The sequence below is a fragment of the Ornithorhynchus anatinus genome, chromosome Y4, assembly GCF_004115215.2.
Source record: "Ornithorhynchus anatinus isolate Pmale09 chromosome Y4, mOrnAna1.pri.v4, whole genome shotgun sequence".
NCBI lineage: Eukaryota > Metazoa > Chordata > Mammalia > Monotremata > Ornithorhynchidae > Ornithorhynchus > Ornithorhynchus anatinus.
In genome coordinates, this window is record NC_053178.1 from 27220 (window position 1) to 97876 (window position 70657).

The window sequence follows — 70657 nt, forward strand, 5'->3', positions numbered from 1 at the left end:
TGATCCCCAGCCACAGGGCCGACTGCTTGAAGATGCTGAGTCAATGCTGAGCTCCAGCCGGGCAGGAGGATGGAGGGGTGGAGACATAGGTGGTGGCAGGGCATCTAGGTCAGGTGGAATAGGGGCACCACCTGGGAGGACCAGAAAGCAGAGGGAGCTGTCAATTGTCTGCCCTGTCAGAGGATCCCAAGAAAGAGTAGTTGGTGCTGTGGATCCCCGGGAGTCCAGATTGGCCCTTAATCTGACCCATCCCATGTAAGGCCCCAGGTGGGAGTCCAGCTGGACTGTCCTGGGGGTTTTAGGACCTGGTCCTTTGAGCTTGGGGTCCCCAGGGAGTTGTTCGGGGCAGAACCGCATCTTGAATGGACTCAAGTCCCAGTCTGGACTCAAGTTCCAGTCTGGCCCAACATACCTGGGACCCTCCTGCTCCTGGGTGTGGATTTCCCAAGCAGGACCTCAGCCACCCAAGGGAGGAATACAGCTAGCTGATGACAGCTTAGTTCCCTTCTTGTAGCAGCCACTCTGGCCCAGGGTCTCTCAATTTCCTGGAGGCAGGGGCCTGGACAAGATGACCTCTCCTGGGGCATTGCCCTGGAGGCATTTCTCCAGCAGCAAGCATGGAGTGAGACCATGCAGGATCCAAAAGCCAGAACATCAACCATAGAGAGCCTCATGCTTTGCAAGTAGGACCCTGCTGCAGATCATCTTATTCTTCCCCCTGCCTCCGAACTAGATGGCCTTTTGTCCCACCCAGGCCAACAGTACATGGAGATTTCCCCAAACTAGTTTCCCTCATGGGTTCTAATCTCAGTTGCACCACTTGTCTATGTGACTTTGGGCAAGTCACTTCCCTTCTCTGTACCTCAGTTACCTCATTTGTAAAATGGGGATTGAGACTGTGAGCCACATGTGGGACAGGGACTGTGTGTAACCCAATTTGTTTGTCTTTACCCCAGCAATTAGTACAGTGCCTGGCAGAGAGTAAATGCTTAACAAATATCGTTATTATTATTATATAGGAAAAAATCTCCAGAAAGAAAATCTCTTTCATTCTCCCTTCTGAAACACTGGGAAGTTTTTGCTGAGGTCTAACCTACTTCCTTCTTGCTGCAAAGTCAGCCCAACTCCTCTTGCTTACTTCCTTGCCAGGGGAGTCATTAGACTGATTAGATACCCATTATCCCCAGTGTCACTTAGCAAGGTTTGTGGCCTCACTTGTCAGATAATTACATTGTAACCAATATTTCTAGCCTGATCCTATGAAGATACTGCTGTTGCCTGTAAAGAAAATGATGGGGACAATTACAGGTCCAACTACAGAGGCAACCGGGCTGGCCACCTTGGACATGATGGAGAGTTAAGAGACTCAGCCCCTTCTGAATATGTCCCTTTCTTCTGCCTCCTCCTTCCATTTCACCCCAGTCACTCAATCATATTTATCAAGTGCTTCCTGGGTTAAGAAGAATAAGCACTTGGGAGACAACAATATGACAGAGTTGGTAGGCATGTTCCCTACCCTCAGTGAGTTTACAGTCTAGAACCCCCACTGTCCAGCCCCAAGGCAGGCTCCCTCCATGTCCCATGCTCCCAACCTCAGCTTTGCTGGAAACAGGGAAGGGGAGGGGTGGTCAGAGGAGACTCCCAGAGCTGGAAGATGGGGTAAAGATTCGGGAAGGAGTTAAGACTGGAGATCAAAAAGCCAAACAGAATGTTGACTCGACTTTTATATCAACTGCAGCAGGATTAATTTGAATTAAACTTTGAGTGAGAACTTCTGGCTCGCCCTGAGGAACGGGGGAAGTCACTTCAAGACAGGATTGTGCCCCTGCTAGATTGCAAGAACCATGTGGACTGGGATCATGTCTAACTTACTCTACTAAGTGCTGCAGACAGTGCTTTCCACATAAAAAGTGCTCAGCCAATACCACTGACTGAAACAAGGTCAGCCTGGCTCAGAAGCAGAGGGATAATTAAGATGACCTTCCCCACAGAGCAGATGTCCCTCCATGTGCCCCTATCAGCCCCCCAGGACCCAACCCAGCTCCTCTCATTCACTACCACCAACACACCCTGGACCATCTCCAGACACTACAACACAAGCCTCATCCTCTCACAGGCCTGGAAGACAGGTGACAATTGGAGAATGTGACCCCAAAGTCCTCTGGGACTGCCCTACTTCCCATCCACCTGGATGTCCCTGCCGGGCTGACCACCGGTAAGATTCAGCCCTCTGTCCCACATCCCAGGCTCCTGTGACTTGTTGTCCAGAGATCCAGAGGCCAGGGGTCTCTTGGTGAGGGTAGCATCTGCTGCCAGAACACCCAGGAGCGGGTTCCAGGGGTGGGTGCTTGGGCCCTGCAGCCTAGGGGAGCTGGAGCCATGTGCTCAGCCACCATGGCTCCTGGAAGGCCTCTCTCTTGGAGAAGCAGCGTGGCTCAGTGGAAAGAGCATGGGCTTTGGAGTCAGGGCTCACGAGTTCGAATCCCAGCTCTGCCACTTGTCGGCTGTGTGACTGTGGGCAAGTCACTTAACTTCTCTGTGCCTCAGTTCCCTCATCTGTAAAATGGGGATCAAGACTGTGAGCCCCACGTGGGACAACCTGATTCCCCTATGTCTACCCCAGTGCTTAGAACAGTGCTCGGCACATAGTAAGCGCTTAACAAATACCAACATTATTATTATTATTATTATTACTCTCTCTGAGATCCCGTAGACTACCAGAGCTAAGAGAGCTAAGGCCTCTTCTCCGAAGCCTTCCATCCTTCCCTTCCTCTGCCTCGTCTTTCTGGAAAGGTCTTCCCTTTTCACACCCCACCAACCCACAGTGTCGGGGAACAGTCTTGTCCTCGACCACCTGAGCAGCCCCGACAAGCAGTGCCTTGCCTGGGAATCCAATTTTGTGGAGGGGGGAAGGAGGGCGGGGGAAGGGGAACGTTGCAGTGGGTGGGAGGGAGGTTAGACTACTGGTTGTCCCATAGCTCAGCAATTCTGGGGTTCTACTGTTCTCCAGTCCTCCGGGTCCCCGTCCTGGTTGAGCGGTCAACCCCACCCCGGCCCGCAAAGGCAAAAGGCCCAAACTCAGCCCTCGAGCTCCAGCCCCACCTACCCTTTTATCCACGTCTGACGCAGCTAAGCACTCTGAGTCGCCCCACGGGCAAGGGGAGCGGGAGTTTTTATAGCTGGCTCGTAAAGTGCTTAGAGATCCCCAGATGCATGGAGGGCGTTCCTCGGCCGCGTCCGCGCACCACCCCTTACCACGCGCAGCAGGCACCGCTCCCGAAGCGAGACGTGCTGGAGAGGAGATTTCATTCATTCGTATTTATTGAGCGCTTACTACGTGCAGAGCACTGTACTAAGCGCTTGGAATGTACAAATCGGTAACAGATAGAGACAGTCCCTGCCCTTTGACGGGCTTACGGTCTAATCGGGGGAGACGGACAGAGAAAACAATAGCAGCGGCCTGAGTCACCCCGACTGGGCCCGGCTCCCACGGCCGGTTCTTCCGGTCGCTGGCCAGGAGCCACTAAGGGTTTCCCGATCCAGGCAGGGACGCCGGGGTGATGGGAAGGCCAAGATGATGGCAAGGCCGGGATGATGGGGATGCCAGGGGCGGGGCAAGGAGCGCCTGGGGTTGGACTGTCCGAGGGGCTTTCTGTGTCCCCGTTCGGAAGGCTCCGCGCTCTTCTCTCCATCTCCGTCTCTCACCGATATCGTGCCATCTCTTTGCCTAGCTTTATGTCGCTGTCTCTGATTCAGCCCTCAGACCGAACTGCCTTCCTGCATTTCTCTGACTCTGAATCTCCCTACCTCAGTCCAGTCTCCGACTCTCCGTCCTGTGTTGTATCTCTGTCTCTATCCCTGTCCCTCAGACTCTCTATCTCTGGCTGTGACTCTATGTGCCCCAGTCAATGAGTCCACCTTGTTTTGTCTCTCTTTTCATTCATTCATTCAATAGTATTTATTGAGCGCTTACTATGTGCAGAGAACTGTACTAAGCGCTTGGAATAAACAAGTCGGCAACAGATAGAGACAGTCCCTGCCGTTTGACGGGCTTACAGTCTAATCGGGGAAGACGGACAGACAAGAACAATGGCAATAAATAGAGACAAGGGGAAGAACATCTCGTAAAAACAATGGCAACTGCCTCTGTCTCTTTGTCTCACTTTATTCAGTCTCCCCGATTTCTCTCTGTTTCACTTTATTCAGTTTCCCCGATTCTCTTCCCTGCTTTATCTCTCTGACTTCTCTCTGCCTCTGTCCCAATCTCTCTCTCTATGTTGCATTGTTTCTCTGTCCCTATCTCCAACACTCACTGTGATTTTTAGCTCCCCCGTGCCTTGCTGCTCTTGTTACTCGCATTCTCCTTCTGAGCTTTTGCATCTTTACCTGTATACCGTGTTTTCTCTGTCCTTTCCTGAACAAGGAAGAGCGAGGGAGATGCCAAGGGACAATCAGATGAGTCAGAGAGACACAGTGAGAGAGTCCAAAAATGAAGGTGACAAAGACAGTCAGAGCTACCAGAGGGTGACAGTGACACTCCAGTGTTTACTGAGCACTTACAGAGTACAAAGCACGGAATTAAGCTTTTAGGAGAATACCACTATTCTCACCACAGTAAGGGCTTGAAAGGTAACTACTGATTGATTGATATGAACTCATACATTCAGTTACGGCTAGGGTTGAGCAATAGGGGTGGGTTACTACCATCATCATCACCACCATCAATATTTATGGAGTGCATGGTGTGCAGAGTACTGTCCCAAGAGTCCAGATGAGGATCATGGAAGTTAAAGTCAGTGGTATTTATTAAGCACTTACTAAGTGCAGAGCACTGGGCTAGGCTTATTAAAAAGATGCAATCCCTGTCCTTAAGGATTTCATGCTCTAAGCGAGGAAACCAGCAGACTGGAGAGTGGATGACCAACACAACAATGGGGTGTGTAATCAGGTTGGGAATGGGGAGGACGGGATGGGGTTAATCAGAGAAGGCTTCTTGGGAGAGGTGAGAAGCAGAGTGGCCTAGTGGAAAGAACATGGGGGGTGGGGGTCAAGTCCTTGCTTCCAATCCCGGCTCTGCCACTTGTCTGCTGTGTGATTCTGGGCAAATCACTTCCCTTTTCTGTGCCTCAGTTCCCTCATCTGTAAAATAGGGGTTAAGACTGTGAATCCCATGTGGGATGTGGACTATGTGCAACACAATTTACTTGTATCTACCCCACTGCTCAGTACAGTGCCTGACACTATAAGCACTTAACAAATACCTTTAAAAAAACAAGTGAGGCCAAAGCCAACCATTAAAATTTGGGGAGCTGGGGGTGGAGAGAGAGGGGAGGCCTGCCATGTTAGACCAGGGGAGGGACTGTTTGGGCCAAGGCCCACAGGTGGGATAAGGAAAGCTTGAAGGGCAGGCAAACTGCAGCTCAAAAGCAGGTCTCTTCAGCTCCCTATGAGATCCTCGAAGACAGGGATCCTAACAACTCTAGTATTTGTTCATTCATTCATTCAATAGTCTTTATTGAGCGCTTACTATGTGCAGAGCACTGTACTAAGCGCTTGGAATGAACAAGTAGGCAACAGATAGAGACAGTCCCTGCCATTTGACGGACTTACAGTCTAATCGGGGGAGACGGACAGACAAGAACAATGGCAATAAACTGAGTCAAGGGGAAGAACATCTCGTAAAAACAATGGCAACTAAATAGAATCAAGGCGATGTACATTTCATTAACAAAACAAATAGGGTAATGAAAATATATACAGTTGAGCGGACGAGTACAGTGCTGAGGGGATGGGAAGGGAGAGGGGGAGGAGCAGAGGGAAAGGGGGGAAAAGAGGGTTTAGCTGCGGAGAGGTGAAGGGGGGGTGGTAGAAGGAGTAGAGGGAGAAGAGGAGCTCAGTCTGGGAAGGCCTCTTGGAGGAGGTGTTTTAAGTAGTCTCCGGTGGACAGTTGGACAGCCCCTCCCCCCACCACCCTGCACCCAGCCCCTCTTTAATCTGTACACCCACAGCCAGCCAAAGTCCCTTCCTCCTTTGGACCTTCATGGAAAATTCCACCACCCTCTACCCTGGTATGGTCCATCCTGTCAGAAGATTGGGTGACCCAGAAGCACAAAATGTGAAGATGATTTATCAATAGCCACTATAAATCACTCATTTATAAGATCACCTTGAAGGATTTCACCTGATGAATGGACAGTCAAGAAAAATGTGCCAACCCATCACGGAACCCATCCAAATGTAGTCAGTCACATAGTCATTCGTATTTATTGAGCGCTGTACTAAGTGCTTGGTAGATTGACAGATACATTCCCTGCCCACAGCATAGCTTAGAGTCTAGAGGGGGAGACAGACATTAATAGGAAGACATAAATTATTTGCTAAGTACTTCTCTGTATCTATAATCAAATCTATCAGATAAAATTTAATGACTGCTTACTGTATGAAGAGCACCTTACTAAGCACTTGGGAGAGGACATTACAACAGAGTTGGTAGATACGTTCCCTGCCCACATCGAGCTTTCACTCTAGGAGGATAATAATGTTAATAATGTTGGTATTTGTTAAGCGCTTACTATGTGCCGAGCACTGTTCTAAGTGCTGGGGGAGATACAGGATCAGACACAAGCCGTTTCCCACATGGAGGGCTCAAAGTTTAAGGGAGAAGGAGGATGGGTGTCTCATCCCCATTTTGCAGATGAGGAAATCAAGGTCCAGAGAATAATAATAATAATAATGTTGGTATTTGTTAAGCACTTACTATGTGCAGAGCACTGTTCTAAGCGCTGGGGTAGACACAGGGGAATCAGGTTGTCCTACGTGGGGCTCACAGTCTTAATCCCCATTTTACAGATGAGGGAACTGAGGCACAGAGAAGTGAAGTGACTTGCCCACAGTCACACAGCTGACAAGTGGCAGAGCTGGGATTCGAACTCATGACCTCTGACTCCAAAGCCCACGCTCTTTCCACTGAGCCACGCTGCTTCTCTAGAAGCAATGGTGACTTGCCCAAATTCACATATCAGGCAAGTTTAGGGTTAGCGGGCAGGTCTCCTGCCTCCCAAGTCCATTCTCCTTCCAATTGGCCATGTTGCTTCTCCTGGCTTCTCCTTCCACTGGGCCTTCCCAAACTCTGCACACAGGCTCTGTACAACAGCAGGTACTAAGGAAACATGATGAAGGGGTTGATGGAGAGGGCCAATCAAGGAGGGAGAAATTCAGGCCAGGGATGTGGTGGGGGAGGAAGCCAGAACTGGAGGAGGGACTGGCAGGTGGGATGAGGTAATGGAAGACCTGATCAGGCCTGGAGGTGTGTGTGTGGTTAGGTATGTATGTTTTTTGGGGGAGGAGGGAGTGATGGAAAACAGCGAGACAGAGTAAGCGACAAGAGGTGACACATGTTGGTTGCTCCAGGCCAAGGGCCCCCTGGTGGCAGGTGGGTTTAGAGAGCATGTGGCCAATGAAGCCAGATCCAGCTTTACTTCCCCTATCCCGCCTCGTCCCGCCCCACCTCATCTTTTACCCGCGGAGCGCGGGTTGGGGAGACCGGGCTCGGGCAGGCTAGGGTATCTCGGTGGGGGTCTCTGGAGGGCCTCCCCCAAATCTCCCCCCGAAGTGTGTCTCCCCTTCCCAGTGCTTCCAGCGGCCCTCATCACGATGTTTCCGGGCAGTTGCTGCGTATCGCTGCTCCCCAGAGCCAGTCGCCTTCAGGCCTGGGCCAACATTGACGCCATCGGGTCGTTGGGAGACTGAGGCTTTACTGAATTCTCATGAACTCTACTGAACTGTCTGCCTGCAAGAAGAGAGATCCAGGTGGGTGTGGGAGAAGCGGGGGTCCCCAGAGAAAAGCAAAGCTTGGGGACACTGGCAGGGGAGCAGGGGTGAGCCCAAGGAGGCCAGCCCAGAGAGGTAGGCGGGAGCGAGGTGGAAAGCAAGGTGTTGGGGGATGGGGGTGGGGGATGGGGCAAATGGAAATGGAGTAGGAAGGAGGGATGTGGGGAAGATGGGTCAGAGTGGAAACTGATTGAGGACAGGAGAAGGGGGGCCTTCTCTGGCATGTGACCAGCACTCAGGAGCTCAATAAAAGAAGAGGAGGCAGAGGATGAGGATGAAGAGGAGGAATAGAAGGCGGGGAGAAGGAGGAGGACAAGGAAGAGAGGGAGGAGGATGAGAAGGGGGGAAGGAGGAGGCAGAGGGGAGTCCCAGAAGCAGAGGACTTGAGGGGGAATTTTGAATGAAGGAGCAAGAGCTTTGGGAAAGCAGGAGCTGTTGAGACAATTCAGGAAGGAGAGGAGAGAGGTAGGACCTGTGAAATTCAAAGCCCACCCTCCCTCCCTCCTAGGACAAACCTTGCCTGCCTCGTCCCCTCCACCCCCACCTCCCCAACTCAATCTTGAGGACGTTGGGGAAGAGGGCCTCCCCCAGGATGTAAGCAGGGATGGGAAATTGCGGACAGGGCAGGGTGGCCACAATGGACATGGGAGAATGCATGAGCTCATATGTGTCATTCAGGCCATGTGGCACCACTTGGCATGGCCTAGTGGAAAGAGACCGGATCTGAAATTCAGACAAACTGCATTCTCATTCCAGCTCCCCACTTGTCTGTGGATAATCTGGGATTAATGGAGGTTGAAGCCGGTGACTCCAGAGAAATGAGCCTGAGACGACTTTCCTCCCAAGCTTGTTCTCACGGGTCTCTGACAACTGCACGGGAGCAGCTCCAATAAACTCCAATAAACTCATAAGCAAAGCCAGAGTGGGGTCATTATTCTTAGTAATTGTCAACATGATCATTATCATTTCCTTTCTGTATTGAGAAGGCAGACGTCAGGGATCACCCTGAGCACATAGGGGAAAATAAATAGTCCACTATTTGAAACCAGCACATGGTCTCATTCAGTCAATAGGATAGGAATAGGCAAATGAACCGGACTGTACTTGTGGGAGGGGCTCCTTGTGAGCAGGGAATTTGTCTACCCTATTGTATTGGACTCTCCCAACCACTTAGTATGGTGCTCTGCACAGAGTAAGCACTCAATAAATGCAACTGATGATGATTATAGAGAAGCAGCGTGGCTCAGTGGAAAGAGCCTGGGCTTCAGAGTGAGAGATCATGGGTTCGACTCATGGGTTCAATTGTAGGCAAGCCACTTAACTTCTCTGTGCTTCAGTTACCTCATCTGTAAAATGGGGATTAACTGTGAGCCTTACGTGGGACAACCTGATTACCCTGTATCTCCCCCAGCGCTTAGAATGGTGCTCTGCACATAGTAGGAGCTTAACAAATACCAAAATTATTATTATTATTAAAATGAGGATTAACTGTTAGCCTCACGTGGGACAACCTGATTCCCCTTATCTAGCCCAGTGCTTAGAAAGGTGCTCTGCACTTAGTAAACGCTTAACAAATACCAACATTATTATGATGAGATGGGGGAAAGGGAAAGGGATGGGTTGGGGAGAGGGAGAAAAAGGAAGTGAGAGAAATGAAAAAAGAAAAAGTTCAGAGAAGAAACATGGCAAAGAGATGTTGAGATACGTGAATGGAAGACCCCTGGCCTGGAAGGGACTCTAGACTGGAAGCTTCTTGAGGGCAGGAAATGTGTCGACCACCTCCACAGTATTGAACTTTTCCAAGTGCTTATTACAGTGCTCTGCACACTGTAAGCACTCAATAAATACTACTGATTGATTGTTACTCTATTGCTCTCCAACAACAACATGAAGGTACCTGTTTATTGCTGCTGGGATGCTCTTCACTGCTTAAAGTAGGGTTGCCCCTTTTTTTATTTAAACGGTATTTGTTAAGTGCTTAATATGTGCCAGTCACTATTCTAAGTGCTGGGGTAGATTCAAGCTAATCAGTTTGGACATAGTCCAAATCCCACATGGGGCTCACAGTCTTAATCCTCATTTTATAGATGAGGGAACTGAAGTTCTAAGAAGTGACTTGCCCAGGGTCATACAGCAGACAATTGGTGAAGCCAGAATTAGGACCCAGGTCCTCCGACTCCCAGCCACTGGGCCATGCTGCTTCTCATCCTTGCATCCAAATGCTGCCCCCCCAATCCCCGACTTCTAGATGCTCCCCTACACCCCAGCTGGGATGGCAATGGCTGGTGGGAAGGGAAGGGGGCATTCCGGAACCCTGACTGCTGCCATGACTCTAGCATTGTCACACAAAGTGGACTTTGTATTTCTAAATGCAGCTGGTGTGTGTTGTGGTAGATGTTGTGCCTCCGCCAGCATGAAGAGACCCAAATGTCTCCCTCCAGGTGGGCGAACCCTCTCAGGGACAGAATAACGATGGGGGAAGATGCCAGAATCCCTCAATGGGTTGGGGGAGGGGGATCCATTGGACATGAGGGTTCCCCCCTCCTGACTTCACAGGCCCACTAATGTCTGGGGCTCTATTCTTCTATAAGTGTGGGACTGGGCCCTGTCAAAGAGACAGCCCTCCCTACCCAAATCCTCCCTGGCCAGGTGTGTAGGGAACAATGTCTCTGCAATGGCGGGTTTCTTTCATAGGCACTGTGTCTCTAGCAATATGTGGTGTTTATTAGGGTGACTCATTTGGGGTTTTGTGGGTCTCTCTGGATCCACTTCGTCCCCTATCTTGGGGTCCTGGTGCCCACAGCTGTGGGGAAGGATTACTGCTTTGTAGAAATGTGTTATTGTTGACTGTTGTCACTGTTGTTGTTATTATGAATCAAACTAATCACAGGGTTTTGTGTTGGGATCTGATTTATGGGTGAGCGTATTTGTGTCTCCAGCTTTTATGTGGGGGTGGGTGGGTGAGTGGCATGTGAAAGACACTCTGGGTGGTGAGGAGAAAGAGAGGGAGAGGCACAAAGTGGTTGTTTGTGGTTTTCCAAGTTCATGCATCCTTGAGTTTGAGTGTCTGTGTGTGAGAGAGAAAAAGTTTTTTTGTTTGTTTTTTAAGGCATTTGCATTTTTAAAGTGCTTACTATATGCCAGGTACTATAATAAGCAGTGGGGTAGATTGTTAGTCAGGTTTGACACAGTTCATGACATGGGGGTTCTCAGTCTTAATCCCCATTTTCCAGATGAGGGAACTGAGACCCAGAGAAGCGAAGTGACTTGCCCAAGGTTACACAACAGACAACAGTCCTTCTGATTCCCAGGTCCGGGATGTATCCACTAGGCCATACTGCTGCTTGGTTCAGGCTTAGGTCAAGATCTGGGGTCTGGGCAGAACCCCCTTTTACCCTCTGCCTAGCCTCCTTTGGGCTGAATGAGGGTCTGTTGGCTTGAGAATCTGTGGCTGTTTTGTGCCCGAAATTACTTATTCAGGGATGTGTGATATGTGTGTGTGTGTGTGTTAGTCACAATTTTTAAAAGTGAGGTATTTGTTAAGTGCCTTACTATATACTAATCGCCAGATTAGATACAACACAACGACTCACTGTCTAAAGGATGGGCATTGAGATTCCATTCTACAGATGAAGAAACTTAGGCATGGAGAAGTAAAATGACTTACTTGAGGTCACACAGTAAGCAAGTGGTGGAGTTGGAATTAGAACCTGAATTCTCTAGCTTCCAGCCCTGGGCTCTTTCCACTGGCCAAGATGCTTCTCTATGGATCTGTGTTTGTTCATTCATTCAGTATTCATTCAATAGTATTTATTGAGAGTTACTATGTGCAGAGCACTGTACTAAGCCCTTGGAATGTACAAGTCGGCAACAGATAGAGACAGTCCCTGCCCTTTGACGGGCTTAAGTCTAATCGGGGGAGACAGGCAGACAAGAATAATGGCAATAAAAACAGTCAAAGGGAGAACATCTCATAAAAACAATGGCAAATAGAATCAGGGTGATGTACATCTCATTAAACAAAATAAATAGGGTTATGAAGATATATACAGTTGAGCGGATGAGAACAGTGCTGAGGGGGTGGGACGGGAGAGGGGGAGGAGGAGAGGGAAAGGGGGGAGAAGAGGGTTTAGCTGCGGAGAGGTGAAGGGGGGGTAGAAGGAGCAGAGGGAAAAAGGGGGGAGCTCAGTCTGGGAAGGCCTCTTGGAGGAGGTGAGCTTTAAGTAGGGATTGGAAGAGGGGAAGAGAATTAGATTGACAGAGGTAGGAGGGAGGGCATTCCAGGACCGCGGGAGGACGTGGCCCAGGGGTCCACGGTGGGATAGGCGAGACCGAGGGATGGTGAGGAGGTGGGCGGCAGAGGAGTGGAGTGTGCGAGGTGGGCAGTAGAGAGAAAGGGGGGAGGTATGAAGGGGCAAGGTGATGGAGAGCCTTGAAGCCTAGAGTGAGGAGTTTTTGTTTTGAGCAGAGGTTGATAGGCAACCATTGGAGGTGTTTAATAATAATAATAATAATGTTGGTATTTGTTAAGCGCTTACTATGTGCCGAGCACTGTTCTAAGCGCTGGGGTAGACATAGGGGAATCAGGTTGTCCCACGTGGGGCTCACAGTCTTAATCCCCATTTTACAGACGAGGGAACTGAGGCACCGAGAAGTTAAGTGACTTGCCCAAAGTCACACAGCTGGCAAGTGGCAGAGCCGGGGTTCGAACCCATGACCTCTGACTCCAAAGCCCGTGCTCTTTCCAGTGAGCCACGCTGCTTCCCAGAAGGGGAGTGACATGCCTAGAACGTTTTTGCAGGAAGATGAGCCAGGCAACAGACTGAAGAATAGACTGGAGCGGAGCGAGAGAGAAGGAAGGGAGATCAGAGAGAAGGCTGACACAGTAGTCTAGCCAGGATATAATGAGAGCCTGTAGCATTAAGATAGCCATTTGAGTGGAGAGGAAAGGGCAGATCTTGGCGGTGATACTGTAAAGGTTTGTGTATGTGTTTGTTTCATGTGTGCTTCTGGTCTGAGCCCAAAGTGTATCTGTGTGAGACTCTATGCAGGTTTGTGCCTGCAGACGTGTCTGCATGTTTGTTCGAACTGGGACCTTTGGGTGGGTTTTTTTTCCTTTCCGCGGGGACTATGGGAGAGATAAATTGGGCAGGAGAGAGCATGAGAGAGGCGGAGGAGAGGGGGCAACGGGGGAGGAGAGAGAAGATGTGGCAAGGGTGTGTCTGTGTGTCTCCAAATTTATTTGTGCACCAATCCCAGGGGTAACTGGAGAGAGAGAGATAAGAGACAGGAGGGCGGAGACAGAGACACAAAGAAAGAGAGAAAGGAGGCAGAGAAAGACAGGAGACACAGAACAGAGAGAGAGAGGACACAGAGAAGAGAGTAAGGCTATGGAGACAGGAGACAGAGAGAGATAGAAAGGAGAGAGAGACAGAGGAAAGAGAGTCAAAGAGACAGAGAGAAAGGAGAGGGAAGACAGGAGAGAGAGAGAAGGGAGAAAGACACAAGAACGGAGATAGAAAGGAGACAGAGTGAAATGAGAGGGAGATGGAGGGAGGGGCCCGCAGACGGGGCTGGAGGGGCAGAATGCAGAGCCATCAAGAGACGTGGAGAAGCAGAGAGACTGAAAGAGTGCCGAACTGTACATTCCAAATGCTTAGTCCAGTGCTCTGCACATAGCAAGTGCTCAAGAAATACGATTAAACTGAATGAATGAATGAGAGTGTCCTCCTCTCCGTGTGGGATGCCCTTCCAGCCAGCGCCTCCCTGGCAGGGGAGGGGGGAGGGAGGTCCGGGCACAGGCTGTCCTCGTCCCTAAATCCCCGCCTCGGGGGCCAGAACTTGGAGGGTTGGGCTTTGGTCAAGGAACTGCCGGCAATGACACCCAGGGCTCGTGCAAACACGTGCCGACCTGTACACAAGCGCACATACACAAAGGTACACACCCTCGGGGGCTCCACCCGCGGATCTAAGGGTGCGGGGGGGGGGGGGGGGGGGCTCGTGTGCATCCATTTACTCAGTTGTACTTATTGAGTGCTTACTGTGTGCAGAGCACTGTACTGAGCGCCGGGAAAGTACACTTCGGCATCAGATAGAGATGATCCCTACCCAACAACGGGTTCCCAGTCCAGAAGGGGGGGGGGGGGGGGACGGACAGGAAAGCAAGTAAACGGGCATCAGTAGCATCAATACAAATAAACAGCATTATAGATATACACACATCAGTAGTAAAGGAAATCGAATAATGCGTATGAGCGTCAGGGGCGTTAGATTGGGAGCGCAGGGCCGGATCCAGGGGGCTTGGGGGCAGGAAGGGGTCAGGGGCTAGTAAGGGGGGGTGGGGGCTGGTCGCCAGGAGCAGGTGGGCGGGAGACAGATGTATGTGTGTATTTGTGTTGTGGGTGGGTGGGGGGCCCAGATGCCCCCAACGCCAGGAGCTCGTTAGGGGCAGGGCACATGTCTCTTAATTCTGTTGTATTGGACTCTCCAGGCGCTCAATATAGTGCTTCGTTGAGAGTAAACGCTCAATAAATACCAATGATTGATTGATTGATCGATTGGAACCCGCTGGGCCCTGGAGTGTATGTGGGAAGAGGGGCATTTCGAGCTGGAGGAACCCGCACACGGTGGGGCGGGAGCACTGCGACGCCCTCCATCTTGGGAATGGTCTCGCCATGGGGGGAGGGGGAGGAAAAATTAGAGCCAAGCAACTGGAGGAGTTCATTCATTCACTGCATTAAATGGTGTTTATTGAGCACTTACTATGTGCACAACTCTCTACTAAACGCTTGGGAGACTGCAATATAACAAAAAGCAGGCACATTTCCTAACAGAAGGAGCTCGCCTTCTAGAGCGGGGCCGTTTACGTGTATCATATACACTCAGACGTGTGAGTATATATGGTATATAGAGAAGCAGCGTGGCTCAGTGGAAAGAGCACGGGCTTGGGAGTCAGAGGTCATGAGTTCGAATCCCGGCTCTGCCACTTGTCAGCTGTGTGACTGTGGGCAATTCACTTAACTTCTCTGTGCCTCAGTTACCTCATCTGTAAAATGGGGCTTAACTGTGAGTCTCATGTGGGACAACCGGATTACCCTGTATCTACCCCAGCGCTTAGAACGGTGCTCGGCACATAGTAAGCGCTTAACAAATAGCAATATTATTATTCATTCAATACTATTTATTGAGCGCACTATGTGCAGAGCATTGTACTAAGCGCTTGGAATGAACAAGTTGGCAACAGATAGAGACAGTCCCTGCTGTTTGACGGGCTTACAGTCTAATTTTTTATTATGAATACGGCCCCACTCTCACATATAGACACACACACACACACACAACCACAAGCATTCCCGAGAAGCCACCAAACACCCACAGAGAAACGTCCACACTGACGAGTAGGTTCACATAGACCCTCGCCTACGGAGGAACACGCGTACACATAGGGACCTACATGGACACGCACACAGAGATAGACGCAGAAACACCAAGGGGTTAATTATAAAGACCCAGTGTTACACACACAGACCGAGACGCACATATATACACGCTGATGGCCAGGGCCGTACAGATATATCCATATACATCTATAGGTACCTGGCCACGCCCACGAAACCCTTCCCTCTAGATGTCACCTCGTCGTAGGTGGGAAAGGTGTGCACTGACTCCGCGCACTGTACTCTCACAAATGCTCAGCGCCAAGCTCCGCACACTGTAAGCTCTTGAGAAAGACCACCGATGGCAGACCCCCGGAGTCCCACCTACACGCAGACGTAGAGAGGCAGGCGTACACACACAGACCCTCGTGCTTGCGGATCCGTCCACGGAGGAGGTAACCGAGGCCCCCCGCCGCTCCTCGGGAAGTCCGGAGACGACACCGGGGAGAGATGCCTCGTGTCGTCTCCGGACTTCCCGAGGAGCGGCGGGGGGCCTCGGTTACCTCCTCCATCGAACGAGGACGAGACCGTGAGGCTCGAGGGGGGACGGGGGGGACGCGGACCACGTCCCATCCGATCCGTCTGTGATCTACCCCGGCCGTAGGACCCGGAACGGAGGAAGCGTACTAAGGAGAGAACGTAGAGAAAAAAAGGGGCAAGGGGGGCCGGGGGCCAGGGGGGCCGGGGCGCCATGGACCGGGCGGAGCTGGGCAAGGGGCTGGTGGCCCAGCTGGAGCGGCTGTCCACCTGCCCGCTCTGCGGCGCGGCCTTCCAGGACCCGGTGCTGCTGGACTGCGACCACAGCTTCTGCCGCCGCTGGCGTCGGCCGCAGGTGGGACGGCCAGGCCCGGGCCGGCGCGGGGGCTCAGCTGCCCCGGCTGCGGCCACCTCTGCCCCCGCCGCAGCCTCCGCACCAACGTGCGTCTGGGACGTGGAGGTGCGCATCAGCTGCGGGCTGCGGGACCGGCTGGGGGACGCGGGGAGCCGGGCCGGGCGCCGCCGCGGGGGCCGCATCCCCACCATGGCTCGCAGGACCCCCAGGGAGAGGTGAGGAGGCGCGCGGAGACGGGGACGGGGACGGGGACCGGGAACTGCCACGGGGACGGAGGGAGCCCGGGGGTTCCGGCGGGGGCTCGGGCCGGGGTCCCGGGCGGGGAGCCGGACCCCGGCGGTGGGGGGCGGGGCCGGGCTCCCGGCTGGCTGACGGGGACGGGTCGACCGAGCCTCGCGGGGGCGGGCGGGCGGGTGGCCGTGTGCCTGTGTCTGTGTTGGGGGATACGGCTGGACCCCCCCCTCCCCTCCCGGGCAGCTCCCCGAGGGCCGTGGATGAGAACACACACCCCCAACCCGGGCACGGGGCGCCGGGTCAGGCCCCGCGAAGGAGGAGGGTGGCCGGCCGCCTGGCCGCTCGCCTTTTCGGCCCGTCCGGCCCGTCGGGGTTGTTGATGGTCACTCGGTCAGCCGGTTGGTCATTCCATCGAATGTATTGAGCGTTCCCCGTTGGCCGAGCCCCGGACCGAGCACTTGGGAGAGGAGCAAGGGAACGGAGTCGCAGACGCCTTCCCGGCCCCACCGCAAGCTTCCGGTCTAGAGCCGAAGACGGACATTAAAATCCACTACGGATGGATACCGCCCCCCCCCCCCCCGCCGGATGTGAACCAAGGTGGGAGGGGGAGAGATAAAGAGAGGCCTGCGGCTGAGGGCAGGACGCCTGGGTCCAGCCCCTGATTCCCGGGCTCCCAGTCCCCCGTCCCGGGACCACAGCCTCTCCCCGTCCCCTGCCAGCCTCCGCCTCCCTGGCCCAGTTTCGTTCCGCCCTTTGAAGCTCTCCACAGGACTAATTAGTTTCGTTGCGATTATGGTAACGAGACTAATTAGTCCGGGGCAAAGCCGACCCCCAGCAGCCTCGCCCCACCACTCCTGCCCTGGCGTGGCATGGAAATGCCAGAGAGCATGGTCACGATTGCCCCTGGCCCTGCAGCCAGAATGGTCCGGTGGGGCGGGAGAGGTTAGGAGAGCAGACTGTCTCTACCCTGACGATGCCATCCCAGAGGCAGCTGCTTCAGCAAAGACCCCTGGAACCTGGCCGGAGTGAGGCCTTGACACCCATCGCCCGAGGACGGATTCTTTCGAGAATAGACACTGGGAAAGAGAAAGAGAGACTCAGGGATGGAAAGGCCTGAATTTTATACAGTATTTATTCTATGAGGTGAATTGCATTATTCGAGTATTTTGGACATGGCAAATTGAATGATTTGACTATTTTGGATGTGGTGAATTGAATTATTTAATGATATTAGAGCTCCCCTATCAGGAGAAATATTCTTATGTGTTACTCGACCATGGCAAAAATACCTAGGGCCCACTCGGGAGTAATTCACTTATGGTTCGTTCTTATGTGGTGAGGCGGCAAGCTCTCAACCATGTTGTTCTTCTCACTTGGGAGGAATCCATGAGCATCATCTGGGAGAAATCCGCTTATGTGTTATGTACGCATGGTGATGCACCTGGCTTCCAGCCCCTCGAGCGTTCATTAGAACGGGGACACTCACCCATCCTATGGCTCCTCTTGTGGGGGAGGCAGAATGGGCATCTCGCACTCTGGGCAGAGGTGACCTGCAGCCAGCTGCTGCAAGTCTCAACCCGCTGCACAGAAAGTCAGAGGCCACAGATTACCTGTGCTCCTAGGCTATTCCAGTTTCTGGCCTCAGTTTATCCAATCTCCCCTCTACTCCATACCTAATTTGATTGGCATGGGGGTGAGAGACACCTTCTGTATTCCCAGCTTGGACTGTCTTGCAGTTTTGGTTGTGCAGACAGTATCCCACCTGCACTTCCAAGTTCCACCTGCTAGCTCGGGTGGTCATGAGATAGCATTTGACCCTGAGATTGTGAGTAACTGGGGGTCACCTTGGAACAGGCCTCCAAAGTGTGTGTGTGTGTGTGTGTCGGGACGGTGGTCATCTCTTCCCCCTAATGCCCCCAGGCCACACCACGTTCCCTTCATCAATCAGTGGTATATATTGTGTACTTATTGTGTGCAGAGCATTGGACTAAGTGCCTGGGAGAGTCCCATATAACAGAGTTGATAGACATGTCCACTACCCACAAGGAGTGAGTTTATAGTTGGAGAAGCAGCGTGGCTCAGTGGAAAGAGCACGGGCTTTGGAGTCAGAGGTGGGTTTGAATCCCGACTCTACCAGTTGTCAGCTGTGTGACAGTGGGCAAGTCACTTCACTTCTCTGGGCCTCAGTTACCTCATCTGGAAAATGGGGATTAAGACTGTGAGCCCCACATGGGACAATCTGATTCCCATGTCCATAATAATAATAATGTTGGTATTTGTTAAGTGCTTACTATGTGCCAAGCACCGTTCTAAGCGCTGGGGTAGACAGAGGGGAATCAGGTTGTCCCACGTGGGGCTCACAGTCTTAGTCCCCATTTACAGATGAGGTAACTGAGGCCCAGAGAAGTTCAGTGACTTGCCCAAAGACACACAGCTGACAAGTGGCCGAGCTGGGATTCAAACCCATGACCTCTGACTCCGAAGCCCATGCTCTTTCCACTGAGCCACGCTGCTTCTCTAATATATAGTCTATACATTTGATAGTTTATAGTCTAGAAGGCCACACAGATATTTGAATAAATGAGGGATATGGACACAAGTGCTGTGGAGCTGAGGGAGGGGTGAGTAAAGAGTGCAAATCCAAGAGTAATGCAGAAGGGAGAGGGAGATGAAGAAGTGAGGGCTTAGTCAGGGAAGGCCTACTGGAGAAGTTTGGGAGCAGGAGTAGCCAGAGCAGGTGGAGGGAGGGATAGGGGATGGTCCTACACTTCAAAGCAGAGCAGAATGGAATAGAGTGGGCTCCCATGATACACTGGGTTAATAATCATGTTGATATTTGTTAAACGCTTACTATGTGCAAAGCACTGTTTTAAGCGCTGGGGGGATACAAGGTGATCGGGTTGTCCCATGTGGGGCTCACAGTTTTAACCCCCATTTTACAGATGAGGTAACTGAGGCATAAAAAAGTTAAGTGACTTGCCCAAAGTCACCCAGAGCAGAGTCGGTATTAGAACCCATGACCTCTGACTCCCAAGCCCGGGCTCTTTCCACTGAGCCACACTGCTTCTGGGTTGCGGGTGCACTGAGGGGCTAGGTCCTGCCCATGCCTTTCCCTTCACTTTAGGTTCAGATTCCCAGGCCCCAGGTGGGGGGATCCAGCTAGACTGGTCTCCCCACTTCTGTCAGACTCTCACACTGAGGAGCAATTGGGCTGTTCCACTTGGTGTGGGGAGCCTCACCCTAGAACCAACTGTCCTCATAGACTCCAGGGTTCTAGGGAGAAGTGTTTGGGGAGGAAGATGGGGAGAAGCTTTCCCTCTCCTGCCCCTTACTCCCACCATCATCCTTCCTTGCAGAGTATCCTCTCTGAGCCAGGCCTTGCTAGTTGGCCGTGGCTGGCAGTGCCTCTCCCCAGAGTCAGTTGCTCCAGGGAGTTGAGGGAATCAGGAGGGGGTTCAAAAGGAGCTGTTCTCACCTTCCCAACCCCGTCACTACATACACACACTTCTTCTTCCCTCCGCCTCCCCAGATCTTTTTTTATGTATTGAAGCACTTGCTATGTGACAGGCACTGTAAGAAATGCTGTGATAAATACACTTTAATCAGGTTGGACATAGTCCCTGTCCCACACGGGGCTCAGTCTTCATCCCCATTTTAAAGATGACATAACTGAGGCACAGAGAAGTGTAGTGATTTGACTAAGATTACACAGCAGACATGTGGCAGGGCAGGATTAGAACCCTGGTCCTCTGACTCCCAGGCCAGTGCAATAGGCCACACTGGTACAAAGTGACTTGAGGATTCTCAGTGCGGAAGAGGGAAGTGGCTAATCCCTCAGCCTGTCACCTCGACCCCCATCTCCAAACCTCACCCAGCTCCAGGGGACTTTTAACTCTCACGTCCCAGGTTCCTTCTGAAGACCTTCCATTGGAATGAGCTGGGGCAAGCTCCAACCCAGAATCATCTGCACCTCACACTTTCCTTATGGCTGGCGGGAAAGGATGGTACCCTGTAAGTGCTGCAGAGTTTTTATGGAGAAGGGGGAAGCTGCTTTGTTTGGGTGGGGCAGGGGAGCAGGACAGACTGTGGGTCTGGCCAGAAACCCAGCTTTGACCTCACCCTGGCAGGTGGGTAGGAGGTATGAGACAGGAGAGCAGGACCTCACTGTGGGTCCAGCTGGAAAGTGGCACTGACCTCTCCCTGGTGGCTGGGTAAATCAGGGTGGGGATGAGGGGATTGTGTTTCTAGGGTTTCAGAGCCTGGGAGGCAACGTGGAGGGAAGATTGAAGAATGGGGAGCCCCAGGAGAGGAACAGTTAGGGTAGGGGTCCACCAGCAACAGGGGCAAGGATGGGAATGGGGAGGAAAATTTAAGCTGAGCAGGGGGGCAGCACACTGTTAGAGTAAGGTGGAAGGGGATGAAGTTTGGGGAGGGCAGAGCTGTAGGAACTAGATATGAGGGCCTTGAGGGGAGGGAGGAAGACAGGTGATTGGGCAGGAAGCAGGGCTGGGAGCCCAGAAGTGAGGAGTAGGGCCAGGGAGCTGGGTTCAGCCTGTGGGCACAGACACTTTAACAGTGCCTGGCACTTTGTAAGGGCTTATCAAATACCATAATTACTATTTAATGAGTGGGGAGGGTTGGGAGGGGTTCTCTGACCTGAGTCCCTTCAGCTTTCCCCTAATCCCAGAATGCATCCCCCCAATCCCAATCCTAAAAACATTTCTTGCCTCTTCTGGGGGTCCCTGCAAGGCTGGGGAGGGAGCTGAGGGCCAGAAGGAAGGGAGGGAGAAATGTGACTTTTGGCCTGGGGTTCCCAAGGCTTCTTCTGCCCGAGGTGCACCAGAGCTTGGATCTGGGGGTGGGGGTTGGGGGAGAACGGTGGGGACAAATTGGAACACAGGGAAAGGACTGGGATGGGGGGGATGGATGGGGGGCAGGTCCCAGGGGAAGAGAGCAGAGGTTAGACTGTGGGGTCGATGTTTGGAGGTCCAGAAACTCACCCTCACCTTTCTTACTCTGTTTCTTTTTCATCCCCCAGGATGTCCAGAAGCCCTAGAGGAGGTGAGTCTAGCTCCATCCCGGTGGGTTCACTGGAAGGAGGGGCAACTGTACTCATCTTAGCCCATCCTCTCCTCTTTGCTCTCCACAACAACCCAGGTTTTAGATAGCCAAGCTCAAGCCCATGGAATTGGATAATGAGGGAGGCGGCCAAGGACTGTGCTTGACCTGTGGCCAAGAACATGCTTCACAGATTGTCAGGTGAGGGGAGACACGCACCCCCCCCGCCCATTCTCTCTCTTCTCTCATGCCAATTCCATGCTAAGCAGGAGACTGGCACTTTCAGGCTCCAGATGAGAGTCCATCTTATTTGGGCCTCCTGTGCCACCCTTCCACTTCTCCCTCTCCTGGAGCTCCCCTGGGGCTCCACCAGCCTCTCCCCTCCTTCTCCTGTCCTGGGAGCCAGCTGTGCTGCACAGTTCTCTTACACGGCGCTCTGCTCCCTGGGAGAAGAGGCCAAGGCAAAGCCTCTCTGGATCTAATGAGTCTGAGTTTGGGGGCATCCCTTGGGTGTTTGCATGCCTAAATCTCTATCTAGGGTTGGGCTCCTTCCCAGAGTCATCCACATCTCAGCATTTGGCCCCCCTCCTCTGCTTGCTCTTTCTGTCCTCCTTGCCCCATATTCCACTCTGAGGTCCCCTCCTTTCTCAACCTTCTCCCCGATTTCCGGCTGGCTCGTTCCCTTCTCTCCCTTCTCTTCCTCACATGCCCTTCTCTGCTGGGTCATGGCCACGGACTCTGCCCTCCTCCTTGAGATTCTGTTGAGTGAGGGTAGGGAAGGGAGGGTGGGTTACCTCAGAGTCGACAACAGCTGTAAGACATCCCCCCGTCCCATGACTCCAACCCAGTCCAGGCTACTGTCTGGTATCGGTCTTGCTCTCAGCCCGTTGGCCTTTCAAGCCCCCCCTGGCCCCAGCGCTGGCAGCTTTCATTTCTTTTCCCCATATCTTCCTGCTGTCTCCACCCTGGGGGACTTGAACTAACTGCCCAACTTCCCCATTCCCCACACCTGCACCTCACTTCCCTGGCCATTCTCCCTCCCTCCCCCTTGGGTCAGTCACCATCTTGCCCTGTGCCTCACCAATTCTGGATGGTCCCCTTCCTGTCTGCTCTTACCCACAGTCCTCTGCGCCTCTCCCTTGGGACAAGTTAGCAATTTCCATCATCCTCTCCCCAAGCTGCCCACCCAGACCTCCAGCCATCTTACTCTTGCCCAGGGAAGAGGGAGGAGTCCTGGTATTTTCTGAGCTCCACTGTCCTGAGCTCCTAATTCTCCTACCACGGTAGACTGGGAACCCCATATAGGACTTGATCATCTTTTATCTGCCCTAGCACCTAGTACAGTGCTTGACACATAGTAAGCATTTAACAAATACCACAGTTGTCATTAAGTGGGAAAGTACCTTGGAAGGACAAGACATGGTCCCTGCCCAAAAGGAGCTTCTACTCTGATTCTCACCAAAGCTTTAGGTTCCAGCCTGTCAGTCTGTGACCAAGGATGCTCCAGAGGATCTGCGATCCGGTAAGACTCTCTCCCCTCCACCCCCTACCCAGCCCACAGGACAGATACCCATGAACCAGGACCAGGGCGAACTAGATTAGTTATGGAGTTTCTTAAACCTTGACTGTAAACTAAACACTGGGGTAGATATATGAACCAGATAATCATAAATCCTAACCCACCTGGTCTCTCAGTGTAAGAGGCAGGGAAAGCAGACATCTTAGGTATCTAGACAATAAGCTTGTTACGGGCAGGAAATGTGTCAGTCAACTTTTGTTGTATTTTACTCTACCAAGCGCTTAGTCCAGTGCTCTGCATGCAGTTTGTGCTCATCAGTAAGTAAGTAAACAGCAAGTAAATCTGACTGATTAGAGCTGTTTGACTTGACTTAGGTCACACATCAGGCTAGTGGCAAAGCTGGGGATAGAACTCAGGTTCCTGTCTCCCAGCCCATGTTCTTTCCACTAACCTACTGTGTCTGGGAACAAATTCCCCAGGAGAGTTATATGGTCTAGTGGATAAAGCCTGGGCCTGAGAGCTAGAGTGCCTAATCCCAGCTTTGCCACCTGCCTGTCCTGTGACCTTGGGGAAATCACTTGTCTGGGCATCAGTTTCCTAACTGCAAAATGGGGATTCATTCCCTGTTCTCCCTATTTGATTGTGGGCCCCATTATGGGACAGGGATTATTTGGTCCATTAAACCTTTATCTAAGCAGAAGGGTGCGTGACATATGGTTAACATATGCCATAAAAAAAAAAAGAACAAGTGAGCTCTGGACGGATTCCAGCAGCTCTCAGCTCTTCCCAGCCCTTCCACCCTCCTGCGCCTGTGGGATCACACCCCCAACCTCACCTGCTTCCTCTCCTCCTATGCTCCTCTCTCCTTGTAGTGGACCTGACTTTGGACCCCAGAACAGCCCAGCACTGTCTGCTCCTCTCCCCGGATCGCTACAGTGTGCATCTGGGGGACCCTAGCGTCCCAGCCCCAGCGGACAGCACCTGGCGTTTTAACCAGCTGCTGGGTGAGTTGGTGGCACTGGGCTTCGAGGGTGGGCAGCACTGCTGGGAGGTGGAGACTGTGGCTGGGCTGGGCAAAGGTGAAGGTAAGGATGAGGAAAGGCGCTACGCACTGGGGGTAGCGGGAAAGACGGTGAGGCGCAAGAGCCGGGTCAGTCTATGCCCAGTCAGCAGGGTGTGGGCAGTAGAGTGGAGTGGAGGGCGGCTGTGGGCCCTCAGGACCCCTGAGGCCAGGCCGCTTCAGGGGTGGCCGCGCCGGATCTGAGTGGACATGGACTGGGAGCATGGCCATGTGGCCTTCTACGATGGTCTCTCACTTGACCAGCTCTACGCCTTCCAGGGACCTGGCCCCTTTGGTGAGAGGGTCTTCCCCTTCTTCTGCACGCTTGACCCCCACACTCTGCTCTGTCTGGTGCCCACCGAGGTATGCGATGGGCTGTCTCTGATGCCTGGTTTCGGGAACAGGATCTACAACCACTACCCCCTCCACCGGATCGGATGACCCGCCCCACCCCCTGGCAGCCTCATCCTCTTGTTTTGATCTGCTTGAAGCCAGCTAGGGTGAGGGGGTGAGTGTGCAGGCCTGTGATCAGTCTTGTTCCCTGCAGCCACCCATCCGGGGCCCCTCCTGGATGGGGCGGCCCAGGCCCTTCATCATCTTCTTCTTGGGAGGAGTATGGCCTTCCTCACCCTGCCTGGGGGTTCTGCTCCAATTTACTCCCTATCGCCTCCCCTGAGCCTCTCCTCAATCCCTGCTTTAGCCAAGGGCCTGCAGGTCCCCTTTTCACCCCAGTCTGCTGCCCATTTGCCTCTGCCATCCCTTGCCCTCCTCCTCTCAGGGCACGTACAGACCCCATATTTAACAGATTCTATTTTGGGTTGGGTTATTTATTAGAGTGGCTGTGACAATAAAAGGAAATCTCAGCAGGGCAGGCCACACAGTGTGGGGAGGAAGGGTGGGGGGGAAGAGCAGAGTGGGGAGGTGGGGGTTGAAGGAGTGTCTACACTGGCACTGCCCTTCTCCACCCCACTGGCCATACCAAGGACCATGATGGAAGATGGGTTCGAAGGTAGACTATCTTCTCTGCTTACTAAGATGGGCTCGAAGGTAGACTATCTTCTCTGCTTACTCCCTGGCCCCCACTAGCCCCTGGGATCTCCCCACTTCCCAGAACCCTGGTGATCTACTCTCTCTAACCAGAATCCCAGTGTCTTGCCACCTAGTCTCCTGTCCCAAAACCCTGGCATTCTCCCCCTCATCTCCCTTCCTGGAACCCTGGCATCCAGTTCCCTACCCTTCTTTCCCAGAAGGCTGGCATCCTGCCTCCCCAAGCCTGTCTGTTTCAGACTCCCCTCACAGAAGCTTGGCTTCCCCCTGCCCCCACCTTGTCTACTGTGGGTGGTGTCCCATGGAGGGTCTCAGGAGGAGGATGGGCCTGGGGTGCCCAGTGAAAGCCCAGAGCAGGCAGCGGGATGGGATGCTCAGGCCCTAAGACCCTGCCTCTCCACCCAAGGCTGGGCCTTTTGAGTAGGGGTGGAGAAGAGGACACTGTTCAGGCTTGGGGCTCAGGCCTCTTTATTTCTCTTTTTGGTGGGGACAGAGGAGACTCTGGGTTGGAGGAGGTGAAGAAATAAATCTAAGAGAAGATAATCCTTTGGTTAAAGCCCAGTGGACAGAACAGACCAGGGGACCTGGGCAGGGATGAGTGGGGAGGAGCTGCTGGGGCCTGGATTCCTAGGTGGGCTGAGGTCAGGCAGTTGCAGCTGGGGTGCTGGACACTGGGCTTGGCTTCTCGGAAGCAAACGGTTTGGCAGGGAGCAGAATAAACTGTTGGGGTGGAGGTACAAGGGGGTGGGTGGAGGGGGATGGGCAGGATGCCAGAATTGGGGTGGAGGAAGAGAGGCTGGTGCCCAGAAACTCACAGGGGATTCGGGGTTTGGCATTGAGGGGAGTAAGCCAGGCCAGATGCTTCACCTGGGGCAGATGATAGAAGGGGAGGAGATGCTCAAGAGGCAGCCAAGATGGTGCCCCCAGGCCTGTCCCCCTCTTGCTTATCCTGCCTGGCTTCCCCCTGCCCTCCTCCCTCCATGCCCTGCATGCAAACGGAGCCTGGGGTGGGAAGAGCATGGATGGGCAGGTGGTAAGGGGAGGACTTTAATGCCACAGAAGAAGCCATGTACATGAACTAATTCAAGGCTGAACATACGTAACAAGACAGTTGGGGCTCATCAGAATGCCACAACTCAGTGCTGTACGGGCCTCGATGGAGGCTGTGAAGAGCCGGGGGGCTGTGGAACATCAGGGGGCAGGTTGGGGGGGGCACGGCACTGGGGCTGCCCCTTGCGGTGTCCCCGGACACAGTGGGCATGGCCGCAACCCTCGTTGTCCTCGTCTTCACTCTCCGTGGAGCTCTCGCCGAACACCCGGGGTTTCTCATAGATACAGCAGCCTGGGTAATGAGGGATGGGAAAGGGGTTTGGAGAATGGAGAAGGGGGGATAAAAGGCTTCCTAGGACCCAGCTCTCAGTCTTCAGCCTGGCCCTTGTTACCCTGGCCTCTCCCCACCACTCCTTTCCCCAGATCCTCCTCACCTCTCTCTGGGGCTGGGGGAAAGCAGCAGGTGAAATGATAATCATCGTACTTGAGAAGTGCTTACTGTATACCAAGCACTCTACTAAGCGTTGACGTATGTGCAAGATAATCAGGTGGACATACTCCTGGTCCCACATGGGGTTTACATATAAGGAAGATTCAGTCTGAGATGGTTTAAAAAAAATGTTGTAATTAAAATTTAATGTAGTTATTTATATTAATCTCCATCTCCCTCTTGAAACTGAAGCTCTTATTTTTATGGTATTTGTTAAGAACTTATTATGTACCTTATACTAACCGCTGGGTAAATCAGCGGCCAGTTAATCAGGTTGGATGCAGTATATGTCCTGGGTGGGGCTCCCAGTTCTAATTCCCATTTTTCAGATGATGGAACAGAGGCAAAGAGAAGTGAAGTTATTTGCCCCAGGTAATAATAATAATATTTGTTAACCGCTTACTATATGCCAGATTGCTGCTCTCAATTCCACCCTCTCTAGTCAACTTAACTCACTTGCTCCCCTTTCCCTTCGTCGCTCTCGCACCACTAACCCACAGCCCTGGATCACTACCACTGTCCGCCTCCTTCGCTCTTATGCTTGGGCTGAACGCTGTTGGCACAAGTTTAAACATCAAGCCAACCTGGTTCAGTTTAAATTTATCCTTTCCTGCCTAAACTCAGCCTGCTCCTTTGCCTGACAAAACTGTTTTTCTTCCCTAATTGACACCCATGCCATCACCCCCATCAGCTGTTCCAGACATTTAACACCCCCTCAGGCCTCCCTCCATCCCTCACCCCCAAGGATCTGGCCATCTGCTTCTCGAGGAAAATTAACACCATCATCAGGCCTGAGGTTCCCCAAAGTCACCCCTCCCCCTTCTTCACCCCCCCCCCACCGCAGCCCCCTCCTCTACTTTCCCATCCCTCACAGCAGTATCTTCAGAGATCACCTTCTTCCTCTCAAATGCCACCCCCTTCACCTGTGCTTTGGACCCCATTCCCTCTCACCTTATATAAACTCTCACCCCTTCCCTCCTTCACTTCCATCTTCAACCACTCACTCTCCAACAGCTTCTTCCCCTCTGCCTTCAAACATGCCCACGTCTCCCACATCCTAAAAAAATCCTCTTGACCCCACTGCACCTTCCAGTTATCTCCCTATCTCTCTCCTACCCTTCCTTTCCAAACTCTTAGAGCAAGTCACCTACACTTGTTGCCTCAAATTCCTCAATTCCAACTCTTTCCTACAGCTCCTCCAATCTGGCTTCCATCCCCTCCACTGAAACTGCCTTCTCTGAGGTCACCAATGACCTTCTTGCCAAATCCAATGGCTCCTACTCTGTCCTAATCCTCCTTGACCTCTCAGCTGCCTCTGACAGTCAACCATCCCCTTCTTAACACATTATCCAACTATGGCTTCACAGACTCCATCCTCTCCTGGTTCTCCTCTTACCTCTCTGGCCATTCATTCTCAGTCTCCTTCACAGGCTCCTCCCCATCTCATACCCTAACTGTAGGCATTCCTCAAAGGTCAGTTCTTGTTCCCTTCTGTTCTCCATCTATAGTCACTCCCTTGGTGAACTCATGTGCTTCCACAGCTTCAACTATTATCTCTATGCAAATGACACCCAAATCTACATCTCCTCTGTTCTCCCTCCCTCCAAGGCTCCTCTCTCCTACCTTCAGGACATCTTCACCTGGATGTCCGCCTGCACCTCAAATCAACCATGTCCCAAGAATGAGCTCCTTTTCTTCCTTCCCAAACCCTGTCCCTCTCCCCCACTTCCCCGTCACTGGTGAACGGACTACCATCCTTCTGTCTCAAAAGCCCGCAACATTCTGGTGACATCCTGGCTCCACCGTCTCACTGACTTACACATCCAATCTGTCACCAAAAGCTGCCAAGTCTCCACCTTCACAATATCGCCAAGATCCACCCTTCCTCTCTCCATCCGAACCGCTTACCTTGCTGTTACAGTGTCTCCATCATGTCTGACTGGATTACTGCATCAGCCTCTTTTCTCTGACCTCCCACTTCCTTGTCTCTCCCCACTTCAGTCAATACTTCACTCTGCTGCCCAGATTATCTTTCCCTATGCTCTGGTCATGTCACCCACTCTTCAAAATCTCCAGTGGTTGCCTAACAACCTTAACATCAAGCAAAAACTCTCACTATTGGCATCAAAAGCTCTCCATCAACTTGCCCCCTCCTATCTCTTCTCCCTTCTCTCCTTCTATAGCCCAGCCCAACGCACTCTGCTCCTCTGCCGCTAACCTTCTCACTGTGTCCTCGTTCTCACTGTCCCACTTTTGACTCTTGGCCCCAAGTCCCTACCTCTGGCCTGGAATGTTCTCCCCTCCTACATCCACCAAACTAGCTCTCTTCCCCCCTTCAAAGCCCTACTAAGAGCTCCTTCCTCCAGGCAGGCCTTCCCAGACTGAGCTCCCTTTTCCTGTTACCCCTCCCCATAATCCCTACTCCCTTCCTCTGCTCTACTCCCTTGCCTGCCCTACAGCACTTGTGTATATTTGTACATATTTAATATTCCATTTATTCTATTAATGATGTGCACATATCTATAATTCTATTTATTTTGAGGCAATTGATGCCTACTTATTTTGTTGTGTAGGGATGGTCTCTATCTGTTGCTGAGCGGCACTTTCCAAGTGCTTAGAACAGTGCTGCATACAGTAAGGACTCAATAAATATGACTGAATAAATGAATGCCAGGTTCTGTACTAAGCTCTGGGATGGATACAAGATAATTGGGATTGGACAGTGTCCCAATTGTCCAACGTCCCCCTTTCCCCCACTAGAGGTTCCACAGTCCTTAATTCCCCCCTCCGCTCTCCCCGCTCCCATGTTTCCAGATGAGCGGAACTGAGGCCCAAAGAAGTGAAGTGACCAACGTCACACAGCAGACAAGTGGCCGAGATGGGATTAGAACCCCATACCTTCTGATACCAACCCCTGCTCTATCCACTGGGCCCCCCACCGGCTACTCAAATCTACAGGAATATGTCTTCCAACTTTATATTGTACTCCTCCCAAGCACTTAATACAATGCTTTGTGATGATAAGTGTTCAATAACACCCACTGATTGAATATGAAAATTGAAAGGTGGGGGTGGGGGGCAGGGGAGGAAGGACAGATCCCCCCAGAGGGCCAGAGCTGAGACCATCTGGGGGTCTCTCTAGCAGACGGTGGCTGCACTCACATTTTGATGACCGGCGTCCTAAGTGCTCATTGTCCACAGTGTCGCTCGACCACTCCACCTTCTTGTCCGGCTTCCGTTTGCGCAGCTTAATGGTGAGACTTCGATTTTCCTAGGGAGGTAGAAGGCATGGAATTGGAGAAGAAAGGGGTGAGTGTCCGGTGTTCTAGTGCCTCCTTCCTCAGGGTCTCCCTCTCCCCCCTTCTTTTCTATCCCATAAAGTAGGAACACTACCAAGAACTTCTGTGCAGAGCAATGTTCTTAAGCATTGGGGGCTTACGGGGGGCATTAGCCAGGAGGCTCAAGACTAAAGATAAAAAGGTGGGGAGAAGACTTGCAACAAACACACAGGAAGAGATGACACTAAAACAACAAATAGAAAGCAGGAGGCTGCTATGGTTAGAGGAGCATAACTTCAGCTCCTCGTGGCTCAGAGTCCATTAGTACTACTGTGGCCACAGTGACTGACCTAGGAGCACGTGCCAGAGTCTTCCTGAGATTTTTCCTGCATCCCTCTCCCCTGCCTCTTCTTACCCTATACCTTCCCCTGACCCCACCATCTCAGTCATCAGATGATACCAAGCAGTCCACTGTGCAGCAACTCTGTACCTACACACTGGATTGAAGTAACACAGAAGACAACAAGCACTGCCCTTGAGGAGCCAAGCCAAAGACACAAAGCCACTTATCTGCTGTGTAACCTTGGGCAAGTAACTTCTGTGCTTCCAATCCATCAAGTTTGTAAAATGGAGATTAAGATTGTGAGCCAACACGTAGGGCATGGAATTGGATCCATCCTGATAACTTGGATATTACCCCAGCGCTTTGTACAGTGCCTGCACATAGTAAGTGCTCTACAAATTCCATTAAAAAAAACCCACAAATATAAATAAGGACACCCAACATGTATGTGTGAAGGAAACTTCACCCATAAAGAAACTTGTGATTATCTTCTTTCCAGACCCCCTCCAAAAAGCACTTTCACCAGAGCACATAAAAAATACTGCACTATCATCATTAGCTTGTATACATTCTTATTTTGGATCAAGAATTATATTAGGCAGAGGTATCACTGCATGAAATTAAATTTAGCCATAAAAATAACTGGCTTGGTGCTCCCTGTCCTCTATTACTACTACTACTATTTCTAACTGGCAAGCACTTATAAGGTGCCAAATACCACATGTTGGGGTATGAGCAGCAGTGTGGTCTAATACTAATGTTGGTATTTGTTAAGCGCTTACTATGTGCCCAGCACTGTTCTAAGCGCTGGGATAGATACAGGGTAATCAGGTTGTCCCTCGTGAGGCTCACAGTCTTCATCCCCATTTTACAGATGAGGTAACTGAGGCACAGAGAAGTGAAGTGACTTGCCCACAGTTAAACAGCTGACAAGTGGCAGAGTGGGATTCGAACCCATGACCTCTGACTCCCAAGCCCATGCTCTTTCCACTGAGCCATGCTGTTTCTCTAGTGAATAGAGCACGGGCTTGGGAGTCACAAGGCCCTGGTTTCTGATTCCGGTTCTGCCACTCATCCGCTGTGCGACCTTGGGTAAGTCACATCACTTCTTTGTGCTTCAGTCCCCTCATCTATAAAATGGGGATTAAAACTGGGAACCCTTTGGGATCGGGGCTGTGTCCAACCTGATTTTTCTGGTTCTACGCCGGCGCTTATACAGTAAGTGCCTAAGAAATACCTCGGTTATTATTATTATTAGATACACGATCATCAGAGGCCACATGAAGCTCGGTGAGGGGAGTATAGTTTTTGAGTCCCCATTGTGCAGAGGAGGGAACCGAGGCCCGGCGAAGGGAAGTGACTCGCCCAAGGTCACCCGGCAGGCCAGCGGCGGAGTCGGATCTGGAAGCCGGGTCCGTTGGCTCCCCAGCCGGGGCTCCTTCCGTTAGGCCGCCCTAATCCCGACTGTCGTTCCCTCCTCCCCGCATTCCCTCCTCCGGATGCCCCCCGGCTCCGGCGCTCACAGGTTCCGTTGTACACGGAACCGTCGTCTCGGTGACGGTCTCGCTCAGCCCGGCCGGGGCCTCGGCCATGGCGCTCCCCTGGAGGTGGGGGAGCCGGGAGAGGAGCTGTCGCTCTCGGTGCCGGGGTTTGTGCGGGACTGGGCCGCCTCCAGCTGCCCGGGAAGCCGCCGCCGCCGACTCGGGGCCGGGTCCTTCGGCCTCAGCCCGAGGACGTTTCCGCCCTCGCTTTCGGGTAAGCCCGGAGCCCAATAGCGAAGCTTCCTAGCAGCGGGCGGCCACGATTCCGCCTTGTAGTCCTATTACGTAGGCGCAGGGGCGGGGCGCGCTGAGCCGCGCTCGGGAACCCAGGGGCAGCGAAGGCGCACGGAACGGAGTCGCCGGGTAGCTGTCAGCATCGGTTCTTCCGTGGGTGACTCAAATGGGTGAAATTTAGTAAGGGACGGCCCTCCCTCAGCACGTGATTACTACTACTAGTAATCTCAATCCTCATTTTGCGGATGAGGTAATTTACGGAATTTATTAGAGAAACGATTCTGATTTCGCAATCGCATGAGAGGTTCGTGATCTTCGTGCAGAAATGAACAGACTCTAGAGAGCGGAAAAGGGCGGAAAGTGGCCGCCCGCCCTATCAACCCAGGGGCTACAAGTGACGAACAGCGCCGAGCCGTCGGAACCCGGTACCATTGTTTGCAAGCATTTCCGCGTTCCACTCGACCACAACTCTTCCAGCGCGTGCCCAAAATCCTACCCAATCCCCTTGCATTGCCCATATAAGAGCATTATATTCCAGGCTCCAATCAGAACCCAGTTCTTAAGAGTGATCCATATAAGGTAATTCAAGTAACAAGTCACTGCCCAAACTTGAAATGATGGTAATCTCGCAGGAAGAGAGAAGTCGGAGACGGAATGGTCAATCGTGTACTGCAGTAACTGGGAGAAGTAAAGTGACGCCTTAGATCTAGCAACAGATAAATGGGAGAACCGGTATTAGAACCCATGACCTTCCGTCTCTCGATTTCATGCGCTATCCAGTAGGCCAGCCGAAATGGCTTATCATCTAGTTTCCTCCTAGATGGAGAGCCCTTATTTTGGTTTATTTTATGGTATTTGTTAGGAGTTTCCTATATGTCAAACACTATTTTAAGCGCTGGGGTTCATTCAGTTCATTCAATAGTATTTATTGAGCGCTTACTAAGTGCAGAGCACTGTACTAAGCGCTTGGAATGAACAAGTCGGCAACAGATAGAGACAGCCCCTGCCGTTTGACAGGCTTACAGTCTAATCGGGGGAGACAGACAGAGACAAGAACAATGGCAATAAATAGAGTCAAGGGGAAGAACATAAAGTAAAAACAATGGCAACTAAATAGAATCAAGGCGATGTACATTTCATTAACAAAATAAATAGGGTAATGAAAATATATACAGTTGAGCGTACGAGTACAGTGCTGAGGGGATGGGAAGGGAGAGGGGGAGGAGCAGAGGGAAATGGGGGGAAAAGAGAGTTAAGCTGCAGAGAGGTGAAGGAGGGGGTGGTAATAATAATAATGTTGGTATTTGTTAAGCGCTTACTATGTGCCGAGCACTGTTCTAAGCGCTGGGGTAGACATAGGGGAATCAGGTTGTCCCACGTGGGGCTCACAGTCAATCCCCATTTTACAGATGAGGGAACTGAGGCACAAAGAAGTTAAGTGACTTGCCCACAGTCACACAGCCGACAAGTGGCAGAGCTGGGATTCGAACTCATGAGCCCTGACTCCAAAGCCCGTGCTCTTTCCACTGAGCCACGCTGCTGCTAGAGGAAGTAGAGGGAGAAGAGGAGCTCAGTCTGGGAAGGCCTCTTGGAGGAGGTGAGTTTTAAGTAGGGTTTTGAAGAGGGGAAGAGAATGAGTGGTGGAGGTGAGGAGGGAGAGCATTCCAGGACCGCGGGAGGACGTGGCCCAGGGGTCGACGGCGTGATAGGCGAGACTGAGGAGGGACGGTGAGGAGGTGGGCAGCGGAGAAGCGGAGCAGGCGTGATGGGCGGTGGAAAGAGAGAAGAGAGGAAGGAAGGGGCAAGGCGATGTAGAGCCTTGAAGCCTAGAGTGAGGAGTTTTTGTTTGGAGCGGAGGTTGATAGGCAACCACTGGAGTTGTTTAAGAAGAGGAGTGACAGGCCCAGATCGTTTCTGCAGGAAGATGAGCCGGGCAGCGGAGTGAAGAATAGACTGGAGCGGGGCGAGAGGAGGAAGGGAGGTCAGAGAGAAGGCTGACACAGTAGTCTAGCCGGGATATAACGAGAGCCCGTAGCAGTAAGGTAGCCGTTTGGGTGGAGAGGAAAGGGCGGATCTTGGCGATATTGTAAAGGTGAAACCGGCAGGTCTTGGTAACGGATAGGATGCGTGGGGTGAACGAGAGAGACAAGTCAAGGATGACACCGAGATTGCGGGCCTGAGAGACGGGAAGGATGGTCGTGCCATCCACGGTGATAGGGAAGTCTGGGGGAGGACCGGGTTTGGGAGGGAAGATGAGGAGCTCAGTCTTGCTCATGTTGAGTTTTAGGTGGCGGGCCGACATCCAGATGGAGACATCCTGGAGGCAGGAGGAGATGCGAGCCTGAAGGGACGGGGAGAGGACAGGGGCGGAGATGTAGATCTGCATGTCATGTGCATAGAGATGGTAGTCAAAGCTGTGAGAGCAAATGAGTTCACCAAGGAAGTGAGTGTAAATGGAGAACAGAAGAGGGCCAAGAACTGACCCCTGAGGAACTCCAACAGTTAAAGGATGGGAGGGGGAGGAGGCGCCAGTGAAGGAGACTGAGAATGACCGGCCAGAGAGGTAAGAGGAGAACCAGGAGAGGGCGGAGTCCATGAAGCCAAGGTGAGATAAGGTATGGAGGAGGAGGGGATGGTCGACAGTGTCAAAGGCAACAGAGAGGACAAGGAGGATTAGAATGGAGTAGGAGCCATTGGATTTGGCAAGAAGGAGGTCACAGGTGACCTTAGAGAGAGCAGTCTCGGTAGAGTGGAGGGGACAGAAGCCAGATTGGAGGGGGTCCAGGAGAGAATGGGAGTTAAGGAATTCTAAGCATCGATTGTAGACGACTCATTCTAGGATTTTGGAAAGGAAGGGTAGTAGGGAGATAGGGCGATAACTGGAGGGGGAAGAGGGGTCAAGAGCGGGTTTTTTTAGGATGAGGGAGACGTGGGCATGTTTGAAGGCAGAGGGGAAGGTGTCATTGGAGATTGAGTGGTTAAAGATAGAAGTTAAGGAAGGGAGGAGGGCAGGGGCGATGTTTTTTAAGAGGTGAGCGGGAATGGGGTCCGAGGCGCAGGTGCAGGGGGTGGCACTTGCAAGGAGGGAGGAGATCTCCTCTGAGGATACTGCAGGGAAGGATGGGAAAGTAGGGGAGAGGGTTGGTGTGGGGGAGGGGAGAGGTGGAGGGGTGACTTTGGGGAGCTCAGACCTGATTGTGTTGATTTTCGTGAGGAAATAGGTGGCCAGATCATTGGGGGTGAGAGATGGGGGAGGGGGAGGAACAGGGGGCCTAAGGAGAGAGTTAAAGGTCTGGAACAATAGGCGGGGGTGACGGGCATGGGTGTCAACGAGGGAGGAGAAGAAGTTTTGCCTGGCAGAGGAGAGGGCAGAGTTAAGGCAGGAAAGGATAAATTTGAAGTGTGTAAGGTCGGCTTGGTGATTGGACTTTTGCCAGCAGCGCTCAGCAGCTCGAGCATAGGAGCGTAGGAGGTGGACAGAGGAGGTGATCCAGGGCTGTGGGTTAGTGGAGCGAGAGCGGCGGAGGGAAAGGAGGGCGAGAGAGTCGAGATGAGTAGAGAGGGTGGAGTTGAGAGCGGAGATCTGATCATCGAGAGTGGGAAGTGAGGACAGGGCAGCAAGGTGAGGAGAGATGCTTTTGGAAAGACGGATGGGATCGAGAGAGCGGAGGTCTCTGTGGGGCAGTAGCAAAGATCTGCGGGGGTGGGAGTGTGAGAGATGAGGCAGGTGAGAAGGTTATGGTGTGAGAGAGGGATTTCAGAGTTGGTGAGGGAGGAGGTAGTGCAGCGGTAGGAGATGACAAGATCGAGGGTGTGACTGAGTCAGTGAGTGGGCAAGGTATGGAGCAGCAGGTCATTGGCAGAGTCGAAGAGGGTTAGCAGGCGGGCGGCAGAGGAGTCATCGGGTACATCCATATGGATGTTGAAGTCTCCAAGGATCAGAGTGGGCAGAGAGAAGGAGAGAAGGAAGGTGAGAAAGGGGTCAAAGTGGTTGAAGAAGTCGGAGGTGGGACCGGGAGGGCGACAAGTATCTGGAGGGGGTGGTAGAGGCGAAAGATATGGGCTTCGAAGGAGGGGAAGGAGAGGGAGGGGGGAGGAGGGATAGTGCGGAAGCGGCAACGGGGTGAGAGGAGGAAGCCGATGCCTCCTCCCTTACCGGTGAGTCTGGGGAGTGGGAGAAGGAGAGGCCTCCGCTGGAGAGAGCAGCGGCGGAGACCGTGTCTTCAGGAGTGAGCCACATTTCTGAAAGGGCGAGGAGGAGGAGAGAGCGGGAGAGGAAAAGGTCATGGACGAAAGGTAGCTTACCTGTAATACAGCGGGGATTCCAGAGGCCATACTTGAAAGTAGCTGTGGGTGCAAGGGGGGAGGGGGGAAAGGGCGGGGGGAGGGGAGGGTTTGGATGGGAAGGAGGTGGCGGGGCCCTGGACGGAGAGAGGGGGATGAGGGGTAGCTGTGGGACATGAGGACTGCGATGGGGCGTGGGTGGGGAAGAGAGAAGGGGGGAGGAGGGGGTTGGTGGGGGGGAGAGTAGGGGGAGGAGGAAGAGGGGTAGCACTGGTAAAGTGGGGTTCTAGGGCAGGGGAGGGGAGGGGGGGAGGAGACAGAGGAGAGAGCGGGAAAGAGCTGAGTGAGAGGGGGGAAGGGGAAGGGGAGGATAGGGAGGGGGGAGGGGGGGAAGAGGGACATGGTGAGGCCAGAGAGGTGGGTGGCAGCACTGACAACAATAAACAGTAACAAATGAAATCGGTAATATAGCAACATGATACAGTATGATACAATACAGTAGTGTTAATAAGCGGGCGATGACCAGGGTCGGGGGTAGGCTCGATTAAGGGGCGACCTGATTAAACTCAAAGTCAGGCAGCTGGTGAGGCCAGAGAGGTGGGTGGCAGCACTGACGACAATAAACAATAACAAGCGAAATCGCTAATATAGCAACATGGTACAGTAAGACACAATAATAATAATAATGTTGGTATTTGTTAAGCGCTTACTATGTGCCAAGCACTCTTCTAAGCGCTGGGGTAGACATAGGGGAATTAGGTTGTCCCACGTGGGGCTCACAGTCTTAATCCCCATTTTACAGATGAGGGAACTGAGGCCCAGAGAAGTGAAGTGACTTGCCCACAGTCACACAGCCAACAAGTGGCAGAGCTGGGATTCCAATTCATGAGCCCTGACTCCAAAGCCCATGCTCTTTCCACTGAGCCACGCTGCTTCTCCAATACAATAGTGTTAATAAGCAGGCGATGATCCGGGTCAGGGGACGACCCAACCCTACCCGATCAGATTCAAAGTCAAGCGGCCAGCGGCCGAGAGAGTCCCAGAGCACCAAATATCCCTGTGGTGGCGGGAGGGGAGGGGGGCTGAGGTTGTCCGGGGTGGGTTGCGGCCGTGGGCGGCGGCTAAGGTAAGGTAACACGGTGAGAACAAGGATATCGTCACCCGGGGCGGGGGCGGGGGAGATGAATCACCTCAAGGGGGAGGAGGGAGTGAGGGCTTCCTAAAATGGCCGCCTCGGGAGGAGTGGGGGAGCGGTAGGGGAGCACAATGTCCCTGGGCCCGAGCAGGTACAGCAGCGTGGCTCAGTGGAAAGAGCATGGGCTTAGGAGTCAGAGGTCATGGGTTCTAATCCCAGCTCCACTGCTTGTCAGCAGTGTGACTTTGGGCAAGTCAGTTAATTTCTCTGTGCCTCCGTTACATCATCTGTAAAATGGGGATTAAGACTATGAGCTCCACGTGGGACAACCTGTTTACCTTGTATCCCCTCCCCAGCAATTAGAACAATGCTTTGCACATAGTAAGCACTTGCCAATCATTATTGGCAATTGTCATCATTATTATTGCCATCATTATTATTAATTCAGGCCCCACTGCTTGTCAGCTGTGTGATTTTGGGCAAGTGATTTTGGGAACTTCTCTGTGCCTCAGTTCCCTCTTCTGTAAAATGGGGATTAAGACTGTGAGCCCCAAGTGGGGCAACCTGATCACCTTTTATCCCCCAGTGCTTAGAACAGTGCTTTGCATATTATTATTATTTTATTACAAGTTAGTTACAGTCCCGTATGGGGCTTACTGTCGAAGGAAAAGGGAGAACAGGTATTTAATGCAGTTGAGGAAACCTGAGTCACAGAAGTTAAGTGACTTGCCCAGGATCACACAGCAAGCAACTGGTAGAGCCGGCATTGGGACTCAAGTCCTCTGAATCCCAGGCCTGTGCTCTTTGCACTAGGCCATGTTGCTTCTCATGGGCAGGTAATGTTGTACTGAACTCAACCAAGTGCTTAGTATATGCTTTGCACACAGTAAACGCTCAGTAAACACCAAAGATAATGTCTCCCGTCTTCCCAGTCTTTGGGTTTCCTCACCCCCCAGACTCAGGCTTCAGCCCCCTAAATTCAATTCACACCCAAGACTCCAGTAGATAAAAGTACATTTTAATAGGGAAACCTCTCCGAAAGGGATGGGGAGAGCAAGGAAGAAAGATCTTGACCCCAACGGGGGGCATATGAGGTCGGAGGCTGCTTCCAGCAAACTGGGGATCTGGGGAAAGGGAATCCTGCTCACCTGCGCCAGAGGTGGGCAGGGGGGTTCTGGGATCATTTGGAATCAGAGGAGTGAGAATCTTCTTTCTCCTGGAACCTAAGGGGAATAAAAACACATTTTAAGCTCATTATGGGCAGGGAATATCTCTATGCATTATTTGTACTGTACTCTCCCAAGTGCTTAGAACCGTGCTCAGCACTTAGCCACTCAACAAATACAGTTTATCGTGCTGACTACAGCGTTCTGCACAGAGTAAGTGCTCAGTATATACCACTGACTGAGATAGAGGCAGAAGGTGAAGACTAGATAAGAATAAAAACAGAAAAGCATTAGAAGCAGCATAGGTTAGTGGAAAGAGCATGGGCTTGGGAGTCAGAGCTCTTGGGTTCTAATCCCCACTCCTTGACTTGTCAGCTGTGTGACTTTGGGCAAGTCACCTAACTTCTCTGTGCCTCAGTTTCCTCATCTGTAATATGGGGATTACATATGCCCCATATTTGGAATGTGTATTTCCCCATAGTCTGTGAGCCCCACGTGAGACTACCTGATTACCTCTTATCTACCCTAGCGCTTAGAACAGTGCATGGCACATAGTAAGTGTTTAACGGAACAGTGCTTGGCACATAGTAAGCGCTTAACAAATACCATAATTATTATTATTATAAAACAACTGAGTGTGTTCAGTGTGGACTGGAGAAGACCAAGTAACAACATAATGATAATAATAGTAGTAATTATGGTGCTTATTATATGTCAAGCAGAGATCTAAGTGCTGGGCAGATACAAGTTAATCAGGTTGGACAGAGTTCTTGTCCTATATGGATCTCAGTTTTAGTAAGTAGAAGAACAGATATTGAATCCCCATTTTACAGATGAGGAACCGAAGCATGGAGAAGTGAAGTGACTTGCCCAAGGTCATTCAGCAGACAAGTGGCAAAGCTGGGATTAGAACCTAGGGGCCCTGACTCCCAGGACCGGGTTCTTTCCAGTAGCTATGAGGCTTCTCCACGAAAGAGTAATTCCTGGAACTTGTGGAGGGAGGTGAGATGAAGTAATATTTTTTATGAGGTTATTACACAGAGGACAGTAACCAGCTGTTTTCCCTCTCTATAGTGCTTTGCACAAAAAGCAACAGACTTTAACTAGATTGTAAACTCATTGTAAACACCTGGACAGGGATTGTATCTACCACCTTTGTTACATTATACCCTCCCATATACTCCATACAGTGCTCTGCACACAATATGTGCTCAATTCATTTATTCATTCAATCATTTTTTGAGCGCTTACAGGGATAAGGCCAAGATAATTAGATAACAGTATAAGCAGGATGAAGAACAGGTTTTGAATCCACATTTTACCAGTGAGGAAACTGAAGCAACAGAGAAGTTAAGTGACTTGCTCAAGTTCACCCAGCAGGCAGATGGTGGTACTGGGATTAGAACCCAGGTCCACCTTTAGAGCCCAGGCCTGAGCTCTTTCCACTAGGCCGCACTGCTTCTTTATCAAATAATGGCAGTGATGTATCAATCAAAGGTCCTGACTCTTGAGAGAGTAAAATAGAGTAAACAGACATGATCCTTGTTCTCAAAGGATTTACAAACTAGTGCAGAAGGCAGATACTTGAGTAAAGTATAGAGACTGTAAATATATGTGACTTTATTCATCTCCTCTAGATTGTAAATTCCATGTGGGCGGGGAACTTGCCTCCTGTTTCTGCTGTGTTGTGTTCTCAAGACGCTTAGTACAGTGCTCTACACCTAGTAAGTGCTCAATAAATACTACTGATTGACTGACAGGAGTAAGTGTTTAAAATATAAGGGGTCTATGTAGAAGAGATGCCCTGCCTGAGTGTAGAGATCCTGGGTTCTAATCCCCATACTACCATTTGTCTTCTGTGTGACTTTGGGCTATCACTTCACTTCTCTGTTGCTTCAGATTCCTCATCTGCAAAATGGGGATTCAGTCCCTCTTCTTCCTCCTGCTTATACTGTTATCTGATTATCTTGGCCTTATCCCAGTACTTGGTATAATGACTGGCACATAGTAAGACCAATGTTATCAATATCATTATCACATTAGGGAGAAAGGTGGAATAATGTTAATGTTAATGACAATAATATTACTCTCATGGATAGGTAAAGTGTTTTTATTTTTCCAGTGTTTTTTCATTATCTATTTCATTTTGCATTTTGTCCTCTCAACATCCCTGTGAAGTAGAGAGAGGCTGACATTATAATAATAATAATAATATTGGTATTTGTTAAGCGCTTACTATGTGCCGAGCACTGTTCTAAGCGCTGGGGGAGACACAGGGGAATCAGGATGTCCCACTTGGGGCTCACAGTCTTAATCCCTATTTTACAGATGAGGTCACTGAGGCACAGAGAAGTGAAGTGACTTGCCCACAGTCACACAGCTGACAAGTGGCAGATCTGGGATTCAAACTCATGACCTCTGACTCCAAAGCCCATGCCCTTTCCACTGAGCCACGCTGCTTCTCTAACATTACATTACATTATCCCCAGTTAACAGATGGGTAAACAGAGGCCTGAGAAAGAAGAGCCTTGCTGAGGTATGATTGTGCTAAGCACTAGGGTATACGTATAAGCTAATCAATTTGGATACAGTCCCTGTCCCATATAATGCTCTCAGTCCAAGTCAGTAGTCAGAAGGCTGGGGGTTCTAATTCTGGCTCTGCCACATGTCTGCTATGTGACCTTTGGCAAGTCACTTAACTTCTCTGGTCCTCAGTTACCTCATCTGTAAAATGGAGATTAAGATTGTCCATGTGGGACAGGGCCTGTGTCCAACCTAATTTGCCTGTATCTACCCCAGTGTTTAGTTTATCCTCGAAAATAACCTGAAAATGTCAGATTGAAGTTCGGCAATTCCAATCATAGCCTTCGATTACCCCAGGTGATGATATAGATAGACTTGGAGACAGGAGTCGGGATAGTGCAGAAAAGGAGGAAAGTGGCTAAACATCTTTTCATCCCAGTGGGATACAAGTGGCATGTAGCCCTGAGCCTCCTTCAGAACACTGCCTTTTTTGAAGCATACAGCCAATTAGTGAGGAAGGGAGGAATGAGGGAGTTTGCCATTAGTCCCTGGGTTCAGTTCCTATTTTCCGGGGATACACAGATGTGCAGTCGACAATTAGCAGCTGCAGTCAGGAAGTGATCACGGATTCTTCACGTGGGAGTCAAAAGAATGTTGTGGTTATCTTTTTTGTCTGGGGTCAACAATTTCACACACTTGATGGGATCATAACACAAACTGGAGGGGATCATAAAATGGAAGGAAGTCCTGCAATCGCTAAAATGGAGTAACTCTTATCCTCTCAGTTCTGCTCCATGGGCCTGGCTGCCAGTTGGTCGGTTCTTGTGGACAACAAGTTCAGTGCCTGACATATAGTAAGCGCTTAACAAATACCAGAATTATTATTATTACTATTATTAAGTTGGGGGTGAAAGGGTAGGGCCGGTTTGTAAGAACGAGGCCCCCCGTCTTCTCACCTCCCTGTCATCCTCCTCTACTCCCTCCTTCTCTCCTTCCCTCCCTCCCGTTCAGTAATCAAACAGCCCGTGAAGTAGTTCCTTGCTGGGGCCAGCCAGACAGGGAGCAGTAACCCCAGAGCTGGGGGATTGTGGGGGGACATGGGGGACTTGCCAGAGGTGTTGGAAGGGGTGGGCCCAACCACACCATTTGATCTCTCCTGGAGGACACCCAAAGGATTGTCACTTGTTCATCTTGTGCCTTCCAAGCCCACACCTCAGTGCATTGCCTCCCTCAGGGTGCATGGGGGATGAGGACAGCAAGGGGCAAGGGCAGTGTGTAAAGGGGAGGGGGGAGTCACTTACCAACAGTGACTACAAGTGAAGAAAACAGTTTGCCCCTCAACAGTGGAGCGCATCTGGTGGGTCTGGTATGCCACTGCCTCTTGGCCACAGCAAGAGCAGCACTGGCCCACCAGAGTGATGCTGGGGCTGTCACTGATCGGCTGGCCTGACATCTGGGCCCTCCAGCCCACCCCCTCTCCCATCCACTCATGGCTGCAGCGGGAGCAGCACTGGCCCACCTGGGGGACACTGGGTCCGTCACTGAAAGGCCAGCTGGATGCCCAGGCCCTCCATGCTCCTGCCCTCCTGGGGCCTCCCAGCCCAGCTGACTCTGCCATCCCCTCGATGCTCACTTTCCCACTGAGAGGCAGGAGGCAGGGAAGTCATCAAGGGGGCTGATAATAGTAATCAAGAGAAGATAGGACAAAAGCTTGGAATAACTTGATGGCAGCTTGGATGGAGTTCACAATGCTGTGAACATCAAACTGACAGGATTTGGTGCCAGACTGAATTCTGGATTGAATGAGAGAAATGTGTTTAGGATGTCAAGGTTACAGGCTTGTGAGACAGGGAGGATGGTGGTGCTGTCTACGGTGATAGGAAAGTCAGGGAGAGGACAGGGTTTGGGAAGAAAAATGAGGAGTTCTGTTTTAGACATAACTGTGGTATCCTGACAGTCCCTCTGCCACTGGGTCTCATGGTAAATACTCTAAGTCTTGTGGTTTACCTCACTGACCTCACCATGAACTTTCAATTTCCCCGCTCCTGGCTTCCATCCCATTCTTCACTTCCCTCATCTCCTCTCCCAGCCAGCTCCTCCCATCCCCTTGCTACGCCCCCACCCCTCCTCCCTGCCCATTCCCTGGAATCCCTCTGTACCATCACGACCCCTCATCCCCCTCCCCTGGCCCCTGCCAACTCATTCCCTCCCAACCCTCCTCATCTCCCTCACCCTCCCCCCCTCTCCCCTCCCTTCACAGATGCTACCATTGTGGCCCTGCTCCATCATGGAAAGCTCCTCTTCATCCTTGACCTGTTCCTGTCCCATTCTCTCCTCCTCACCATCATTTAAACTTGCCTCTCCTGTAATGTCACGGTCTTTCCTGCTGTTCTCCAGCAGAGGTTTCTTTTTCTCCCACTCCCCCAGACTCACTAGGAAAGGAGGAGGTGTCGGCATCCTTCTTGCATGCCACTTTCACACCATCCTTTCTCCCCCCTCCCTTTCCTTCCCCTCCTTTGAAGTCTATATCATCCGCCTCTCTGACCCCCTCCAGATTCTCGAAGCCATCATCTACCCCACCCAAGTCCCACCTCCAACTTCTTTAACCATTTTGACCTTTTTCTCACCTTCCTTCTCTCTCTTTCCATACCCCCTTTGATCCTTGGTCACTTCAACATCCCCATAGATGTATCCGATGACTCTTCTGCCTACTGCCTCTCTCCTCAACTCTGCCAACCCACCTCCCCCATTCACCAACTTGGCCACACACTCGATGTCATCATCTCTAACCGCTGCACAATTTCCAAGCTCACCAACTCTGAAATCCCTCTCTCTGGCCATAACATTCTTACTTGGCTCCTTTCTCATTCTCCTCCTCCCTTTGAATATGTACTGTTCCCCCTCAGAGACCTCCACTCTCTTGATCCCATCCATGTCTCTCAGGGCCTCACACCCCACCTAGCCTCCCTACCCACTCTACCCACTCTTGATGACTAAATAGATTCTCTCAACTCCAACTCCACTGGCTCTACTCAACCTAGCTCACTCTCTCCCTTATCCTTTCATCATTCTTACACCATTAACCCACAGCCCTGGATCACCTCCACTGTCCACCTCCTTCGCTCTTATGCTTGAGCTGCTGAATGCTGCTAGAGACCAGACCAAGCTGTCCACTTTGTTTCCCCTTTCTTGCCTTAACTCTGCCCTCTCTTCTGCCCAACAAAACTATTTCTCTTCCCTTATTGGAACCCATGCCCATCATCCTTACCAGCTGTTCCGGTCATTTAACTCTGTCCTCAGGCCCTCTGTTCCTCCCCCTCCCCCATCCATAACTCCCAACAACCTTGATTAGGAAAATTGACACCATCAGGTCTGAGCTCCCCCAAGTCACCCCTCTCCTTTCCCCACCGCCCCCCACTTTCAACCCCCTCCTCTACTTTCCCATCCTTCCCAGCATAAATTTCAGAGGAAATCTCCTCCCTCCTCTCAAGTGCCAGCCCCTTTAATGCACTTAAGACCTCATTCCCTCCCACCTTATGATAACTCTCTCCCCTTCCCTCCTCTCCTCTTTAACTTCCATCTTCAACTGCTCACTTTACAGTGGCTTCTTCACCTCTACCTTCAAACAAGCCCACCTCTCCCCCATCCTAAAAAACCTTTTCCCTTGACCCCCACAGCCCCCTCCAGTTATCACTTCATCTCCCTCTTACCCTTCCTTTCCAAACCCTTGGAACGAGTCCTCCAAACCAATTCCTCTTCACCAATTCTTTCCTGGACCCCCAATCTGGCTTCCATTTCCTTCTCTCCCTTGAAACCTCTCTTTCAGAGGTCACCAATGACCCTCCTTTTTGCCACGTCCAATGGCTCCTACTCTGTCCTAATCCTCCTCGATCTCTCAGCTGCCTTTAACACTCTCGACCATCCCCTTCTCCTCAACACATTGTCCAACCTTGGCTTCACTGATTCCGTCCTTGTCTGGTTCTCTTCATTTCTCTGGCCAATCATTCATGGGCTCCTTCTCCCCCTCCCATCCCCTAACTGTAAGGGTTCCTCAAAGATCAGTTCTTGGTCCCCTTCTATTCTACATCTTAATTTACTCCCTTGGTGAACTCATTTGTTCCCTGGCTTCAAGTATCATCGTTATGCCAATTATGCCCAAATCTACATCTCCCCAGTTCTCTCTCCCTCCCTCCAGGCTCACATCTCCTGCTGCCTTCAGGACATCTCTACTTGGATGTCCTCCCCTCACTTAAAACTCAGCATGTCCAAAACTGAGCTGCTTATCTTCCCTCTCTTCTCCCTGACTTTACCATCAGTTTCCCATCACAACCATCCTTCCCATCTCACAAACCCATAACCTTGGTGTCATCCTTGACTCTGCTCTCTCAATACCCCATATATTCAAATCTGTTACCAAATCCTATCAGTCTTATCTTCACAACATTGCCAAGATCTGCCCTTTCCTCTCCATCCAAACCACTACTACATTAGTACAGTCACTCATCCTATTCTGACTGGATTACTATATCATCCTCCTTTTTGACCTCCCAATCTCCTGCCTCTCCCTACTTCAGTCCATACTTCCGCTGCCTGGATTATCTTTCTACAGAAACATTCAGGTATGTCACCCCTTCCTCCTCAAAACTCTCGAGTGGTGGTCTGTTAACCTCCATATCAAACAAAAACTCCTCTATATTGGCTTCAAAGGTCTCCATCACCTTGTCCCTTCTTACAGCACCTCCCTTCTCTCCTATATCCCAGCCCACACAATCCACTCCTCTGGTGCCTCGATCTTGCCTCGACCTGCTATTAACCCTGGCTCATATCCTACCTCTGGCCTTGGACACCCTCCCTCCTCAATTCTTCCAATCACTGTTCCCCAGTTCAAAGCACTACTGAAGGGCTATGACTAAGCCCCCCATTTTCTCAGCTCCCTCACCCTTCCACTTCACTTCAACTTGTTCCTTTTGCTCTTCCTCCCCTCCCTGCCCCACAACACTTGTTTATATATATATCTATAATTCTATTTATTTATATTGTTGCCTATTTACTTGTTTTGATGTATGTCTACTCCCATCTAGAGAGTAAGCCCGGTGTGGGTGGGATTGTCACTCTTTATTGTTAAAATGTACTTTCCAATTAATACAATGCTCTGCACAGAGTAAGTGCTCAATAAATACGATTGAATGAGTGAATATGTTCCCTGCCCACATCAGTTTACATGGGTTTGGCGACCCCCGGGGAGTGTAGGACCCCCAGGCCCGTGGGGATTGCAGCAAGTGAGTTGGTTGTACCGGTGACCCAGAGGAACGGGTGGGGTGGGGGGTGGTAGGAGCAGAGACTCCCAAACCTATCACCTGTCCCCCATCCCGTATTCCCAAGAGGTCCTCACAGGTGCAGGAAGCTGAGGCGGGGCTGTAAGCAGCTCCCAAACATGATAGGCTTTGTCCCCCAGATCCAGGCCTCCCTCGGAGCAGGGGTTGAGCAGTCAGGGAGGGAGGTGCAGAATTCTGGGCCTTTTGGATCACAAGCAAATTGCATGCAAAAGAATTGGAAAAAGAGCTTTTATTTCTTCTTTGGAAGGCCCTGGTTTGGGCCCTTGTGGGTGGGAGGGTTACAGTAAAGAAATGAGAGCGAGGAGTGGCAAAGACCAAAAGTGTTGGGGGAGGGTTTGGTGGAGGGAAGGAGGGAAGTCCTGGGAAGGAAGAAGTCTTCTCTCTGCTTCTCCAATAGCATCTTCACCCTCGAAAATCCAGGCTGTAGCCATGAGTCCTGGCCCCATACCCTCAGAATACAGCTGGGATTGGCCCATTGGTCTCCTTGCTGAGAGGTCCATCCATGTCAGCTCCAGGGTCTTGAGTTCTCACGAAAACGGTATTCTGGAGGAGGAGGGACTGGGGCCAGCGGATTCCAGAGCTGGTGGCCATAGACAGGTTCCTCCTCCTGCTGTCACCTTCTTCAGTCTCTGCCACTGGCTAGGTTGGGGTTCTGCTGCCCCACAGGGAAGGGGTTTAACCTTGCCTTCTCAGCTCAGGGAAGTGGTTTAACCTCTTCTCAGGGTTCTATTCTTTTGGCCTTCCCCAGTGGGGGGGTCTAGCTTCACCTTGCTAGCCTTCCCTGGGGTGGTGTCTAGCCTTGCCCCACCTGCCCTCAAGGAGGTCTAACCTTGCCCTGTCAGCCCCCTGGGGAGTGGGTCTAGCCTACCTTACCGGCCCCCACACAAGTTTAACCCGACTCTGCCAGTCTCCCCGGGAGTTGTAGCCTTATCCTGCCAGCCTCTCGAGGGAAATATTTAGAGACTTAATTTAGGATGAGTGAGAAGAGTTGATATGAAATGGAGAGAGCTGGGGTGGACCCTCAAAGCCACTAGAAAAAGTGTGGAGTTTTTTCTTTTTCTTTTTTCATGCGAAGGGAGATGTGCTGCTGAGTAATGTTTCAGGCAGATGATTCCGGCAGCAGAGGGGAATATGGACTGAACAGGGGAGAGGCTGGAGGCAAACACCAGACAGGAAGCTGAAACAGGTAAAGTACCTATTTTGATCTGCTATTTAGACCTCTGGGCTTGGAGCCCAACTGGAAAAGACTTCAGAGGAAAGAGGATGGTGGAGCAGGGTTCTTGCTAGAGAAGAGAGGTTTAAGGCAGGGAGCTTGGTGGGTTGGATGGGGAAATGAATAGTAAGAGTAATAATAATGATATTTCTTAAAATACTATGTGCCAAGCACTGTTCTAAGCACTGAGGTAAATGCAAAGTAATCAGTTTGTCCCACATGGGGCTCAGTCTTAATCTCCAATTTACAGATGAGGTATAAATCATCGAATAAAGCTTTTGAGTCTCCAAAGAGATATCAGAGATCGTGATGAACTGTCTTCTGTTTGTACTCAAACAAGTAGAAAGTAGTAACTGCAGGAGGGAGTGAGGATAGACCACTGAAGGTTGAGGGAAGATATGGGAGAGGAAGGAAAGGAGGTGGACAGAAGTCTCCCAGCAGAGGGGAAGCAGCATGGCCTAGTGGAAAGAGCCCAGGGTCAGAGGAACCGAGTTCTAATCCTGCCCCCAGCTCTTGTCTGCTGTGTGACCTTGGGCAAGTCACTTCCCTTCCTCTGTGCCTCAGTTCCCTCACCTACAAAATGGGGATTCGAGACCTCTTCTCCCTTCTTCTTAGAGTATAAGCACTTTTCATCTATCCCAGTGCTTAGTATAGTGTTTAACACACTGGAGCTCCCACCATCTCTGTGGTTGATGGAAGGGGCCAGCTATATGGAGGCAGAGAGAGAGGCACTGCAGGTTGGGAAATGGGAGATTTTCTAATTCACAATTCCTCAGTGAACAGAGCAGATTGCGCAGGGGCTGCCAGGAGCACGATTATCACAGCTAATTGTCCTTTAATGAGCATTCGCTCTATGGAGGGAGTGTTTTAAAGAGGCTGGTGGAAAAGTTGAACCCAGACACCTTATAACTGCAACCCCTTTTCTGCTGGTATTTCTCCCTCGGACAGCTGGAATGTGGAAAAGGGACTGGTGCATGGTGCTTGCCATGCTGGGGAGATTTGACAGGATCTGGGAGTCTGTCCTCTGGAAGACTAGCCTCCATCCATTTTTCTTCCTCTCAACAGCCACCTCAGGATTTTTGCACCACTTCCTTACAATAAAAGCACTTCTTGAATATTTTGACTTATCTACTCTACCATTTTGAGAACTTTCTCACCCACTTCTCGATCTTTTCATTCTCTCCTTCCTCTTATATCTCTCATTTATTTTGTGTCTGTCCTTCTCCACCCTCTGTTGGATTATTTTATGATCTTTGAGGGCAGAGTCCTTATATTCTAACTCTTCCTACAGATTTCTGCACACAGTAGGTTCTTAATTGATACTACTGAGTGATTTAGGGAGGAAACAGAAATTTAAAAACCCAACTCTTCCAGGAATTGACCTAAAATAGAGAGAGAGAGAGAGATTGATGAGGCAAAGTATATACATATTTGTAACATCTATTTATGTTAATGTCTGTCTCCCCCTTTAAACTGTAACCTTGTTATGGGCTGGGAATGTATCTACCAACTCTGTTACATTGTACTCTCCCAAGCACTTAGTACAGTGCTCTGCGCACAGTAAGTGCTCAATAAATACCATTGATTGTCCTCTAGATTGTAAGCTTGTTTTGGGCAGGGAATGTGTTTACCATCTCTGTTGTTTGGACTCTCTCAAGAGCTTAGTAAAGTGGTCTGCAAACAGAGAGTGGTAAACAGATACAATTTAAACAAAATTCCCCAGTAAATACAACTGATCGATTGATCTGTTGTTCTGTGTCCAGAACAGGAAACAGGAAACAGGAACAGAACAGTTCCCAGACTCCTTCAGGGGAGGGTAGCCCCCTCCCATCTCCCACCTTAAAGCCCAAGGAAGAGCTAACTCCTGACCAGTCCCTTTTTCCATTAGCCTTTGGTGAGGGGGCAGGAGGTAGCCTATCTTTTCCCATCATGCCTCTCTCCCCCCTCCCATCCCTCAGACCATTTCCTGAGGGAGGGACCTGACTCCTTGCCCAGCCCCATTGCCCTCCCAGGCATGCCTGGCCCCACCTGCCAGTCTGCATTGCAGCCACTTGTAGCAGAGGTTCATGGCCACCGTGATCATGGCCAGGATGGGCAAGACCACGAAGAGAGTTATTTTCCAGCCGGGCACCCTCAGGAAATGGTGGTCTGACATTAGAATCGTGGATTAGGGCAGGTTCCAGTCTAGGGATTATCCATTCTAATAATATTCATCGACTCATTCTTCATGCACATTAACCTCCTTTGGAGTGCCAGGTCGCCTAGAGACACTGACATGGTTACACAGAATTCAGTTTAGATAGTCTCTGGAACCCAAGGGGCTCAAAGACTAAAGCCTTCAACCATTAGAATACAATCCAGTCAATCAGAAAAAGAGGTTTGGCTTAAAGCAGTGTGGCCCAAAGGAAAGAGCATGGGCTTGGGAGTCAGGGTACCTGGGTTCTAATCCTGGCTCTGTCACTTGCCTCTGTGACCTTGGACAAGTCTCTTAACTTCTCTGGGCCTCAGTTTCCTTATCTGTAAAATGGGATTCAACCCCTGTTCTCCCTTCTATTTAGACTGCGAGTCCCGAGTAGGGCATAGACTGTGTCTGACATGATTACTTCTGTATTTAACCCTGTACTTAGAACTTAGTAAACACTTAGCAAATGCCATTTGCCCTTCTGACTCCTCGACCCATGCTCTATTCATTAAGTCATGCTTAGGGCAGTGTTCTACACACAGTAAGCTCTCAATAAATATCAATGATTGATTGATTAGATTGATGAGCCCCCTATGGGAAAGGGACTTCTTCCAATCTGATTATCTCATATCTGTCCCAGCACATAGTACAGTGCTCAGCACGTAGTGCTTAACAAGCATCATTTAAAAGAAATGGGGGGATTAAGTTGGGATGGGGTGGAACCCAGTGCCAATCCGGGAAATCTTTCTGGAGATGAGCCTCAGGAGACTATCCAGTTCAGGAAGGGCAAAATTTGGTTAGGTGGACAGGTGGAGGAAGGCTGATCCAGGTTTTAGCGGTTGCCCAGGGCTAGAGGAAAGACCCCAGGGCAAAGAATGGACAGGAACCAGCCTGTCCTGTGATGGAATGGAGGAGATTGGCAGGGCTGGGCACCGTTTGGGCGAGAGCTGACAGGGAAGGCCAGGCCCCTTGTGGGAGCTCAAGCTCTATGAAACAAACCAAACACATGTGATGGGTTTGGCAACTGTCTGTATTGTGTGTTTTGTCAGGGATCTTTCTCCTCTCCTTGGAACTGAGCTGGGGAGAGGAGAAGAGCTATGGAAGGAGCACATACCAAATGTTCTGTGTAAGTTTTTTGAAACACAAAGAGGCAACCAGAGATCATTGTGGGAACCTCTGAGTTTACAGTTGCTTCACCTCCAGCCGCTCTAGGGTATTATTCCCCTCTCTCCCTTGTCTTTCCCTTCCCCCATTCCACTCTGGGACTTCTGAGTTGGATTTCAGCTGTGGCCAAAGGGTCTTAGATTGGGAGCAAGCTTGGGGTTCAAGGGATCTCACAGAGAAATGATCTAGGTACAGGTGGCTGAACAGGGGGAAGCATATCACTATGGTCCGTTGCAAGTCCAGCCTAAAGCCCGTGATGCCAAGTATTCTTCCAAATCTGAAACCTTTGAGACTGCTGGGGGCCACCCTAACTTTAAGCACTTAGTTCATGGTTGATTGATCAGTAGGAACAAAGGAGATGGGGAGCAGGAGGAGGGTTGGGAATGGCAGGAAAGAGTGTAGGGCTTAAGGAGAAGATAGGCCAGGACTCATTTGGAAAACCAAAAAGCCAGCAGTCAGGTGATTGTCATGGCAGAACTGGGGATGCTAGTCACACCTCTTTCTCCCTACTCCTGGAAGCCTCAAATCCCTGCCAAGTTTATTGTCCTCTCCTGAGCATTTAGAACAGGGCTCTGTATGACAGTTTCTGCATAGAGATGATTAGAGAGCCATGCCTTACCCCCTCCTCCCCTGAATCTCTTTCCCCAGGGTACCTGTCAGCCTCCATTGCAGGCAGAGTAAGCCAAATCTGACTACTACCTGCAGCACCAAGATGGACAGAACCACAGTCAGGTACAGCATTCCTGGGTTAATCCAGTAAAAGGGATCTGAAACAGGAAGCCTGCTTTAAGTCACCATCTTGGCCCTGACCCTAACTGAGTTGATCCTCTGCATCTCCCTTGTACTTGGATTTGCACCCTATATTTGCATCACTCCCAAGACCAAAGCAATTTAAATTATCTAAAATTATATATTACAATCTTTAAATTATCTTGAAATCTTGTATTATAAATCATATCTTTAATTTAAATATTTAAATTATATGTGATAAATTATTTATTTTAATGTCTGTCTCCCTCTCTAGACTGTAAGTTCATTATGAGCAGGGAATGTGCCTGCTAATTCTGTTGTATTGTACTCTCTCAAGGGCTTATACAGTGCTCTGCACATAGGAAGCATTCAATAAATACCATTGATTCAATGATAGGCTGTTTTATTCACCCCTCCTTCAGCCCCATAGCACTTATATCCATTTACATAATTTATTTATATTAATGTCTTTATTCTGCTTATTTGGGCAGTGAACATGCCTACCAACTCTTTTATATTGTATTCTCTCAGTGCAGTGCTCTGTGCAGAGTGAGCACTCAGTAAATGTGAATTAATTGTTTAATTGTGCCAGTGGATCTAAGCTAATGTTTAGCCTCATTCATTCAACCAAAGAAGCATCACCCCTCATTGGATAGAGCCCCAGCCTGAGCATCAGAGGACTTGTGTTTTAATCCCTGCTCTGTGTCCTCGGGCAAGTCCTGTAACTTCTATCTGCCTCAGTTACCACATCTGTAAAATGAAGATTAAAACTGTGAGCCCTGTGCGGTACAGGAACTATGTCCAACTTGATTAGCTGGTGTCTACCCCATCTCTTAGTATAGTGCTTAATACATAGTAAGGGCATTACAATACTATTAAAAACATAAGCCATAGTTTATTTTCCAAATATCCTTCCTAATATTTGGTCTAAATCCCTTCTTTTGGAAAGGAAAATATGTACCAATAATAGAACTGGAAATTTTATGAGTTGAAAAAGTTCAATAAATCATCAAATCTTTTTTGAGTGCCCCACAGCACTGGACTGGATACATTAATTTTCATCCAGTTACTTTTTCGGGCCTTGCCCATAGCAGTTGCTCAATTAATGCTATTCAACTACAATTTGATATCACCTAATCTATCTCCCTTCCTCCAGATCAGATCTTGTAGAAAGTAGATTCATTTATTTTTGATTACTGGCTCTTTCTGACCCAAAAATTACCTATTCTCCAAGGAAGGAAGACTAATTTAAATCTTTTCCGGCTATGTATCTCGGATCTAACCTAAATCCTTCACACTGCAGCCAAAACCTATTTCATTCTGAGGAGTAAGTCCTTCCAGTTTAACTTAAATACCTTGAGTCTAATCTAAATCCTCATACTGCAGCTACAGCCTATTTCATTGTGAGTCTTAAATCCTTCCCGTTTATCCAAAATGCCTTGAGGCTAACAGAAGTTTTTCAGACTCTAGCCAAGCCCATTTTCTTTCATTCTGAGGTCTGGGGAAACAGAAGGTGATTTCCAAGGAAGACAGAAAGAGGGGGGGAGGGTCCCCAGATTATCAATCGCAGCTGACACCTTCGACAATGAGCTGCACCGCTGCCTCCTCCTGGTAAGAGTGATCGGTACAAGCAGGTGTAGCCGCCCTCACTGATGATTCTCACATGGTGAAGCTGGAGGGCCATTTGGAGCTGGAGGGCCATTTGGCCCTTGCTGATGGCCTCCTTAACCAGCTCAGTGCTCCCCAGGAACTCCGGAGCCTGCTCCTCGACCTGATCTCATGGCAGTACATGTGGGTCACCCTGTAGAACGGTCTGCGGTACCAGCCCACCTCCATGCCCGAGACATTCTTTTCTGGTGACAAGAGGCCCGGCAGTTTGACGTCTTCCCCAACAAAAGCCATGAAGGATAGGGTTGGCACCATCACCAAGAACTGTTCTGCTTGCTACTCAGGTGAAAGAGACAGAGTGTCAGAGGTGATCCCAGCCACAAACCAGAATCAGTAGACAGAATAGATCTAAAAGAGCTGGGTGGCAAGGGAGGCCTTTGCCATGGAAGAAGGCTGACTGGGGATGTTCTTGAAGTTTTCCAAACTCTGGAGTATGTGGGCGGGAAGAGCACAGTATCGTCGTTCACAGCTTAGTGTGCACATTTCACTCCTCAGGCGCCAGTCTGCTCATTGAACTTCCATATCGTCTGTTTTGCTGCTAACTCTTTGCCCACATCTTCCATTGGGCCTGGAACTCCCCATTCATATCTGTCAGAACATCATTCTCCCTAACTTCAAATCTTTATTAAAGCCATATCTCCTCCAAGAGGCCTTCCCTAACTAAGCCCTCATCTCCCTTATCTTTCCTCCCTTCTTGGATCAACTTTGTGCTTGTCTGCGTACCTCTTAAGGACTTTTATACCCACCCCATCCGCACACACATATGTCCATAGTCTTATATTCTACTGTTTCCCCTAGGTGTAAATTATTTTAATGTCTGTCTCTTCTTGTAGACTACAAACTCCTTGTGGGCAGGGATTACATCTACCAACTATCTTTTATTTTACTTTCTCAAGTGCTTATTACAGTGTTCTGTATGCAGTAAAAGCTCACTAAATACCATGGATTGACTGACTGACCCCAAAAGACACCCACTGAAATGACCCCAGCATGAGAGGTTCCAACTGAAAGGACCCCAGGATGAAGGGCACCCACTAAAACTTGAGGGCAGAAGTTCGAAACAAACCAAAGGAAATGCAGGGACTTCACCCCACAGTGATTGGTGAATGCTCGTTAGCACAGGAAGTGATATTGGACAAAATGTGAGAAGGTGCAAGAGGAAGATTAGATATGTTTGACAGTGTATATTTGTGGGCAGAAGCATGTTGGAGAGAGGTTGGGCCCTGGAAGTAAGTTTGGGAGGACCCCATTATGCATTTGTGATGTGCTCCTTAGAAATAAGGCAGCAGTTTGCAGTTTGTTAAGTTCTATTCTAGAAACGTCCTTAACATGGTAACCAAGCGCTACAGGCAAACTCCTTACCTATTACCTTCCATTGTTCCTAATGGTTTTCCAGCTCCCCTGAACTCCAAACTCAGCCCCTTCCTCCCCAACTCCCCACTCTCCACTTCCCAGTGTATCCTAGATCTAAGAGTATCCAGTACCACATTGAACCCAGACAGAAAACAAGCTAGAATAAAAATGAGTTGTGTGAACTCCAATTGAAAACCAGAACCTTCAGGAATTTGAAAGACCACTTTGTGAGAGAGCAAGAGACAGGGTTCAAACCTGAATTTGGCATGGGTCGCTGAAGCAGAAGAGGGAATGGGAGCAGGAAGGGCCTGGGACAACTGGGCTGGGGAGAGCTTTGGCCACTCACCATTTCCAGGATCTGGGGAAAGAGGGACTGGGGGTTAGGTCAGGTGGAAGCTGAGAGACCGGAGGAATCAGCATGGCCAGATGGAAAGAGCTTGGGTCTGGAAATCAGAGGAACGGGGTTCTAATTCTGGCTACACCATTAGTCTTCTGAGTGACCTCACTTCACTTCTCTGGGCCTCAGTTCCCTCATCTGTAAAATGGGGATTAAGACTTTGAGCCATACGTGGGACAGGATCTACGTGAACTTGATGAGCTTGTAACTCCCCCAGTGCTTAGTACAAGTGCCTGGCCCATAGAAAGAGCTTAACGAATACTATTAAAAAACAAATAAAAATGAGGTAGCAGATATGTTGTGTACATCTTCTCCAACTCATCTCTGACCTCCTCCACCAAAAGCTGCAGCTGTAAATCTCAGATTTTCCCCACATCCTCCTTTCTCAGAATACAAAGGGGCTATAGAAAAGCAGGAGATGAGAGGGTGCTGGAGAAGAGGTCTCCTGGTACTTGGTACCACTCTTTCTGATATTTCTAAGAGTCTGGGGCACCTCCCTTCCTGGCTTTCTCTTCCCCTTCCCTGCCCCCATTCACTGCATTTTTAAACTTTTTTTGTATTTGGGAAAGTCTCCTTTTTCATTGATTTACTGGGACTCCACCACTCGAAAATACTTTTTTGCCCATCTACCCCACTAGAGTGTAAGGTCCTTAAGGAGAGGGAACTTGTCCTTGTATTTCTGTTGTATTTTTCAAGTGCTTAATATAGTACACTACACTCAGGAAGTGCTCAATAAATACCATTACCATTACTTGTTCATCTCCCTGTCTCGTACCTAACTCATCTCAGATGGATACTTAAAGATCTCCTGAGAAGAAAGATTCTACTTTTCTGTGATTCACAATCATCATCATCATCGTCGTTGTTATTATTATTGTTAAGGCCTTACTGTGTGCCAAACACTTTACTAAGTGCAGGGATAGATACAGGTTAATCAGAACCCACATGGGGGCTCTCAGTCCAAGCAGTAGGGAATAGGATTTAATCCCCATTTTACCGATGAAGTACTGAGGCACAGAGAAATGAAGTGAGTTGCCCAAGGTCACACAACAGAAGAGTTGTAGAGCTAAGATTAGAACGCTGGTCCTTGTAACTCGTAGGCCCAGGCTTTTTCCACTAGGCAACACTGCTTTTCCTTGCGCCAAAGTTCTTCCTGTGGTTAACCTCAACCTCTCCTTTAATTGTTTAGGCCCATTTCCTCTGAGAAATTCAGAGACTTGTCCCAGGTCTCCTGTGGGCAGAAGATGGAATTAGAGCCCAGGTATCTTGACTCCCAGGTTTAGAACCTTTCCCTGGCCCCCAGGCCAACATAGAGGACCTGGGGTCTCTAACAGGAAGGCAGAAACTGATCTGTGTTCTGCACCGAGAGAACAGTAAAGCCAAATGAGGGTAACACAGAATCCGTCAGTGGTATTGATTAAAAGCTTACCATATGCAGGGAACTGCATGAGTGTTTGGAAGAGTACACTATGACAGAGTTGGTAGGCATGTTCCCCTCACAGAATGAGTTTGAGACTAGAGGTCAATCAATGGTGTTTTTTGAGCACTTACTGAGTGCAGAACATTCATTCAATCGTTCAATCGTATTTACTGAGTGCTTACTATGTGCAGAGCACCATATAAAGCATTTGGGAGAGTACAATAAACAATAAACAGACACATTCCCTTCCTACCATGAGCTTACAGTCTAGAACACCATACTAAACACTTCGGAGAGTACAATACAACAGAGATGATAGATACGTTTCCAACGTAAAATGAACTAACCCCTGAACCAACTGGATGACAATGCAGCTTAATGGTAAGAGCTCAGACCTAGGAGTCAGGAACACCTAGGTTCTAATCCTGGCTCCACCACTTACCTGCTGGATGACTTTAACAAGTTACTTCATTTCTCTGGGTCTCAGGTTTCCAATCTTCAAAATGGGAGATCAATACCTGTTCCTCTTTAGACTGTGATCCCCATGTGGGTCAGGGACCAAGTCCAACTTGTATCTACCCAGTGCTAGGTTCAACACTTGGAATATTTTGCATAATAAACACCAAACTTAATAATAATAATCACTTTATTTATATTCTTATCTACCTCTCCCTCTGAACTGGAAGTTCCATGTGGGAGGTAAACATGTCTGCAAAATCAGTTATATTGTACTGTCCCAAGTGCTTAGTACTGCGCACAGTATACACTCAATAAATACCACTGAATAATTATTAACTGTTGGGAGAGGAGCAAATTTGGGGTCTGTAGGAGCAGAGGAGGCTGCATCCCTCTGCGACAGGGATGGGGAGTGATCTCATCATTGCAAGGATTGGCACATAGCAAGTGTTATATAAGTTCCATCATTATTCTTAACCTAAGATAGCAAAGACTTTCTCTTTCCCTCCCAGCCCTCTGCTTTAGGAAGCTTTACAAGTAGAGCAGCTGGGCAATCAGCCCGTCAATTTTATTTATTAAACACTTACTGTGTACAGAGAACTGTACTAAAAACTTCAGACAGTACAGTACAACAATACAACAGACACATTCCCTGCCCACAACAAGTTTACAGTCTAGAAAGAGGAAGGCACAGAGGCTGTACCAAGCCTCTGGGCTTTGGAGGAGATCCCTGAAGTAGAGATCCCAGGAGGAAAGAATAATAATAATCATAATGATGATTGTGGTTCTTGTTAAGTGCTTACCATGTGTTAAGCACTGTTCTGAGTACTGGGGAAGTTACATGATGATCAGGTCAGACACAAACTCTAACCCATATAGGCTCATAAAATAACTAGGTGGGAGAACAAGTACTTAATCCCCATTTTACAGATGAGGTAACCCAGAAGTGAAGTGAGTTTCCAATACAAAAGCAAATAGAATTATAGATATATATTCACATTATTAATATAAACAGAATTATAAATGCGTACATATATACACAAGTGCTTGGGGAGGGGTAGAGCAAAGGGAGCAAGTCACGACAAAGGGGAGGAGAGGTGGAGCACAGGAAAAGGGGGGCTTAGTCTGAGAAGGTCTCCTGGTGAAGGTGAGCCTTCAGTAGGGCTTTGAAGAGGGGACATGTGATTGTTGGGTGTATTTGAGAAGGGAGGGCATTCCAGGCCAGAGGTAGGACTTGGGCCAAGGGTCGATAGTGGAACATGGGAGAACGAGTAAGGTTAGTAAGAATGTGTGGGCTGGGATGTAAAAGGAGAGAGGGAGGTGAGATGGGAGGGGGCAAGGTGTTAGAGAGCTTTGAAGACAACAGTTATGATCGAAAGGGATGGGGAACTATCTCCAGCCCCCTCAGTGTCTTCTGCCAGTCCTGGGCCAGGGTTGACTGAGAAGAGTGGGGGCCAGGGGTGGGGAGGGTCCTTTCTTGGTAACAACCCATACCATGGACAGGAAGTGGCAGAGGAGGGGGTGCCCTCGATGGCCGTCCCATTGTCCCCGAGTCTGGGGCCATCCGGACCCCTGGTCCAAGGCCCAGTTGTGTGCCTGTGGCCTGAAAATGGAGTTAAGAGAGCAGTGGAGCCTCAGCCTGAAAGAGCTTGGGTCACTACAAGACAATGGTGAATCTCTGGGAGAGCTATGATGGAGGCAGGAGTCAGTGTAGAGGGCTGGCATCCCCTGACAGTCAAAGTCTGAGCAACCTGAAAGGAATCTTGAGGGATTAGGCATTGTCTTGTCCACCCTCCAGCCTCAGAACCCTTAAGCTAGACCAGGCAAGCGAGATCATCTCAGCCAGTCAATCGTATTTATCAAGGTACCAACCACTTGGTACAATAGTGTTAGTTGAAATGGATAATTTCCTGGGGCTGCTAAGGACTTGATTGACTTGAATCAGTTTTTTAAATGGCATTTGTTAAGTACTTAATGTGAACCAGGCACTGTACAACGTGCTGGATTAAATTCAAGATAACCAGATTAGACACAATTCAGGTTCCACACAGAGTTCACAGTCTTAATCCCCATTTTCCAAATGAGGTAACTGAAGCGAGATCATCTCAGCCAGTCAATCGTATTTATCAAGGTACCAACCACTTGGTACAATAGTGTTAGTTGAAATGGATAATTTCCTGGGGCTGCTAAGGACTTGATTGACTTGAATCAGTTTTTTAAATGGCATTTGTTAAGTACTTAATGTGAACCAGGCACTGTACAACGTGCTGGATTAAATTCAAGATAACCAGATTAGACACACAGAGTTCACAGTCTTAATCCCCATTTTCCAAATGAGGTAATTGAAGCCCAGAGAAGTTAAATGACTTACCCAAAGTCACACAGCAGACAAGTGGCAGATGCAGGATTAGAACCCAGGCCTCTGACTCCCAGTTCTGAGCTTTTTCCACTAGATCACGCTGCCTCTCAAATTCTCTGATCACCCCAGTCACCTGAACAAATGTGTCCCGTCAATCACACCCCAGAAGAATGTAAGTTTAAGTTGAAGTGCTCAGTAAATACCACTGATCACTAAGGATTGAGGATGAGACCTTCTGAGTTCCCTGATGGTAAGGAAAAATGAGTTATAGTTTTGGCCATGTAGACAGAGTGGCTCCCTCTAAACCCCTGGTGGGAGGCAAGGGGGCAGCTCTCAGGTGAGGGGAAGCTCCCAGCCTCTCTGACTCTCCCTTCTCCTTCCCCAGCCCCACTTGCTCCCCAGGAGGGGAACCCTAGGGGCCAGGAGCTGGCAGCTGAACTCCTCCAAGCTGGTTTCCAGGTGACTATTTCCCTCTCCTGCCTGAAATCATAATAATTGTTAAAGTTGTAAGAAACCTGAATACCAAGCACTGTACTAAATGCTGAAATAGATACAAGGTCATCTGGCTGTACACAGTCCCTGATCCACATGGGGCTCACAGACTATACAGGATGGGGAATAGGTATTGTATCAACAGGTATTGTGTCCCCATTTTGCAGATGAGGTAAATGAGGTACAGCAAAGTTAAGTGACTTCCCTTTTCTCTCTCCCTCCCACTCTTCCTCTCTACCCTTCTCTTTCTCACTACCCTCCTCTCTTCATCTCTCCTTCTCTCTCCTTCCCTCCCCTTCTCTTTCTCTCCCTCTCCTTCTCTCTCCTTTCTCCCTCCTATTTCCCTCTCCTTCTTTCTTCCTCTCAGTCTCTTCCTGACCCCCACCCTCCTTTCAATTTTAGGGACTGGTGACATTCAAAGATGTAACCATGAGCATCTCCCAATAAAAGTGGGAACAGCTTGACCCAGACCAGATGGACTCTTATGTAGAATACATCCCTCAGGAGAACTGTAGTTTCCTGGTCTTTTCTGGTACAAATCCTTTTCCCCCACCCAATCCTTGAGATTCAGGAGTAGTCGTGTGACCTGGCAGATCAGAGACAGGGATATTCCAGTTCTTATGAGTCCACCTATGGTCCTAGGGCAGGAGGGATCTGATGGCCGGGAGTCTGAAGTAGTAGTATCAGCCCACTCTTGACTCTACGGTTTTGGGAGCTGGACTCAATTCTAATCTCCTGGAGGGTAAGGAACCTGTGTCTTGCACCTGAAGGGGACTCTCTTAAATGCAGTGTTTTGCCTTCAGTAGGTGCTTAGTAAATACCTCTGATTGATTGAACTGATTAAGCTCCATTCTGCTATGTGACCTTGGGCAAATCTCATGGAACTCTTTCAGGGTTTAGGAAGAGAAGAGAGGCTGTTAGACTAAATCTCAGGATTGCAGCTGATCCCTGAATCTCCAGCTTTGAGGTGGGGTTTCTTGCTACAGATGCGCCCCCCTCCTGCCCACCCTCATCCCTTGTTCCCTTTCCCTGTCTTTCCAGTGGGTGGCAGAGAATACATATTTAGTTAATGTCATTCCTTATGGACACCTTGGGGAAAATTATTTTGTAAGCTTCTTGAGGGCATTAATTATGTCTACCCACTGAATTGTGCTCTGCCAAATACTTAGTCCACTGCTCCATCTATATTAATGCTTAATAAATAACATGGCTTGATGGATTGGTCATTTTCATTTGTAGAATGAAAGTGTGAGAGACTTTGTGTTCCCCTTTGTTTTTAGTCTTTTCTTATAATTGATTTACTTATATCCCTCTCCTTTCAACTCCTATCCAGGTGGTGGGCAAGTAAAACCATTCAGGCTCATCTGGTTTGGAGCTTATTTTGTCTGCTGTGTGACCTTGAGCAAGTCATTTCACTTCTCTCTACCTCAGTTCCCTCTTCTGTAAAATGGGGATTCAGCATCTGTTGTCACTCTAACTTGGACTGTGAGCACCCCATGTGGGACCTGATATCTACCCCACTGCTTAGAAAGTGCTTGGAAAGCATTTAACAGGTACCCAAATTGTTATTATTCCTTTCCTCTCCATTCTTGCTTTTACCCTTGCCCCAGGGTCCTTAAGGTAGATCCCATCTCATCAAAGAAGGGAGGTTAATGAGTTGTCCAAGAAAAAATAAACAGGAAAGAAAACATAAAGTCCCCAACTGATCTTGTATGTAGCCCCAGTGGTTAGAGAAGCAGCATGGCTCAGTGGAAAGAGCCTGGGCTTGGGAGTCAGAGGTCATAGGTTTGAATCCCAGCTCCGCCACTTGTCAGCTGTGTGACTGTGGGCAAGTCACTTAACTTCTCTGTGCCTCAGTTATCTCATCTGCAAAATGGGGATTAAAACTGTGAGTCCCATGTGGGACAACCTGATCATCCTGTATCTCCCCCAAGTGCTTAGAACAGTGCTCTGCACATAATAAGTGCTTAATAAATACCAACATTATTATTAGTAGTAGTAGTATAGTGCTTGGTACCTAGTAAGTGCTAAACAAATACCCCAGTTATCATTATTACATCCCGGATATAATAATCTAATAATCCAGCTGGTCTTGGTCAGGAGAGTAATATTAATATTTCCGCTTCTAAACTGTAATATTGGTGGGATTTGTTGAACACTTATTCTGAGTCAAGCACTAGGGCAGATAGGAGTTAATCAGATGGGACCGAGTCCTTTCCGACACAGAGCTCATGATCTCAGGTGAAAATGGAGTGGAAAGAAAGAGCATCCAGTCTAGGGATGAGCAGGCATCCATATTGCAGCAGGCCACCAAGGCCCAAGGCTCATTCTTGCAGCCTCTGCCCTCCCGGGACCACAGTTGGGACCTTCAACATGCCCCAAATCTCCCTGCTGATGAGGTTGGAGAGTTTACAGGAGCAGAGCAGGAAAAAGGGAGAGAGTCCTGAATGAGAGAGAAGCGAGGTGACTGGCTGGCCAGCCTTGACCTCTCAGCTGCCTTAACACTGTAGACCATCCCCTTCTCCTCACACATTATTCATTCATTCAATAGTATTTATTGAGTGCTTACTATGTGCAGAGCACTGTACTAAGCCTTGGAATGTACAAATCGGTAACAGAGACAGTCCCTGCCCTTTGACGGGCTTACAGTCTAATCGGGGGAGACTAGCAGACAAGAACAATGGCAATAAATACAGTCAATACATCTCATTAAAACAATAGCAAATAAGTAGAATCAGGGTGATGTACATCTCACTAACAGAATAAATAGGGTAATGAAGATATAGATGTTGAGCAAATGAGTACAATGCTGAGGAGATGGGATGGGAGAAGGGGAGGAGTAGAGGGAAAGTGGGGATAGAGGGTTTAGCTGTGGAGAGGTGAAGGGGGGATAGAGGGAACAGAGGGAAAAGGGGAGCTCAGTCTGGGAAGGCCTCTTGGAGGAGATGAGCTTTAACTAGGGTTTTGAAGAGGGGAAGAGAAATAGATTGTCGGAGGTGAGGGGGGGGGCATTCCAGGACCGCGGGAGGACGTGGCCCAGAGGTCGGCGGCGGGATAGGCGAGAACGGAGGACGGTGAGCAGGTGGGCGGCAGAGGAGCGGAGGGTGCGGAGTGGGCAGTAGAGAGAAGGGAGGAGAAGTAGGAAGGGGCAAGGTGATGGAGAGCCTTGAAGCCTAGAGTGAGAAGTTTTTGTTTTGTGCGGAGGTTGATAAGCAACCACTGGAGGTATTTAAGAAGGGGAGTGACATGACCAGAGCGTTTCTGCAGGAAGATGAGCCAGGCAGGGGAGTGAAGTATAGGCTGGAGCAGGGAGAGAGAGGAGGAAGGGAGATCAGAGAGAAAGCTGACACAGTAATCTAGCCAGGATATTACGAGAGCCTATAGCAGTAAGGTAGCCATTGGGGTGGAGAGGAAAGGGCGGATCTTGGTGATATTATAAAGGTGAGACCAGCAGGTTTTGGTAATGGATCGGATGTGTGGGGTGAAGGAGAGAGCCGAGTCAAAGATGACACCAAGGTTGCGGGCCTGAGAGACGGGAAGGATGGTCGTACCATGCACGGCGATAGGGAAGTCTGGGAGAGGACCGGGCTTGGGAGGGAAGATGAGGAGCTCAGTCTTGCTCATGTTTGAGTTTTAGGTGGCGGGCCAACATCCAGGTGGAGACGTCCTGGAGGCAGGTGGAGATGCGAGCCTGAAGGGAGGGGGAGAGGACAGGGGCAGAGATGTAGATCTGCATGTCATCTGCATAGAGATGGTAGTCAAAGCCGTGAGAGCGAATAAGTTCACCGAGGGAGTGAGTGTAAATGGAGAACAGAAGAGGGCCAAGAACTGACCCTTGAGGAACTCCAACAGTTAAAGGATGGGAGGGGAAGGAGGCGCCTGCGAAGGAGACCGAGAATGACCGGCCAGAGAGATAAGAGGAGAACCAGGAGAGGACAGAGTCTGTGAAGCCAAGGTGAGATAAGGTATGGAAGAGGAGGGGATGGTTGACAGTGTCAAAGGCAGCAGAGAGGTCAAGGAGGATTAGAATGGAGTAGGAGCCATTGGATTTGGCAAGAAGGAGGTTATGGGTGACCATAGAGAGAGCAGTCTCGGTAGAGTGGAGGGGACAGAAGCCAGATTGGAGGGGGTCCAGGAGAGAATGGGAGTTAAGGAATTCTAAGCATCGATTGTAGACGACTCATTCTAGGATTTTGGAAAGGAAGGGTAGTAGGGAGATAGGGCGATAACTGGAGGGGGAAGAGGGGTCAAGAGTGGGTTTTTTTAGGATGAGGGAGACGTGGGCATGTTTGAAGGCAGAGGGGAAGGAGTCATTGGAGATTGAGTGGTTAAAGATAGAAGTTAAGGAAGGGAGGAGGGCAGGGACGATGTTTTTTAAGAGGTGAGCGGGAATGGGGTCCGAGGCGCAGGTGCAGGGGGTGGCACTTGCAAGGAGGGAGGAGATCTCCTCTGAAGGTACTGCAGGGAAGGATGGGAAAGTAGGGGAGAGGGTTGGTGTGGGGGAGGGGAGAGGCGGAGGGGTGACTTTGGGGAGCTCAGACCTGATTGTGTTGATTTTCGTGAGGAAATAGGTGGCCAGATCATTGGGGGTGAGAGATGGGGGAGGCGGAGGAACAGGGGGCCTAAGGAGAGAGTTAAAGGTCCGGAACAATTCGGGGGATGGTGATGGACATGGGTGTCGATGAGGGAGAAGAAGTTTTGCCTGGCAGAGGAGAGGGCAGAGTTAAGGCAGGAAAGGATAAATTCGAAATGTATGAGGTCGGCTTGGTGCTTAGACTTTCGCCAGCAGCGCTCAGCAGCTCGAGTATAGGCGCGTAGGAGGCGGACAGAGGTGGTAACCCAGGGCTGTGGGTTAGTGGAGCAAGAGCGGCGGAGGGAAAGGGGGGCGAGAGAGTTTAGATGAGTAGAGAGGGTGGAGTTGAGAGCGGAGACCTGATCATTGAGAGTGGGAAGTGAGGACGGGGGGCCAGGTGGGGAGAGATGCTTTTGGAAAGACGGATGGGATCAAGAGAATCTTTGTGGGGGAGTAGCAAAGATTTGCAGGGGGAGGGAGTGTTCATTCATTCATTCAATCCATAGTATTTATTGAGCGCTTACTATGTGCTAAGCACTGTACTAAGAGCTTGGAATGAACAAGTTGGCAACAGATAGAGACAGTCCCTGCCATTTGACGGGCTTACAATCTAATCGGGGGAGACAGACAGACAAGAACAAAGGAAATAAATAGAGGCAAGGGGAAGAACATCTGGTAAAAACAATGGCTACTAAATAGAATCAAGGCGATGTACATTTCATTAACAAAATAAATAGGGTAATGTAAATATATACAGTTGAGCAGACAAGTACAGTGCTGAGGGGATGGGAAGGGAGAGGGGGAGGAGCAGAGGGAGATGGGAGGAAAAGAGAGTTAAGCTGTGGAGAGGTGAAGGGGAGTGGTAGAGGAAGTACCTCTAGAGCAAGAGCAAGCAGCGTGGCTCAGTGGAAAGAGCACGGGCTTTGGAGTCAGGGCTCATGAGTTCGAATCCCAGCTCTGCCACTTGTCGGCTGTGTGACTGTGGGCAAGTCACTTAACTTCTCTGTGCCTCCGTTCCCTCATCTGTAAAATGGGGATTAAGACTGTGAGCCCCACGTGGGACAACCTGATTCCCCTATGTCTACCCCAGCGCTTAGAACAGTGCTCGGCACATAGTAAGCGCTTAACAAATACCAACTTTTTTTTTAGAGGGAGAAGAGGAGCTCAGTCTGGGAAGGCCTCTTGGACCAGGTGAGTTTTAAGTAGGGTTTTGAAGAGGGGAAGAGAATTAGCCTGGCAGAGGTGAGGAGGGAGGGCATTCCAGGACCGTGGGAGGACGTAGCCCAGGGGTCGACGGCGGGATAGGCGAGACCGAGGGACGGTGAGGAGGTGGGCAGCAGAGGAGCGGAGCCTGCGTGGTGGGCAGTAGAAAGAGAGAAGAGAGGAGAGGTAGGAAGGGGCAAGGTGATGTAGAGCCTTGAAGTCTAGAGTGAGGAGTTTTTGTTTGGAGCGGAGGTTGATAGGCAACCACTGGAGGTGTTTAAGAAAGGGAGTACATGCCCAGAGGGTATCTGCAGGAAGATGAGCGGGCAGCGGAGTGAAGAATAGACTTTTTCACGGGGCAAGAGAGGAGGAAGGGAGATCAGAGAGAAGGCTGACATAGTAGTCTAGCTGGGATATAACAAGAGCCTGTAACAGTAAGGTAGCCATTTGGGTGGAGAGGGAAGGGCGGATCTTGGTGATATTGTAAAGGTGAAACCAGCAGGTCACGGTAACGGATAGGATGTGTGGGGTGAACAAGAGAGGCGAGTCAAAGATGACACCAGGATTGCAGGCCTGAGAGACAGGAAGAATGGTCGTGCCATCCATGGTGATAGGGAAGTCTGGGAGAGGACTGGGCTTGGGAGGAAAGATGAGGAGCTCAGTCTTGCCCATGTTGAGTTTTAGATGGCGGGCCGACATCCTGGAGGCAGGAGGAGATGCGAGCTTGATGGGAGGGGGAGAGGAAAGGGGCAGAGATGTAGATCTGCAATTCCAGAAACTGGAATAGCCTAGGAGCACAGGTAATCTGTGGCCTCTGACTTTCTGTGCAGCGGGTTGAGACTTGCAGCAGCTGGCTGCAGGTCACCTCTGCCCAGAGTGCGAGATGCCCATTCTGCCTCCCCCACAAGAGGAGCCATAGGATGGGTGAGTGTCCCCGTTCTAATGAACGCTCGAGGGGCTGGAAGCCAGGTGCATCACCATGCGTACATAACACATAAGCGGATTTCTCCCAGATGATGCTCATGGATTCCTCCCAAGTGAGAAGAACAACATGGTTGAGAGCTTGCCGCCTCACCACATAAGAACGAACCATAAGTGAATTACTCCCGAGTGGGCCCTAGGTATTTTTGCCATGGTCGAGTAACACATAAGAATATTTCTCCTGATAGGGGAGCTCTAATATCATTAAATAATTCAATTCACCACATCCAAAATAGTCAAATCATTCAATTTGCCATGTCCAAAATACTCGAATAATGCAATTCACCTCATAGAATAAATACTGTATAAAATTCAGGCCTTTCCATCCCTGAGTCTCTCTTTCTCTTTCCCAGTGTCTATTCTCGAAAGAATCCGTCCTCGGGCGATGGGTGTCAAGGCCTCACTCCGGCCAGGTTCCAGGGGTCTTTGCTGAAGCAGCTGCCTCTGGGATGGCATCGTCAGGGTAGAACAGTCTGCTCTCCTAACCTCTCCCGCCCCACCGGACCATTCTGGCTGCAGGGCCAGGGGCAATCGTGACCATGCTCTCTGGCATTTCCATGCCACGCCAGGGCAGGAGTGGTGGGGCGAGGCTGCTGGGGGTCGGCTTTGCCCCGGGACTAATTAGTCTCGTTACCATAATCGCAACGAAACTAATTAGTCCTGTGGAGAGCTTCAAAGGGCGGAAACGAAACTGGGCCAGGGAGGCGGAGGCTGGCAGGGGACGGGGAGAGGCTGTGGTCCCGGGACGGGGGACTGGGAGCCCGGGAATCAGGGGCTGGACCCAGGCGTCCTGCCCTCAGCCGCAGGCCTCTCTTTATCTCTCCCCCTCCCACCTTGGTTCACATCCGGCGGGGGGGGGGGGGGGGGCGGTATCCATCCGTAGTGGATTTTAATGTCCGTCTTCGGCTCTAGACCGGAAGCTTGCGGTGGGCCGGGAAGGCGTCTGCCGACTCCGTTCCCTGCTCCTCTCCCAAGTGCTCGGTCCGGGGCTCGGCCAACGGGGAACGCTCAATACATTCGATGGAATGACCAACCGGCTGACCGAGTGACCATCAACAACCCCGACGGCCGGACGGGCCGAAAAGGCGAGCGGCCAGGCGGCCGGCCCACCCTCCTCCTTCGCGGGCCTGACCCGGCGCCCCGTGCCCGGGGTTGGGGGGTGTGTGTTCTCATCCACGGCCCTCGGGGAGCTGCCCGGGAGGGGAGGGGGGGGGGTCCAGCCGTATCCCCCAACACAGACACAGGCACACGGCCACCCGCCCGCCCGCCCCCGCGAGGCTCGGTCGACCCGGTCCCCGTCAGCCAGCCGGGAGCCCGGCCCCGCCCCCCACCGCCGGGGTCCGGCTCCCCGCCCGGGACCCCGGCCCGAGCCCCCCGCCGGAACCCCCGGGCTCCCTCCGTCCCCGTGGCAGTCCCGGTCCCCGTCCCCGTCCCCGTCTCCGCGCGCCTCCTCACCTCTCCCTGGGGGTCCTGCGAGCCCATGGTGGGGATGCGGCCCCCGCGGCGGCGCCCGGCCCGGCTCCCCGCGTCCCCCAGCCGGTCCCGCAGCCCGCAGCTGATGCGCACCTCCACGTCCAGACGCACGTTGGTGCGGAGGCTGCGGCGGGGGCAGAGGTGGCCGCAGCCGGGGCAGCTGAGCCCCGCGCCGGCCCGGGCCTGGCCGTCCCACCTGCGGCCGACGCAGCGGCGGCAGAAGCTGTGGTCGCAGTCCAGCAGCACCGGGTCCTGGAAGGCCGCGCCGCAGAGCGGGCAGGTGGACAGCCGCTCCAGCTGGGCCACCAGCCCCTTGCCCAGCTCCGCCCGGTCCATGGCGCCCCGGCCCCCCTGGCCCCCCGGCCCCCCTTGCCCCTTTTTTTCTCTACGTTCTCTCCTTAGTACGCTTCCTCCGTTCCGGGTCCTACGGCCGGGGTAGATCACAGACGGATCGGATGGGACGTGGTCCGCGTCCCCCCCGTCCCCCCTCGAGCCTCACGGTCTCGTCCTCGTTCGATGGAGGAGGTAACCGAGGCCCCCCGCCGCTCCTCGGGAAGTCCGGAGACGACACGAGGCATCTCTCCCCGGTGTCGTCTCCGGACTTCCCGAGGAGCGGCGGGGGGCCTCGGTTACCTCCTCCGTGGACGGATCCGCAAGCACGAGGGTCTGTGTGTGTACGCCTGCCTCTCTACGTCTGCGTGTAGGTGGGACTCCGGGGGTCTGCCATCGGTGGTCTTTCTCAAGAGCTTACAGTGTGCGGAGCTTGGCGCTGAGCATTTGTGAGAGTACAGTGCGCGGAGTCAGTGCACACCTTTCCCACCTACGACGAGGTGACATCTAGAGGGAAGGGTTTCGTGGGCGTGGCCAGGTACCTATAGATGTATATGGATATATCTGTACGGCCCTGGCCATCAGCGTGTATATATGTGCGTCTCGGTCTGTGTGTGTAACACTGGGTCTTTATAATTAACCCCTTGGTGTTTCTGCGTCTATCTCTGTGTGCGTGTCCATGTAGGTCCCTATGTGTACGCGTGTTCCTCCGTAGGCGAGGGTCTATGTGAACCTACTCGTCAGTGTGGACGTTTCTCTGTGGGTGTTTGGTGGCTTCTCGGGAATGCTTGTGGTTGTGTGTGTGTGTGTGTGTCTATATGTGAGAGTGGGGCCGTATTCATAATAAAAAATTAGACTGTAAGCCCGTCAAACAGCAGGGACTGTCTCTATCTGTTGCCAACTTGTTCATTCCAAGCGCTTAGTACAATGCTCTGCACATAGTGCGCTCAATAAATAGTATTGAATGAATAATAATATTGCTATTTGTTAAGCGCTTACTATGTGCCGAGCACCGTTCTAAGCGCTGGGGTAGATACAGGGTAATCCGGTTGTCCCACATGAGACTCACAGTTAAGCCCCATTTTACAGATGAGGTAACTGAGGCACAGAGAAGTTAAGTGAATTGCCCACAGTCACACAGCTGACAAGTGGCAGAGCCGGGATTCGAACTCATGACCTCTGACTCCCAAGCCCGTGCTCTTTCCACTGAGCCACGCTGCTTCTCTATATACCATATATACTCACACGTCTGAGTGTATATGATACACGTAAACGGCCCCGCTCTAGAAGGCGAGCTCCTTCTGTTTAGGAAATGTGCCTGCTTTTTGTTATATTGCAGTCTCCCAAGCGTTTAGTAGAGAGTTGTGCACATAGTAAGTGCTCAATAAACACCATTTAATGCGTGAATGAATGAACTCCTCCAGTTGCTTGGCTCTAATTTTTCCTCCCCCTCCCCCCATGGCGAGACCATTCCCAAGATGGAGGGCGTCGCAGTGCTCCCGCCCCACCGTGTGCGGGTTCCTCCAGCTCGAAATGCCCCTCTTCCCACATACACTCCAGGGCCCAGCGGGTTCCAATCGATCAATCAATCAATCATTGGTATTTATTGAGCGTTTACTCTCAACGAAGCACTATATTGAGCGCCTGGAGAGTCCAATACAACAGAATTAAGAGACATGTGCCCTGCCCCTAACGAGCTCCTGGCGTTGGGGGCATCTGGGCCCCCACCCACCCACAACACAAATACACACATACATCTGTCTCCCGCCCACCTGCTCCTGGCGACCAGCCCCCACCCCCCCTTACTAGCCCCTGACCCCTTCCTGCCCCCAAGCCCCCTGGATCCGGCCCTGCGCTCCCAATCTAACGCCCCTGACGCTCATACGCATTATTCGATTTCCTTTACTACTGATGTGTGTATATCTATAATGCTGTTTATTTGTATTGATGCTACTGATGCCCGTTTACTTGCTTTCCTGTCCGTCCCCCCCCCCCCCCCCTTCTGGACTGGGAACCCGTTGTTGGGTAGGGATCATCTCTATCTGATGCCGAAGTGTACTTTCCCGGCGCTCAGTACAGTGCTCTGCACACAGTAAGCACTCAATAAGTACAACTGAGTAAATGGATGCACACGAGCCCCCCCCCCCCCCCCCGCACCCTTAGATCCGCGGGTGGAGCCCCCGAGGGTGTGTACCTTTGTGTATGTGCGCTTGTGTACAGGTCGGCACGTGTTTGCACGAGCCCTGG

General features: G+C 50.7%; 2 protein-coding genes and 1 pseudogene across 3 annotated transcripts; 1 reads left to right on the plus strand and 2 right to left on the minus strand.

The window, feature by feature from the left end:
* Positions 1-15948: 15948 nt before the first annotated feature.
* Positions 15949-24410, plus strand: LOC114808708 (annotated as a pseudogene).
* Positions 24411-24780: 370 nt separating this feature from the next.
* On the minus strand, positions 24781-32026 carry LOC114808706 (E3 ubiquitin-protein ligase PPP1R11-like). 2 transcript variants are annotated; one of them, XM_029056524.2, is made up of 3 exons: positions 31701-32026; positions 29719-29827; positions 24781-26358 (listed from the first exon to the last, which is right to left on the minus strand). In XM_029056524.2, the coding sequence occupies exons 1-3, from the start codon at positions 31767-31769 to the stop codon at positions 26153-26155; spliced, it is 384 nt and encodes a 127-aa protein (XP_028912357.1). In that variant the 5' UTR covers positions 31770-32026; the 3' UTR covers positions 24781-26152. The 2 variants fall into 2 exon arrangements, with proteins under 2 accessions (XP_028912357.1, XP_028912358.1); XM_029056525.2 differs by lacking the exon at positions 31701-32026 and adding an exon at positions 31415-31694.
* A 16936-nt stretch (positions 32027-48962) lies between these two features.
* Positions 48963-68416, minus strand: LOC114808702 (myelin-oligodendrocyte glycoprotein-like). The gene is given in 9 exon segments (XM_029056522.1): positions 48963-48991; positions 49638-49757; positions 50906-50926; positions 51588-51722; positions 53283-53329; positions 53331-53484; positions 53487-53649; positions 55073-55084; positions 68063-68416. Coding segments are annotated over 9 exon segments (1035 nt in total).
* Between the last annotated feature and the right edge of the window lie 2241 nt (positions 68417-70657).

What these genes read in the sequence shown, in the direction of transcription:
- LOC114808706 (XM_029056524.2), bottom strand. Translation starts at nt 31,769, where the DNA reads ATGGCCGAGGCCCCGGCCGGGCTGAGCGAGACCGTCACCGAGACGACG. An exon ending in TTCCGTGTACAACGGAACCT is followed by an intron (nt 29,828 to 31,700) that starts GTGAGCGCCGGA and finishes CTACCTCCCTAG; the next exon opens with GAAAATCGAAGTCTCACCAT. An exon ending in AGGACGCCGGTCATCAAAAT is followed by an intron (nt 26,359 to 29,718) that starts GTGAGTGCAGCC and finishes CTCATTACCCAG; the next exon opens with GCTGCTGTATCTATGAGAAA.